Source organism: Triturus cristatus, chromosome 11 (genome assembly GCF_964204655.1).
Source record: "Triturus cristatus chromosome 11, aTriCri1.1, whole genome shotgun sequence".
In the NCBI taxonomy this organism is placed as follows: domain Eukaryota; kingdom Metazoa; phylum Chordata; class Amphibia; order Caudata; family Salamandridae; genus Triturus; species Triturus cristatus.
The window spans coordinates 400,717,786-400,789,874 of record NC_140594.1 but is presented as its reverse complement, the minus strand read 5'-3'; positions in this window follow the sequence as shown (position 1 = coordinate 400,789,874).

Genomic DNA, 72,089 nt, shown 5'->3' with positions numbered 1-72,089 from the left:
TGAGCTTAGTAATAAGTTAAAGGATTCTGAAAGCGCATGGGCAGTATCGACGACAGCACAGATACTTGCAACTGCTCAGTATTACGAGAATAGAGAGAAAGAAGAGAAAGAAAAGTCAGAAAAGAAAACAAAAGATTTAAAGACTAAAGTTCTTTTGCAGCAGGCATACCCGCCTCGCTCGAATCAGTCAGATTCACAGCAGCGACCCCAGTTTCAGCAACAGCCACAGTTCCAGCAAGGGACGTCCCAAAGATTTAATTATGGTTTTCCTCGACAACAGTTAGCATGGAATCAGTGTGCCTATTGTAAAAAGGAGGGCCATTATAAGAACGAGTGTCCAGTACTGCACGCGCAGACCAGTGGCGTCCCAGCTCAGAGAGGTAGTGTTGGATTTATGCAAGCTCCTAGAGGTAAAGGACGTGGTACAACGACTCCACAGGCCGATCGCCCATCGAATTATTTCGATCAGCGAAATGTACAACCTGCACAGCCAAGCAGATCTTCACAGTATCATGTTGAGGATTACTACGACCATAATGAACAGATTCAGAGAAGCGAGTACTAGGACAGCCACAGGCAAAGAGAGGGAGTAGTATCAGTTCCAGTTGATCAGAGTGGACCTTATGTCGCAGTAGTTACATCAGGCGTAGTCGAACCGTTTCTGTTGGATACTGGTGCGGCAAAAAGTTCAATCATGCATGCGAAACTCCCTGGCGCACCTTTGTCTGGCTTAACGAACACTTCAGTAGGTTTCTCAGGCGCCCCCGTTCACAATCCTGTGTCTAGTCCTTTGTCAATCTCTGTTGGGCCATGCGAACTAGAAGCACCGCTTATTCTGACAACCGGTTGTAATGAGAATCTGCTTGGTTTAGATCTTTTGAAACGCCTGCATGCGACATTGTACTGTTCTCCTTCGGGAGTACAACTCACATTAGGCAAGAGAGTCATCTCTCCAATGTACATGTCGATGGATAAGCTCCCACTGGAGCTGCGTTCTCTCCCTGATACTCTTTGGGCGACTGGTCCTAACGATGTAGGCCTCTTGGAAATTCCCCCTTATGTGGTAAGTCTGAAAGCGAATGTTAAATTTCCACGAATCCCACAGTATCGGATATCGAATGAAGGTGAACAAGCACTCTTACTGATCGTGAAAGATTTAATACAGAAAGATGTGATAGAGGAAACGAGAGGAAATGTCTGCAATAGTCCTGTCCTGCCGATTTTAAAACGCACTGACCCTTCCAAACCTCCAATCTACAGATTTGTGATCGACCTCAGAGAGGTTAACAAAATTGTGATTCCACAGTTTCCAGTGGTACCAGATATCACTGCATTATTGACATTAATTCCTGCATCGGCCTCATGGTTTACAGTGATCGATTTGAAAAATGCATTTTTTAGCATCCCGATAGCCGAGGAAAGTAGAGACATTTTTGGTTTCTCCCTAGGAGGTCGCAGTTTCAGGTTCAAGCGCGCTCCACAAGGCTATTGTGAGAGCCCTTCAATTTACAGCCAAGCATTGAAGAGTCAATTAGATGCTCTTGTACTTCCTCCTGGTGTTGCCCTGATCCAATACGTAGATGATCTTTTACTGGCTGCCGATGACAAGGAAACTTGCAAAACAGCTACAATTTCTTTATTACGTCATTTGTCAGACTTACATCACAAGGTGTCACCTTCTAAACTGCAATATTGTTGCCAAGAAGTGACCTACTTAGGTCATCTTTTGTCAAAGGAGGGAAGAAGGTTGACCCCAGAGAGAATCAAAGCAATTTCGCAGATGACTGTACCAAGCACACAGAGAGAAGTGCGTGCATTTTTGGGTATTACGTCATACTGCAGGCAATGGATCCCAAATTTTTCTCTCATGGCAAAACCATTGGTAGCCCTGACTGGAAAAGGTGTTCCGAGCCCTTTGCCGTGGTCTGATGAATGTCAACAGAGCTTCTCCGACTTACGTGATGCGCTGTGTTCAGCTCCTGTGTTGGGTACTCCTGACTACAGTAAGCCGTTTACACTATATGTCCATGAAAGAGAAGGTTGTGCATTAAGTGTATTAACGCAACAATTTGGTGACAAACAGCGGCCTTGTGCGTATTTCTCATCCACATTAGACCCGGTAGCCAGAGCGTTGCCAAGTTGTTTGAGAGCTACAGCAGCAGCTGCAGTGTCTATCCGACAGTCTGCTGGACTAGTCATGAACAACATGTTAGTAGTCATGGTTCCACATGCTGTGGATACACTCATGAATCGAACGAAAACTCAGCACCTCACCAGTGCTAGACTATCAGGCTATGAGCTGACACTTTTGGCAAACCATATTCAGATCAGGCGATGCAACACACTGAATCCAGCAACACTGTTGCCGACTACTCAGGAGTCGAGTGATTCAGAGCCCCATGACTGTTGTTTCAGAACTGAGGAAGAGACAAAAGGTCGGATTGATTTAAAAGATACTCCGTTGCTAGATCCAGACGGCACTTTATATGTCGATGGGTCTTGTTTTAAATTACAGAATGGTGATGTGACGGCCGCGTATGCAGTTACGACTTTGAGTACAATTGTGGAGACCGCAAGAGTGAGTCAGAATTCTGCCCAGGCTGCAGAATTAATTGCATTAACAAGAGCGTGTGTTTTAGCTGAGGGAAAGAGAGTGAATGTGTTTACTGATAGCCAATACGCCTTCGGCGTAGCACATAGCTTTAGACGCCTGTGGAAAGAAAGAGGTTTTCTCACGTCCCATGGGACTAAGATCCAACATGGACAGTTAGTCAGCGATCTATTGGAATCCCTGACCCTACCGAATGGAGTTGCGATTGTGAAGTGCAGTGCACATCGAAAAATTACGGATGATGTTGGCCGTGGGAATGCGTTTGCTGATGAGGTCGCCAAAGAGACGGCCAAGAACATGACGAGTCGAATGTACGTTGCAACATCTGCGAGATGGATTGCTGAATCAGGGATGTGTGAGAATACGATTGAAAGCGTGAAGGCAATCCAGAATGAAGCAACTGAAAATGAGAAGAATGCATGGAGGGAAAAGACGGGTAAAATGGATTCGAGTGGATGTTGGGTTGATTTGTCTGAACAGCAGCGTTGGAGGTTACCTGATGCGTATGTGTTTGCGGTAGTCACAATGGCGCATGGAGCGGCGCACATCAGTTCGAAAGGGATCTGTAAAATGTTAGCTCCAGTATGGAAGAACCATGGAATTACTAAGTGTGCGGAAAGAGTGGTGAAAAATTGCATGATATGCCTGATGCATAATCCTGGCAAGGGAACCCCAACCCCAACTGGTCATTTTTCTCCCCCTTCTTGTCCCTTTGAAGTGATTCAGTTGGATTATATCCACATGGATAGGTGTAATAATCTTAAGTATGTCCTAGTGGTAGTCTGTGCCTTTTCAAGATGGGTAGAGGCATACCCATTGAAGGATAACACTGCTATGTCCACTGCCAAAATCCTCCTCAAAGAGTATTTCCCCAGGTATGGTATGCCACGGATTGTTTGGTCGGACAACGGAAGTGAGTTTGTAGGGAAAGTTATGAAGAGTGTGTGTGCGGGCCTGGGGATCGTCCAGAAGTTTCACAGTGCGAATCACCCACAGTCAGCAGGTTTGGTTGAAGGGTACAACGGCACCCTGAAACTAAAACTTGCTAAAATTCAAGCTTCCACTGGTCTATCTTGGCCAGATGCACTGCCTTTAGCTCTATTGTCCACCAGAGCGACTGTGCACTCTCGAGTAGGGCTTAGCCCATATGAGATTGTGTTTGGTCGTCCTGCTAATGTTTGGGGAGTCCCTAGGCCAAAGGAATTCAAACAGATTGAATACCCAATGTTAATTGATTACCTTTTTGATCTGACTACTAAATTAAGCCTTATTCGTCAACAGGTATTTGAATCCTTGCCTAAACTGCCAGAGAGTCCAGGCCACACGCTGAAACCAGGAGACCAGGTGGTGGTCCGAAATTTCGAACGAACTCGGAACCTCCAGCCAAGATTTGTGGGCCCGTACCAGGTGCTCCTGGCAACGAGAACTGCTGTACGACTAGCTGGAAAAAAGAACTGGGTACACGCTAGCCATACAAAACGTGTCCCTCTCCCACTCCCCTACGACAACTGGGTTAGACAGGGATTTGGTGTATCCGAGACAGAACCTGTTCCTAGGCTCATCCCTTTCAGTGATGCAGAGTACATAACAGACAAACAAACTGAAACGCAAAACTCTGACACCTCAGCAGGAACTGCTCTTTCAAACCCTGGACAGAGTGTTGTACAAAGTGAACATTTGTCACCTGTGGAGTCGAACATTTCTGCACCTGAAGACCAGCTATTTCAAGATCAGACAAGACCTGGAAAGTACAGATATAATCTACGTTCTCATGTTATGAACTAATGAATTTGCTTAATTACTTTTCTGTTTGAAAACTGTGTTGATCTTGTTGCATTCCATTCAGTCAGGAAGTTTGCTCTAAATTTTTATTTTTTGTTTTTGATGTTTCTCTCACCTTGCCGTCTGGGTTACCGTAGGGTCGTAACGTGTGCCTTGTTTTAACTTGCAGGGAACCAGACACAAGGTCGGTTTCTTCTGTCTACTTTGGGAACTCCCAAGGTAAACAGAGGCAATTTTTAACAGGTACAAACCATCCGTTGCGAACGGTTGTAGAAGATGGAGCTTCCTGAACTGCGACGGGTTAACGTCATAAACGTGCACAAGACCAAACTGTATGATATACTATATAGCAAATGTTTCCTAATGCAATGTGCCCTGACACTTCTGATTGTTTTTATAACTTTGGTAGGCGGAATTATTTTTGGTATTCAATTGATCTTTTCACCTGTTACGTCTACAGTATCTCCCCATATTTCTGTTTCCCCGACTATTGTTTCTATTCATTCTTTCCATCCTTTCCCTGCACATGAGCAAGCTTGACGCTCCGAGTTTATAAATAACACTTTCATTCAGCTCTTGCACCAACATCAACTAGTGGTAAACACAACGAACTGTTGGGTATGTGGCTTGATACCACATACCATGGATAAGGGCATTCCCTATCTAGTTTTGCCCTTTAGTTATAATGGATCATTCTGGGCATTTCAGACCATGTTCGCCTATGCTCTAGAGACCTATCCTCCACGTCCTCCGCGTTCCACTAGGTATAACTCCGCTAACAGAGCCTTGGTAAAGGGAATTACTGACATGGTTAGAGACGTCAATGACACTCCGTTTATTCCCAAGGATGAGTTGCGAGTTTACATGGGGTGGAACGTTACGGAATATGGCATTACTTTGGGTGAGAACAAACGTAAAAGCTCGACTCCGATCTGGGTCGTACCCCACCAAGGTCAGGTCTGTTTGCAAGGAAATGGGAGGAATCCGAAAGCTCGACTAGGGAAGAGTGACTGCATCGAAACATACGTTTTTCCGTCACAATCTTCCCCTGCATTTTTAGCTGCTAAGGGTACCTATTTTGTTTGTCAAGACAGAGCATACACATGGCTGCCCGCTGATTTCTCAGGCTCATGTTATATCGCTCAACTGTTACCTCCGACATACACTGCTGCACCGGACTATCACAAAACGAGAGTTGTGAGAGGTGTTTTCAGTAAAGAAGATACTGCTGGCCAAGAAGCAGGAGACTTTTTCAAAGGTTACCTCCCGTTCTGGGGGCCTATGGCCAACAGTAGAAACCTACGTCAACTAACACGGGTAGTTGAATCCACCATTACTGAAACTGCGGGTGCCCTTAGTAACCTAACGGCTGAGCTTCAAGCGGATCGCCTCATGACGTTACAGAACCGTATGGTCCTTGACGTGTTACTTGCAGATCGAGGTGGGGTATGTAAGATGATCCAATCAAGTTGCTGTGTTTTTATCCCAGATAATGCGCCAACGGTATACAAGGCCATCTCTAAGTTGCACCAAATCTCTGACTCCATTCATGTAGAGGAAGGTGACTGGTCATTAATGGGATGGTTCTGGAGCCTGTTATCAACGTGGGGATGGAAAGTTCTAATGATCACTGGTGTTGCGTTGGTATTTTTATTTTCGTGCTGTCTCATCGTTCAGTGTGGTCCTGCCTTATGTAGCGTTTGTGTTTCATCATGCGTAAGAAGACCACCTGTTTTTAGAGATACGCCACGGGATAGAGTAATGCTTCAGCAACATATCAGTGACCTGATGAACATAGAAATGGACTCTGACATAGAGTAAGCTATTGCCTATGTAAGGGCAAAAGGACGGTCTGAGGTTCTGTAGCGATCCGAACCCGAGTATTCGGTATCGTAGTACTGACACGATTTTGGTACCAATGAACCGCAAATGATCCATTATATACATGACAGTATATTCGCTACGCAACGAGCTTGAATTCACTGAAGAATAGGGCACTCTGTTGTCAAAGTCATGGCATCCATTTTAGACACAGCGTCCATTTTGTTTCTTGCCCTCACATAGTCAATGAACGGACGATGACCCCGGCAGGATCACCTTGTTAAGGACACGTAAGATCGAGTCCCGAGAAAGGCTGACGCTACATGACTAGGCAGAATCAAGCTGCCTCCCTTGCCTGAGGCCTGTCCTGCTATACTGGTTCTCGTGTCCATTGTCCTGACCGAGAGGCCGAAGACGATAGCCATACCCGTTTATGATCCATAAACACCTCTTATCCTGTTTTTCAATCCTTGCACCTGGCTCTACTCCTCTCCTTCTGGGCTTTTACAATGGGGAGGTTACGATTTTTATGACGGGGAGGATCGGGCAAAGAATGGAGAACTGACAAAGGGATTTTGATCGAATACCGAAAACCTACAACTAATTATTGTTTGATGTATATTTATTGTCTGTTTGGGATACCGGGTTGGGCATGAGAAATATTCGTGTAATGTTGCCTCAAGACATTTTTCGTGTATTTAAGAAACGACCCACTTAATGCAATTCGAACAGTCTCGTAGATTCTGCCTCTGTGTGGTTCCTATGACTTCTGTGTCCCTGCAGTAAATAAACCTTGGTCTTTGACGCCGCCATCGAGAAACCCGCGTCTCTGTTTATTTGTGCACCGAGACAGGTGGAACTCAGGGGTCTTCGGGTGTTGTTTCCCTGACACCTCTGGACTCTTAAAAGTCCAGAACCTCAGCTCTGCGACGAAGTTCGCAGCGATAGAATTCTTCCCGGTAACAGGTGAAGCGTCGATCTTGGCTGGTAGCGATCAAATTCGGTCCGCTAACGAGCGGTGCGATGATTTTTCCAGCGCTGATCTGGCTCAGCGGCAGCAGGCTCTGCGACGATGTCCTCAGCGATAAAATTCTGCATGCTAACGAGCGGTGCGATGGAAATTTTCTCGCTAAGCCGGCTGTGCGTGAAAAAGTGGAGATCTTTGATTTCTTTCTCCTTGGCCAGCTTCCCAACAGCAGGCACAGCTCCCAGAGGCCCCAGAACTGGTTCCAGCACTCTAGGAGGGGCAGAACACACACAGCAGAGTTCAAGGGGAAGCTGGGGGTGAAGTCCTTTTGTTCCTGAGACTTCTTAACAGGATGCCAGCTCTACTCAGGCCCTTGGAGATCTTTTAAAGCACAAGTTGAAATAAAGTCTTTGTGGTCTTTCTCCTCTCCTTCAGCAGCAAGGCAACCACTGCAGGCCAATCCCCCAGGTCAGGGACAGTACTCCTCCTTACAGCTTTCCCAGTTCCTTCTCCTCAGGCAGAGGTTCTTCTTGTCAAGCAGGATCTAATTTCTTGGGAGCAGGGTCCCAATACTTATACCCCTAAATCCTTTGTTCCTCTGGGGTAGAGGGGCCTTTGCCCAGTCCAAACCAGTTCCTGAGCACTTTGTTGACATGACTCTGACTTTCTATTCAGGGTGCAGGGCAGAGACATCAGTCGCTCCGCAGGAGGTGGAGCCAGCATTGTGGTGGCAGAGCACAGCCCTATTCAGAGTCCAGGTGCACTCCTCCCACCCATCTGGATGTCAATCTCTCTATTCACCACCAGGCTACCTAGCCCTGCCCCTCTGGAATTCCCCAGCCCTGTCACTCACAGAAACCAGACAGGCAGATACATATCATAGCAGAGGCGGGCTGAAATGGTTAGGCAAGCAAATACCAACTTTCTAAAAGTGGCATTTGCAAACACAGAATATTAAAATAAACTTTACTAAAAGATGTATTTTATTATTCTGAGTTCAGGCATACTAAACTCGAATTTCTACCATGTTCCCTGGGTCTGTTAGGATCATAGAATGAAACAATTCTAACAGCCCATTGTGGCCTATGGAGAACAGGTAGCCTTACAATAGTGAAAAACGAAAATGGCTGGAATTCACTATTAGGACATGCCACACACATCAGGGCTTGTCCTACCTTATGCTTACAATGCACCCGGCCCTTGGGCCTACCATAGGGGTGACTAATATGAAGTTAAAGGAAGGTTTAGGGACTGGCAAGTGGGTGCACTTGCCAGTCGGCATGACAGTACCAGACTGCACACAGGAACTGCAATGGCAGACCTTAGACACATTTTACTAGGCCGCTTCTGTGGGTGGCACAACCAGTGCTGCAAGCCCACCAGCAGCATTTGTTTTTACAAGCCCTGGGCACTCCTGGTGCACTTTACTGGGGTCTGACAGTAAACCAAATAAGCCAATCATGGAATCCAACCAACATATACATTTTACAGTAGGGAGAGCATATGCACTTTAGCACTGATCAGCAGTGGTGAAGTGCCCAGAGTCATAGAACAGCAAACAACAGGTCAGGAAAAATACAGGAGGAAGGTAAAAATGTCAGGGATGACCCTGCAAAAAGGGCCAAGTCCAACAGTAACACTCTGTTCTAGCCCTGGTGGGAGGGAGGGATGGAAGGGAGGGAGTGGGGGATAGCAGGGATAGGGGGATAGGAGGGAAGGTAACACTCTGTTCCAGTCCTAGTGGGAGGGAGGGATGTAAGGGAGGGAGTGAGGGATAGGGGGATCGGAGTGATAGGGGATAGGAGGGATAACCAGGAAGGTAACACTGTTCCAGCCCTGGTGGGAGGGAGGGATGGAAGGGAGGGAGTGAGGGATAGAGGGATAGGAGGAATAGGAGGGAAGGTAACACTGTTCCAGCCCTGGTGGGAGAGAGGGGTGGAAGGGAGGGAGTGAGGGATTCAGGGATAAGGGGATGGGGATAGGAGGGAAGGTAACACTGTGTTCCAGCCCTGGTGGGACGGAGGGATGTAAGGGAGGGAGTGAGGGATAGGGGGATAGGAGGGATAGGGGGATAGGGGGAAGGTAACACTCTATTCCAGCCCTGGTGGGAGGGAGGGAGGGATTGAAGGGAGGGAGTGAGGGATAGGGGGATAGGAGGGATAGGCAGGAAAGGGGGATAGGAGGGAGAGGGGGGAAGGGGGACAGGAGGGATGGGGGATTGGAGGGAAGGTAACACTGTTCCAGCCCTTGTGGGAGGGAGGGATGGAAGTGAGGGAGTGAGGGATAGGAGGGATAGGGGGGATAGGAGGGATAGGAGGGAAGTTAACACGGTTCCAGCCCTGGTGGGAGGGAGGGATGGAAGGGAGGGAGTGAGGGATAGGAGGGATAGGGGGATAGGAGGGAAGGTAACACTCTGTTCCAGCCCTGGTGAAAGGGAGGGAGAGAAGCGAGGGAGTGAGGGATAGGGGAATAGGAGGGATAGGAGGGATAGGGGGATAGGGGGATAGGAGGGAATGTACCACTCTGTTTTAGCCCTGGTGGGAGGGAGGGAGGGAGGGATGGAAGGGGGGAAGTGAGGGCCAGGGGCATAGGAGGGATAGGGGGATAGGTGGGAAGGTAACAATCTGTTCCAGCCCTGGTGGGAGCGAGGGATGGTTGGAAGGGAGGGAGTTAGGTATAGGAGGGATAGGAGGGATAGGGGGATAGGAGGGAAGGTAACACTCTGTTCCAGCCCTGGTGGGAGGGAGGGAGGGATAGGGGTATAGGAGGGATAAGAGGGAAGGTAACACTCTGTTCCAGCCCTGGTGGGAGGGAGGGAGGGATGAATGGGTGGATGTGAGGGATAGGGGATAGGAGGGATAGGGGGATAGGAGGGATAGGAGGGAAGATAACACTCTGTTCCAGCCCTGGTGGGAGGGAGGGAGGAATGGAAGGGAGGGATAGGGGTATAAGAGGTATAGGGGATAGGAGGTATAGGGGGATAGGGGGATAGGGAAGATAGGGGGAAGGTAACACTGTTCCAGCCCTGGTGGGAGGGAGGGAGGGATGGAAGGGAGGGAGGGAGGGATAGAGGGATAGGAGGGATAGGGGGATAGGAGGGATAGGAAGGATAGGAGGGATATGGGGACATGAGGGATAGGATGGATAGGGGGATAGGAGGGATAGGAGTGATAGGGGATAGGATGGATAGGAGGGATTGGGGGATAGGAGGGATAGGACCGAAGGATACACTCTGTTCCAGCCCTGGTGGGAGGGTGGGAGGGATGGAAGGGAGGGAGTGAGGGACAGGGGGATAGCAGGGATAAAGAGATAGGGATAGGGGGATAGGAGGGGTAGTTGGACCGGCGGGATAGGAGGATAGGCGGGCTAGGGGGATAGGCGGGATAGGGGGTAGGAGGGATAGGGGATTAGGAGCGATAGGGGAGTAGGAGGGATAGGAAGGGTAAATGGATAGGGATAGGTGGATAATGAGGATAGGAGGGAAGGTAACACTCTTTTCCAGCCCTGGTGGGAAGGAGGGTGGGATGGAAGGGAGGGAGTGAGGGATGGGAGGGAAGGTAACACTCTGTTCCAGCCCTGGTGGGAGGGAGGGAGGAATGTAAGGGAGTGAGTGAGGTTTAGGGGGATAGGAGGAATAGGAGTGAAGGTAGCACTCTGTTCCAGCCCTGGTGGGAGGGAGGCAGGGATGGAAGGGGGAGAGTGAGGGATCGGGGGATAGGGGGAAGGGGGATAAGAGGTATATGAGGGATAGGGGGTAGGGGGAAAGGAGGGAAGGTAACACTCTGTTCCAGCCCTGGTGGGAGGGAGAGAAGAGATGAAGGTAGGGCTAGGGGGATAGGAGGGATAGGGGGATAGGAGGGAAGGTAACACTCTGTTCCAGCCCAGTGGAAGGGAGGGAGGGAGTGAGGGATAGGGGGATAGGAGGTATAGGGGGATACGAGGGATAGGGGAAAGGAGGATAGGAGGGATAGGTGGATAGGGGGATTAGGGGGATAGGAGGGCTAGGGGGATACGAGGGATAGGAGGGAAGGAAACACTTTATTCCAGCCCTGGTGGGAGGGAGGGAGGGATGGAAGGGAGGGTGTGAGGGACAGGGGGATAGGAGGGATAGGAGGGATAGAATGGATAGGAGGGATAGGAGGAATAGGGGGATATGAGGGAAGGTAACCCTCTGTTCCAGCCCTGGTGGGAGGTAGGGAAGGTTGGAAGGGAGGGGGTTAGGTATAGGGGGATAGGATGGATAGAGGGATAGGAGGGATAGGAGGGTTAGGGGGATAGGAGGGATAGGGGGATAGGAGGGATAGGGGGATAGGAGGGAAGGTAACACTCTGTTCCAGCCCTGGTGGGAGGGAGGGAGGGGGGATAGGGGGATAGGAGGTATAGGAGGGAAGGTAACAATCTGGTCCAGCCCTGGTGGAGGGAGGGAGGGATGGAAGGGAGGAAGTGAGGGATAGGGGGATAGGAGGGATAGGGGGGATAGGAGGGATAGGAGGGAAGGTAACACTCTGTTCCAGCCCTGGTGGGAAAGAGGGAGGGGTGGGAGAGGGGGATAGGGGGATAAGAGGTATAGGGGGATAGGAGGTATATGGGGGTAGGAGGATAGGGAGGATAGGGGAAAGGTAATACTGTTCCAGCCCTGGTGGGAAGGAGGGAGTGATGGAAGGGAGGGAGGGATAGGGAGATATGAGGGAAGGTAACACTCTGTTCCAGCCCTGGTGAGAGGGAGGGAGAGAAGGAAGGGAGTGAGGGATAGGGGGGTAGGGGAATAGGAGGGATGGACGATAGGAGGGATAGGGGATAGGAGGGATAGGAGGGATAGGAGTAAAGGTTGCACTCTGTTCCAGCCCTGGTGGGAAGGAGGGATGGAAGGGAGGGATAGGGGGATAGGAGGATAGGAAGAATAGGAAGGATAGGAGGGATATGGGGATAGGATGGATAGGAGGGATTAGGGGGATAGGAAGGATAGGTGCGAAGGTTACACTCTGTTCCAGCCCTGGTGGGAGGGAGTGATGGATGGAAGGGAGGGAGTGAGGGACAGGGGGATAAGAGGGATAAGGAGATAGGGTTAGGGGGATAGGAGGATCGGCGGGCTAGGGGGATAGGAGGGATAGGGGGTAGGAGTGATAGGGGGTTAGGAGGGATAGGGGAGTAGGAGGGTTAGGAGGGATAGGGGGATAGGGGGATAGGAAGGATAGGCAGGACGTTAACACTCTTTTCCAGCACCGGTGGGAGGGAGGGAGGGATGGAAGGGAGGGAGTGAGGGATGGGAGGGAAGGTACCACTCTGTTCCAGCCCTGGTGGGAGGGAGGGAGGGATGGAAAGGAGGAATTGAGGGATAGGAGGGATAGGAGGGATAGGGGTTTATGAGGGACAGTGGGATAAGAGGAATAGGGGGATATGAGGGATAAGAGGGAAGGTAACACTCTATTCCAGCCCTGGTGGGAGGGAGGGAGGGATGTAAGGGAGGGAGTGAGGTTTAGGGGGATAGGAGGGATAGGAGTGACGGTACTACTCTGTGGCAGCCCTGGTGGGAGGGAGGGATGGAGGGAGGGAAGGGGAAGTGAGGGATAGGGGATTAGGAGGGAAGGGGGATAGGAGGGATAGGAGGGATAGGGGAATAGGGGGATAGGAGGGAAGGTAACACTCTGTTCCATCCCTGGTGGGAGGGAGGGAGGGAAGGATGGAAGGGAGGAAGTGAAGGCTAGGGGGCTAAGAGGGATGGGGGATAGGAGGGAAAGTAACACTCTGTTCCAGCCCTTGTGGAAGGGAGGGAAGGAGTGAGGGATAGGAGGGATAGGGGGATAGAGGGATAGGAGGGTTAGGGGGATAGGAGGATAGGAGGGATAGGGGATAGGGGGATAGGAGGGATTGGGGATAGGAGGGATAGGGGGATACAAGTGATAGGAGGGAAGGTAACACTCTGTTCCAGCCCTGGTGGGAGTGAGGGAGGCAGGGATGGAAGGGGGGGTTGAGGGACAGGGGGATAGGAGGGATAGGGGGTATAGAAGGGATAAGAGGGATAGGAGGGAATGTAACACTGTTCCAGCCCTGGTGGGAGGGAGGTAGGGATGGAAGGGAGGGAGGGAGGGATAGGGGGATAGGAGGGATGGGGGATAGGAAGGATAGGAGGGAAGGTAACACTCTGTTCCAGCCCTGGTGGCAGGGAGGGAGGTATTATTAAGTGATTTATAGAGCGCCTGGTGACCCGTAGGCATCCCCGCGCTGTAAATTTGTGAGAACCAAGAGAAGGGGACCGGGGGGACTATTTGGGAAACAGGAAGGTTTTTAGTTTTTTTCGGAAGAGGGCGTGACAAGGTTCCAGACGCAAATTGCGAGGAAGTAAGTTCCATTCTGCGGAGGCTTTGACAGAGAAGCGTCGGCCACCGGTGCGAGCCTTCTTGAACTTAGGAACTGTGGCCAGATGATCGCCATCAGAGCGAAGGGGTCTGGGGGCCTTGTATGGGATGATCATGTTTTTCAGGGCGGCTGGACCAACACCGTTGATAAGTTTATGGGTGGTACACAGGGCTTTAAACTCTACTCGCTGGCGAACAGGAAGCCAGTGCAGAGCCTTAAGAGCAGGCTTGGCAGAGGCTCTGGGAGGGAGGTTCATAATGAGCCTCGCCGCCACGTTTTGGGTACGTTGGAGTTTGGCCAGGGTAAATTCAGGTGTCCCGAGGTAGACGGCGTTGCTATAGTCAAGCCGGGCTAAAATGAGCCCTTGGACCAATAGTTTCCTGGATAGGGGAGGAAGGAGAGGGAGAATCTTGCGAATTGACCGCAAGAGGCCAAAGCATGTTCCAGCAGTTTTGGCTGCCTGGGTCTTCATAGTGAGGTCCGGTTCCAGCCATACTCCTAGTGCTTTAATTTCTTTTTTTGGTGTAGGGATTTCACCAAAGGCGTCCGGCCAAACTGATGGTGGGATGGAGGTCCATTGATTGCCTAAGAGCATTATTTCGGTTTTTGCACCGTTCAGCTTCAGGGAAGATTCGCACATCCATGTGTGAATATCCTGGAGACAGTTCAGCAGGCTGTCTGGGTGTTTATCCAGGTGGGACAGAGAGACGACAAGTTGAGTGTCGTCTGCATAGTTTACTATTTTTATCCCGTAAGGGGTAACGACATCTTCAAGTATGTAAGGAAGGGAGGGAGGGATGGAAGGGAAGGTAAGATTCTGTTCCAGCCCTGGTGGGATCGAAGGAGGGATGGAAAGGAGGGAGTGAGGGATAGGAGGAATAGGAGGGATAGAAGGGATAGAAGGCATATGAGGGATAGGGGAAGGGGATAGGAGGGATAGGGGGATAGGAGGAATAGGGGAATAGGAGGAATAGGGGAATAGGAGGAATAGGAGGGAGAGGTAACACTCTGTCCCAGCCCTGGTGGGAGGGAGTGAGGGATGTAAGGGAGGGAGTGAGGTTTAGGGGGATAGGAGGGATAGGAGTGAAGGTAACACTCTGTTCCAGCCCTGGTGGGAGGGAGGGAGGGAGGGATGGAAGAGGGAGAGTGAGGGATAGGGAGATAGGAGGGAAGGGGGTAGGAGGGATAAGAGGGATAGGGGATAGGGGATAGGAGGGAAGGTAACACTCTGTTCCAGCCCTGGTGGGAGGGAGAGATGGAAGGGAGGAAGTGAGGGCTAGGGGAATAAGAGGGATAGGGGAATAAGAGGGAAGGTAACACTCTGTTCCAGCCCTGGTGGAAGGGAGGGAGGGAATGCGTGATGGGGGATAGGAGGAATAGGGGGATAGGAGGATAGGCGGATAGGAGGATAGGAGGATAGGAGGGATAGGGGGATAGGAAAGATAGGGGGATAGGAGGGATAGGGGGATACGAGGGATAGGAGGGAAGGTAACTCTCTGATCCAGCCCTGGTGGGAGGGAGGGAGGGATGGAAGGGAGGGGGTGAGGGACGGGGGTATAGGAGGGATAGAAGGGATACAAGGGATAGGAGGGAAGGTAACACTGTTCCAGCCCTGGAGGGAGGGAGGAAGGGATGGAAGGGAGGGAGTGAGGGATAGGGAAATAGGAGGGATAGTGGATAGGAGGGATAGGAGGGAAGGTAACACTGTTTCAGCCCTGGTGGGAGGGAGGTAGGGATATACGGGAGGGAATGAGGGATAGGGGGATAGCAGGGATAGGGGGATAGGAGGGATAGGAGGGATAGGAGGGGAGGTAACACTCTGTTCCAGCCCTGGTGGGAGGGAGGGGGGGAAGGAGGGATGGAAGGGAGGGAATAAGGGATAGGAGGGAAGGTAACACTCTGTTCCAGCCCTGGTGGGAGGGAGGGAGGGATGGATGGATGGGAGGGTGTGAGGGATGGGAGAGAGTGAGGGATAGGGAGATAGGAGGGATGGGGGATAGGGGGATAGGAGGGATAGGAGGACAGGAGGTTTAGGAGGGATAGGAGGGATAGGGGATAGGAGGGATAGGAAGGATAGGAGGAAGGTAACACTGTTCTAGCCCTGGAGGAAGGGAGGAATGGAAGGGAGGGAGGGAGTGAAGGATAGGGGGATAGGAGGAAAGATAACACTCTGTTCCAGTCCTGGTGGGAGGGATGGAAAGGAGGGAGTGAGGGATAGGAGGGATAGGAGGAATAGGACAGATAGGAGGGATAGGAGGCATAGGGGATATGAGGGATAGGGGGATATGAGGGATAGGGGGATAGGAGGGAAGGTAACTCTGTTCCAGCCCTGGTGGGAGGGAGGGATGTAAGGGAGGGAGTGAGGTTTAGGGGGATAGGAGGGATAGGAGTGAAGGTAATACTCTGTTCGAGCCCTGGTGGGAGGGAGGGAAGGGAGGAAGTGAGGGCTAGGGGGATAGGGAGGATGGGGGATAGGGGGATAGGAGGGAAGGTAACACTCTGTTCCAGCCCTGGTAGAAGGGAGGGAGGGAGTGAGGGCTACATGATAGGAGGGATAGGGAAATAGGAGGGATAGGGGATAGGAGGATAGGAGGGATAGGGGATAGGAGGATAGGAGGGATAGGGGATAGGGATAGGAGGGATAGGGGGATAGGAGGGATAGGGGGATACGAGGGATAGGAGGGAAGGTAACACTCTGATCCAGCCCTGGTGGGAGGGAGGGAGGGAAGGAAGGGAGGGGGTGAGGGACAGGGGGATAGGAGGGATAGGAGGGATAGAAGGGATAGGGGGATAGGAGGGAAGGTAACACTGTTCCAGCCCTGGTGGGAGGGAGGGAGGGATGTAAGTGAGGGAGTGAGGGATAGGGGGATAGCAAGGATAGGGGGATAGGAGGGATAGGAGGGAAGGTACCACTCTGTTCCAGCCCTGGTAGGAGGGAGGGAGGGAGGGATAGAAGGGAGGGAGTAAGGGATAGGAGGGAAGGTAACACTCTGTTCCAGCCCTGGTGGGAGGGAAGGATTGAGGGATGGATGGAAGGGAGGGAGTGAGGGATAGGAGGGAGTGAGGGATAGGGGGAAGGTAACACTGTTCCAGCCCTGGTGGGAGGGAGGAATGGAATGGAGGGAGGGAGGGAGAGATAGTGGGATAGGAAGTAAGGTAACACTCTGTTCCAGCCCTGGTGGGAGGGTGGGGGGGGATACGGGGATAGGAGGGATAGGAGGGAAGGTAACACTCTGTTTCAGCCCTGGTGGTAGGGAGGGGGGAAGGGATGGGAGGGAGGAATAGGGGGATAAGAGATATAGGGGGATAGGATATGTGGGGGGATAGGGGGATAGGGAGAATAGAGGGAAGGTAACACTGTTCCAGCCCTGGTGGGAGGGAGGGAGGGATGGAAGGGAGGGAGGGGTAGGGTGATAAGAGGGAAGGTTACACTCTGATCCAACCCTGGTTGGAGGGAGGGATGGAAGGGAGAGAGTGAGGGATATGGGAATAGGGGGGATAGGAGGGATAGGGGGATAGGGAGATAGGAGGGATAGGAAGGATAGGAGGGATATGGGGATAGGAGGGATAGGAGGGATAGGGGGATAGGAGGGATAGGAGTGATAGGAGTGATAGGAGGGATAGGGGATATGATGGATAGGAGGGATCAGGGGGATAGGAGGGATAGGAGCGAAGGTTACACTCTGTTCCAGCCCTGGTGGGAGGGAGGGATGGAAGGGAAGGAGTGAAGGACAGGGGGATAGGAGTGATAAGGAGATAGGGCTAGGGGGATAGGAGGGATAGGAGGATTGGCGGGATAGAGGGATAGGAGGGATAGGGGTTTGGAGGGATAGGGGGTTAGGAGGGATAGGGGGATAGGGGGATAGGGGGAAAGTAACACTGTTCCAGCCCTGGTCGGAGGGAGGGATGGAAGGGAAAGAATGAGGGATAGGGGATAGGAGGGATAGGGGGATCGGAGGCAAAGTAACCATCTGTTCCAGCCCTGGTGGGAGGGAGGGAGGGAGGGAAGGGAGGAAGTGAGGGCTAGGGGGATAGGAGGGATAGGGGGATAGGAGGGAAGGTAACACTCTGTTCCAGCCCTGGTAGAAGGGAGGGAGCGAGTGAGGGATAGGGGATAGGAGGGATAGGGGGATAGGAGGGATAGGGGATAGGAGGATAGGAGGGATAGGGGATAGGAGGGATAGGGGGATAGGAGGGATAGGGGGATACGAGGGATAGGAGGGATCGAAGGGATAGGGAAATAGGAGGGAAGGTAACACTGTTCCAGCCCTGGTGGGAGGGAGGGAGGGATGTAAGTGAGGGAGTGGGGGATAGGGGGATAGCAAGGATAGGGGGATAGGAGGGATAGAGGGAAGGTAACACTCTGTTCCAGCCCTAGTAGGAGGGAGGGAGGGAGGGATAGAAGGGAGGGAGTAAGGGATAGGAGGGAAGGTAACACTCTTTTCCAGCCCTGGTGGGAGGGAAGGAGGGAGGGATGGATGGAACGGAGGGAGTGAGGGATGGGAGGGAGTGAGGGATAGGGGGGCAGAAGGGTTAGGAGGGATAGGAGGTAAAGCAGGATAGGAGGGATAGGAGGAAGGTAACACTGATCCAGCCCTGGAGGGAGGGAGGAATGGAATGGAGGGAGGGAGGGCGAGATAGGGGGATAGGAAGGACGGTAACACTCTGTTCCAACCCTGGTGGGAGGGAGGGAGGGATAGGGGGATAGGAGGGATAGGAGGGAAGATAACACTCTGTTCCAGCCCTGGTGAGAGGGAGGGAGGTATGGGAGGGAATGAGGGGTAGGGTGATAGGAGGGAAGGTTACACTCTGTTCCAGCCATGGTGGGAGGGAGGGATGGAAGGGAGAGAGTGAGGGATAGGGGGATAGGAGGGATAGGGGGATAGGAGGGACAGGGGGATAGGGAGATAGGAGGGATAGGAAGAATAGGAGGGATAGGAAGAATAGGAGGGATATGGGGATAGGAGGGATAGGAGGGATAGGAGAGATAGGAGGGATAGAGGGTAGGATCGATAGGAGGGTTTAGGGGGGATAGGATGGATAGGAGGGATTAGGGGGATAGGAGGGATAGGAGCGAAGGTTACACTCTGTTCCAGCCCTGGTGGGAGGGAGGGATGGAAAGGAGGGAGTGAGGTATAGGATGGATAGGAGGAATAGGAGGGATAGGGGGATAGGAGGGATAGGGGGATAGGAGGGATAGGGGGATAGGAGGGATATAGGGGGATAGGGGGATAGGAGGGATAGGAGGGAAGGTAACACTCTGTTCCAGCCCTGGTGGGAAGGAGGGATGGATGGAAGGGAGGGAGGGATAGGGGGATAGGAGGGAAGGTAACACTCTGTTCCAGCCATGGTGAGAGGGAGGGAGGGAAGGAAGCGAGTGAGGGATAGGGGATAGGAGGGATGGGGGATAGGAGGGATAGGGGGATGGGGGATAGGAGGGATGGGGATAGGAAGGATAGGGGATAGGGGGATAGAAGGGATAGGAGGGATAGGGGGATAGGAGGGATAGGAGGGATAGAGGGATAGGGGATAGGAGGAAAGGTAGCACTCTGTTCCAGCCCTGGTGGGAGGAAGAGAGGGATGGAAGGGGGGAAGTGAGCACTAGGGGGATAGGAGGAATAGGGGGATAGGAGGGATAGGAGGGAAGGTAACACTCTGTTCCAGCCCTGGTGGGAAGGAGGGATGGATGGAAGGGGGAGAGTGAGGGATAGGGGGATAGGAGGGAAGGGGGATAGGAGGGATATGAGGGATAGGGGTTAGGGGATAGGAGGGAAGGTAACACTCTGTTCCAGCCCTGGTGGGAGGGAGGGAGGGAAGGGAGGAAGTGAGGGCTGGGGGATAGGAGGGATAGGGGGATAGGAGGGAAGGTAACACTCTGTTCCAGCCCTGGTGGGAGGGAGGGAGGGATAGGAGGGATAGGGGTATAGGAGGGATAGTGGGATAGCAGGGATAGGGGGATGGGGATAGGAGGGAAAGTAACACTCTGTTCCAGCCCTGGTGGATGGGAAGGAGGGAGTGAGGGATAGGGGATAGGAGGGATAGGGGGATAGGAGGGATGGGAGGGATAGGAGGAATAGGAGGGATAGGAGGGATATGAGGGATAGGGGTGAGGAAATTCGATTTTCGATCACGATCGTATTGAGCCTCAATTTTGTGCTCTGCCGCCATCTTGTGTTGCCCTCACTCAGGCAGCACGACGAACGAAGTCTTTTCTGCTTTTCCTGCAATATCATGTCAAAATAGCCTTGTGCCTCTGTTTACAAAGCTGGTGTTTGGAGACTGGCCGAGTACACTAATCCCTGTCTGGTTTTTCTAATCCCTGTCTCAACTATCGGTTAGTTCACACTATTCTCTTCTGACTTTATCTTATCTTCTGGCCTTCGCTGTCCTCTGCTCGTATTCTCTCGTTTCACAACTGTCCTCCAAAACACACAAACGTATCTCGCCACCAGCAAGTCAGTTACAGACACTATAATACCTTAACCTGTGGGGAGGGGTGGCAAACACAGTTGGAGGAGAGGCTTCTTCGGGTTACTCGATACTTTTGTTTTCCAATTCTTACTATTGGCTCTGACTTATTTTCAGACTATTCTTATTGGTTTTTCATGTATGTTGTAGGTGTGTCCTTCGTTAATGTATATGTCACCTATGTACTATAAAAGATTGTGCGCCACGGAGTGAAGTGGCAGTCTCCTGAGAACATACCGTGTGTACTTCTAAGACAACTGTACTAGCTGCAGCTAATAAAATCTGATCTTTTACGCCGACAGAGTGTCCCCGTGTCTCTGTTAGCTGAAGCAGGAGAACCCAGGAGATTAAGGCGTACCCTGCGCCGCCAGGCCCATAAGGTTTCTGGTTCTTCAAATGGTGCCCACGTGGGGCGGGTTCAGAGGTAGTGGTTCTGCCTGAAGGTCGTGAGGAACCCCGCAAGAAAAATCTGGAGGAATCGCAAACCACGTCAAGCGACCCCTGTTTGTCGAAAGTGGTCCGAAGGTCTTTTGCAGCGTGGTTACTCCTTCCTGACGGCTACTGATGACTGCTGCCCTGACTGCCGCCCTGCCTTGACCCTCTTTTTGGTGATGTATGGTAAAGCGAGACGATAGACGGGCCTCTGTTGGTGTAAGAAGACATCTTAGTTAAGTATTGGTGGGTCGCTCCCACATTTGGTTCTTTGGTTCTTTGGTCATTTGGTTCTTTGGTTGTTTGGTCCTTTGGTTCTTAGGTTCTTTGGGTCTTTGATTCGGGTATTGCAATAACCGAAGCCGAGGGGTAAGTACATTTGTGCTGTGTTAATTGAGTTAACCCCCTTGATGTTTGTGAACAGTCCAGTGAAATAACGATGCCTGGTCAGAAACTTTGTTGCTTTGGTTGTAATAGGGATTCCCGGCTGGAGGACTCTTGTCCGATTCCTTCGGTTGGAACTCCCACTTATGAGCTCTATTCTAAACATGGTGTTGGCCCCATTGCCTTTAACGAGACATGGATCCGATACACGAAGAATGATGGTGTTTTAAAATGGCCAGAAAATGGTAGTTTTGAGCCTGACATACTAGATAATTTGGAAACTATTTTATTTAAAAGAAAAGCCCGGCCGGCAATGTTTGACTTTTTCCGCCTTTGGCGTAAGGAAGCCAAACAGAGAAAAATTATGCAAGAAAAACGAGATAGGAAAGCACAGGGTATGACAATTATACAGGCTGCTCAGCAACTTAAAGATAATGAAGTTGATAATGCGATGGAAATTTCAGAGAGACAGCATCGTATGGCGATAGATAAATGCTATCCGATGTTGCCAGTTTCCCCTTCTGATAAAAGAAAAGACTTAGAGGAAGATCCCTTGATGTCTCACCTATTGAGATTGCCTCCGCCCTATGTACAAGGTGATAATGCACCCCCGTTGTTACAGCCTGTTTAGCCGCCAGTTGCACCTCCGCTTGCCCCGGCTCTTCCACATTTGCCCCCTCAAGTGTTGCCGCCTCTGCCAGCTTTGCCTTCGACTCCTATACCTTCATCTTCTTTGCCCTCTGCTCCCCCGGTAATTACTGATTCCTCTTCAGTTAGTTCGCCTAATACCTTGTCCCCTATCCTTATGTCCAATTCTCCGTCTATGCGTAAACGACTCGCAGATACGGTCTCTGGTCTTTTATCTCCTTTCTTTGAGGCGTTAAATGTGTCTCCGGCATTTTCTCTAAGACAGTCTCGTAGTCAGTTCCCAGCTTCTGAAGAACGAGGAAGGTTGGACTCTCTCGCTCGCAAATGGATTGAGAAGGGTCCTCAGTATAGTGTACCTGACATTATGCCTACCTTTTCACAGTGGAATGCACCTACGCAGAGATATGTTTTCAATGTTATGTGTGATACTCTCGTTAAAGGATGGGAGGATATGGACTTGGGTTCGGTTCCTCAGGGTCTGTTAGATATTCAGGCTAACTTTGATAAGGGACTCATTGTGGGTTCTAAGGTTGAGGACGCTGTAAAGACACTTGTTACCTTTAGAACCTTATTTACCTCACAGACTTTTCTTGACTCCGATCCCTCAGTTAGGTTGACACTGAAAAATTACCCAATGAGAGAGGTTCCTCTGGTATGGAGAGAAGAGGTTCCAGCAGCAGGTGCTAATCAAGCTATTCCTGCTCACTTCCAGCGAATATGGGTACATGTCCCCTGGAAAAGATCTGAAGTTTTGGCTCTTAAACAGTCTCTACCAGATCCCCGTAAGAACCCTGCAGGTTATTATAAAGAATTGTCACAGACTGTTGATGCCTGCATCATGAATTTAGCGGATATTGATATGTTGATGGGGAATGTAGTCCCACAGACATTATGGGCTAGGATTCGTAAGGAGAATCACGCACAGGAATTAGGTGCTGATTGGGATACTATAACTGCCGCAGATAGAGACCAAGTGGGTGGTGCGAAGCCTGATGCTTTGATTTCAGAACTCCCTGGTAGGATTATTACATTAATGAAAACAATGATGCCTTCATTGAGAGTTAATTGGGATAAATTAGCGGCATGCAAACAAAAGAAAGATGAAAGTGTCTCTGATTTCTTTGCTCGTTTCGAGGAGACATTTATTGATCACAGTGGTCAAGATATGGTTACAGAGGGTGGACAGCGATTATTTGTGGACAAATTTGTATTTAATTTGCTTCCCGAGCTGTCACACAAATTGAAAGATTCTGAAATTTCATGGGCTGTTTCTTCTTCTGCCCAGATATTGGCTACTGCACAATATTATGAAAACAGAGATAAAGAAGAAAAAGAAAAGCAAGAGAAAAATACGAAAGAATTAAAAACGAAGGTTCTCTTGCAACAAGCTTATCCTCCTCGCTATGTTCAGCCTCAGTTTCAACAGCCTCCGCAGTTTCAAAGGTTGTATCAAAAACCTGAGCAATATATTCCACGACCTTTGTTAGGACCTAATCAATGTGCTTATTGTAGAGAAGAAGGTCATTTTAAGAATAGTTGGCTGGTTTTATTGCAGCGCAGTGGAGCATTAGCTGCTCCACGAGGTCGTGGTGGCCTCCAGTCAGCAAATAGAGGTAGAGGTGGAGGTGTGTTAACTCAAGAACAGCGTGCCCTTCCTCCTCCCAATTCCATGAATTACTTTGATCAGCAAAATGTTAGGTCTACACAGTACTACAATGAAGACCATTATATTGAAAGCGAGAATGGAAGTCTTCATGCTAACTAGGACAGCCTTGGACAAAGTAAGGGAGTTGTGTCGGTTCCAGTAGATCAGAATGGACCTTATGTTAATGTCACTACAATGTGTGTTTTAGAGCCATTTCTTCTAGATACTGGGGCGATGAGAAGTTATATCATTCATTCAAAACTCCCTGGGGCACCTTTGTCTGGCTTAACGAATGTATCTGTAGGATTTTCTGGCGCCCCTGTTCGTAATCCGGTTTCTTGCCCTTTGCCTATTTCAATTGGCCCTTATGATTTGGAAGCGCCACTTCTTTTGACGAATGGTTGCAGTGAGAATCTGTTGGGTTTGAATTTATTGAAAAGAATGCATGCTACGATATATTGTTCTCCTTCTGGTGTACATCTTACTTTAGGACAGAAACGGGATTTCTCCCATGTATCTGTCCAAAGATCAGTTTCCACCTGAATTATTTTCTCTTCCGGCAACGCTTTGGGCCACGGGTCCGAATGATGTGGGCTGTCTTGAAATTCCACCTTATGTTGTCACTCTCAAGCCTAATGTTGAATTGTCGCATATTCCACAGTATAGAATTTCCACTGAAGGTGAATAAGCGCTTTTGGAAATCATTCATGATTTGATTCAGAAAGGTGTGGTTGAAGAAACGAGAGGAAACACATGCAATAGTCCTATTCTTCCTGTTCTTAAACGCACTGATCCTTCTCAGCCTCCTGTATATCGTTTCGTAATTGATCTTCGGGAGGTAAACAAAATTGTTGTACCACAATTTCCTGTCGTTCCAGATATCACTGCTCTGTTGACAATGATACCTTCCACAGCGACTTGGTTTTCTGTTATCGATCTAAAGAATGCCTTCTTTAGTATTCCCATTGCAGAAGAGAGTAGGGATATTTTTGGCTTCTCTCTTGGAGGCCGAAGCTTCCGGTTCAAACGCGCACCTCAGGGCTATTGTGAAAGTCCCTCTATTTACAGCCAAGCCTTAGAATGTCATCTTGATACTTTTCATTTGCCGTCTGGTGCTGCTCTTATACAATACATGGATGATTTGTTAATCGCTGCTGATTCAGAAGATAGTTGCAAAAATGTGACTGTTGCATTGTTACGCCATTTGTGAATCATAAGGTTTCACCTTCCAAACTACAATATGTTCGTCGAGAGGTTACCTACTTGGGTCATCTCCTATCAAAGGAGGGACGACGATTAACCCCAGAACGAATTCAGGCGATTGCGCAAATGTCTGTGCCATCCACACAAAGGGAGGTACGTGCCTTTCTGGGTATTACTTCCTATTGTAGGCAGTGGATCCCTAACTTCTCTCTGTTGGCCAAGCCTTTGTTGGCACTCACTTTGAAAGATACGCCTCAGCCTCTTCCTTGGACTGACGAGTGCCAAAGGAGTTTTACCGATTTACGTGCTGCTCTGTGTTCCGCTCCTGTACTAGGTACCCCTGATTACAATAAGCCTTTTACGCTCTATGTTCATGAGAGAGAGGGTTGTGCGTTGTCAGTTTTAACACAACAATTTGGAGACAAACAGCGGCCATGTGCCTATTTTTCGGCTACGTTAGATACCGTAGCTAAAGCATTGCCTAGTTGTCTCAAAGCGACAGCAGCAGCAGCAATTTCTATTCGACAGTCTGCTGGAGTGGTGCTAGATAATACTCTCATTGTCATGGTGCCACATGCAGTGGATACTTTACTAAACAGAACGAAAACGCAGCATCTTACAAGTGCTCGTTTAACTGGATACGAGCTGACGCTTTTGGCTAGTCACGTACACATCAAACGATGTAATACCCCAAATCCAGCTACTCTGTTGCCCCTTCCAGAGGAGAAAGGTGTTGAGGAGCAACATGATTGTTTCCTCCGTACTGAGGAAGAGACAAAAGGAAGAATTGACTTGAAAGATACGCCGCTAGAGAATCCGGATGGAATTCTATGGGTAGATGGTTCTTGTTTTAAGATGCCTAATGGAGATACAGTTTCAGCCTATGCTGTAACTACTTTACATACAGTTGTGGAAACAGCACGTATCAGACACAACTCAGCTCAAGCAGCGGAACTGATAGCTTTAACAAGAGCATGTGTGTTGTCAAAAGGAAAAAGAGTGAACATGTACACCGACAGTCAATACGCCTTTGGTGTAGCGTTCAATTTTGGGCGTCTTTGGAAAGAGAGGGGATTCCTTACTTCACATGGCACTAAAATACAACATGGTCAGTTTGTGACTGATCTTCTTGAGTCACTTGCTTTGCCCACCCAAATAGCAATTGTAAAGTGTAGTGCGCACAAAAAGATTACAGATGATGTTGGCCGAGGAAATGCATTTGCAGATGAAGTAGCGAAAAAGACAGCGAGAGACGCTACAAGTCGAATGTATGTGGCGGGTCCTGCGAATTGGGTCAGAGAAAGAGGAATGTATGAGGATACAGTAGAAAGTGTAAAGTTGATTCAGAAAGAGGCTACAGAGAAAGAATTGAGCAAGTGGAAAGAAAGTACGGGAATGTTAGATGAGATGGGTTGTTGGGTGGAATTATCTGAACACCAACGTTGGCTGTTACCAGATGCCTATGTACTCCCAGTGGTTACTATGGCGCATGGTCCAGCCCACTTAAGTGCGAAAGGTATATGCAAGCTTCTGGCTCCAGTGTGGCAAAATGAAGGAATCCGAAAATGCGCAGACAATGTAGTGAAACATTGTATTGTTTGGTTGATGTACAACCCGGGAAAGGGAACCCCAACTCCAGCGGGTCACTTTGCTCCTCCGACATATCCATTTGAGGTGTTGCAGATCGATTACATTCACATGGAACGATGCAACAATCTCAAATATGTTCTGGTGGTAGTATGCGCCTTCTCTAGGTGGATAGAAGCATACCCTCTAAAAGATAATACAGCCTTATCCACAGCCAAAATTCTACTGAAAGAATTTTTCCCTAGGTTTGGTTTGCCGCGCATTGTCTGGAGTGACAATGGGAGCGAATTTGTGGGCCAAGTCATGCAAAAAGTTTGTGCGGGTCTTGGTATCAAGCAAAAGTTCCATGCGGCAAACCATCCACAGTCAGCAGGTTTAGTGAAATGCTACAACGGAACTTTGAAGCTCAAACTAGCGAAAGTGCAGGCTAGTACAGGACTTAATTGGCCCGATGCTTTACCACTGGCTCTCCTGTCCACCAGAACTGCTGTGCACTCTCGTTTGGGACTTAGCCCTTACGAAGTGGTCTTTGGGTGCCCAGCTAATATATGGGGAGTCCCTCGACCTAAGAAATACTCAGACTTGCCATATCCAATGTTGATTGACCACTTGCATGAATTTACAACTAAATTGCGTGTTCTCCATCAACAGGTTCAGAGTGCTTTACCGGAGGCTTCCACAGACCTAGGTCATTCCATCCGACCAGGTGACTGGGTCTGTATAAAGAATTTCCAAAGGACGAAAAATTTGGAGCCCAGGTGGAGGGAGCCTTGTTTGGTACTTTTGGTGACGAGAACAGCAGTCAAAGTCGAAGGAAAGAAAAATTGGATTCACGGCGTGCATTGTAAGAAAGTGCCTTTGCTTCTACCCTTCGATCAATGGGTGCGTAGGGGCATTGGTGACTCTGAGAGTGAGAAGGTTCCACGATTCGTACCATTTAGCGATGCACGCCTGAATGGAACATTGTCTGAGAAAGAGGACGACGACATTCTTCAGGAAGCGATAACACCACATCGTCGCTTGAATACGACAAATCCGCGAACTTTGTTCCGAGACCAAACTGTACCTGATAAAGAACACTATAATCTGAGACCTAGACCAAAGAACACTTAAGATTTTTTTCTCTCCTATGTAGTATTCTATCCCGGTTGCAGGGTCACGGTAGGAGTCTTGATTGTGACCTGAGTAGTGGCAATAGGCCTGCAGGACTTGCAGTGTCATAGGACGGCAGATAATCATAATTAAGTGATCGAGGAAGATTGCCGTGAGCATCCATTTAGAAAGATGGAAACTACACTAGGCAAAAGAGAGAGAAAGGATGAAATAAAAACAGAATCCTGTAGATTAATGTACAGTCGTTTTAGTATAACCTTATGTATTATTATATTATTGTGTATCCTTTTGGCGTTTATAAATTGGATTATTTATGCTCTGCAGCAAAAAGTTGTCTCTCCTGCTTCCTCTTCGTCTTCTTCTACTGTCTCTCCACATCTATTTCATACCCTTCCTCAACATGAACTCATTAGAAGAACTGAATATTATAACAATTCCTTTGTCCAGTTATTACATCAACACCAATTAGTGATCAATACAACTGACGGTTGGGTGTGTGGACTTATGCCACATACCACAGAAAAAGGAATGCCATATTTAGTTCTTCCGTTTTCTTATGAGGGTTCTGCTTGGGCTTATTTTGTTATATCCTCCAATGCCTATCAAAGCAAATTCAGACAATCCGTTAGTTCATATATTGGTGGTCCAGATTTTAGTCATAGTTCATTGATAAAGGGAATGGTAGCTATGGCTAAAATCATGGAAAATAGTAAGATTTCCATTGACGAAAAGAAAGCGTACACAAACTGGAACGTCACCCATTATGTCACTAGCCTTAGTGATAAGGTTAAACAAAGAAAATCTCCACCGATTTGGACTATTCCTCATCAGGGAAATTTCTGTCTGCAAATAAATGGTCGGTCTTCTGACACCATACAAAGAAACAACTGTTCCCACACATACGTCTACTCCTCTCAGAACTCGCCGCCTCTGGTGCCATCTCAAGGCACGTATTTTATCTGCCACAGTAGGGCTTACACGTGGTTGCCAACGGGTTTTTCTGGTACCTGTTATATAGCTTTCCTTCTTCCCCCTACATACACCGCTTCTGCAAATTATCATCGAAACAGATATGGCAGAGGGATTATTGATTCTAAAGACACAGCAGGACAAGAGGGAGGAGATTTCCTCAAAGGATTTCTTCCTTTTTGGGGTCCAATGGCCAACAGCAGAAATATAAGGCAACTGGTTCGTGTCGTAGAGACAACAATAGACATCACTGTAGGAGCCTTAAGAAATATCACGGCAGAACTACAGGCGGATCGTCTTATGACCCTACAAAACCGAGTTGCCTTAGATTTTGTTCTTGCGGATCGTGGTGGAGTGTGCAAGTTGTTCGGGTCAAGTTGCTGTATTTTTATACCTGATGCAGCTCCTACAGTATACCAAGCTATCTCTAAGTTACATATAATCTCTGAGTAAATTCATCAGGGCGAAGGAGACTGGTCATTATTGGAGTGGTTTTGGGGACTACTGTCCAAATGGGGTTGGAAGGCATTGACATTCCTTGGAGTAGTTTTGGCCGTCATTTTCTCTTGTTGCCTTTGTATGCACTGTGGTCCCGCCATCTGCGACCTTTGTGCTACTATGTACATCCCTAAACCCAAATCACAAAGAACAGAGAATATAAGAATGATGCTACAGCAACAGCTCGATGACCTCATGGCCATCGACATTGACTCAGATTAACATGAGTCTATTTTACCTGAGTTCTGGCAAAAGGAGGGTCTGAGAAAATTCGATTTTCGATCGTGAAAGAATCGACCCGCCATTTTGTGCTCCGCCGCCATTTTGTGTTGCCCTCACTCAGGCAGCATGGCGAACAAAGTCTATTCTGATTTTCCTGCAGCTTCGTGTCGAAATAAGCCTTCTGCCTCTATTTACAAAGCTGGTGTTAGGACTGGCCGAGTACACTAATCCCTGTCTGGTTTTCCTAATCCCCGTCTCAACTATCTGTTGGTTCACACTATTCTCTTCTGACTTAATCTTATCATCTGGCCTTCGCTGTCCTCTGCTAGCATTCTCTCGTTTCACAACTGTCCTCCAAAACACACAAACGTATCTCGCCACTTGCAAGTTGGTTACAGATCTGTTAATGAATTAGTTCGTGGGAGGGGTGACAAACACAGTCGGAGAAGAGGCTTCTTCGAGTCATCTAATACTTTGTTTTCAAACCTTTTCTATTGGTTCTGTTCTGTTTTCCAACTTTTCTTATTGGCTCTTTCTTGTATGTCTTGGGTGTGTATTTGGTTAATGTATATTTCACATATGTACTATATAAGATTGTGCGCCACGGAGTGAAGTGGCAGTCTCCTGAGAACCTACCTTGTGTACTTCTGGGATAACTGTACTACCTGCAGCTAATAAATCCGATCTTCTAACGCCTAACAGAGTGTCCCGTGTCTCTGTGTAGCTGAGCAGGAGAACCCCGGGGATTAAGGCGTACCCTGCGCCACCAGGCCCAAAAGGTTCTGGTTCTTCAGGAGGGAAGGTAACACTCTGATCCAGCCCTGGTGGGAGGGAGGGAGGGAAGGATGGAAGGGAGGGGTGAGGGACAGGGGGATAGGAGGGATAGGAGGGATAGAAGGGATAGGAGGGAAGGTAACACTGTTTCAGCCCTGGTAGGAGGGAGGGAGGGATGGAAGGGAGGGAGTGAGGGATAGGGAAATAGGAGGGATAGGGGATAGGAGGGATAGGGGGATAGGAGGGATAGGAGGGAAGGTAACACTCTATTTCAGCCCTGGTGGGAGGGAGAGAGGGATGGATGGAAGGGAGGGAGTGAGGGATGGAGGGAGTGAGGGATGGGGGATAGGACGGATGGGGAATAGGGGGATAGGAGGAATAGGAGGACGGGAGGGTTAGGAGGAATAGGAGGGATAGGGGATAGGAGGGATAGGAGGAAGGTAACACTGTTCCAGCCCTGGAGGGAGGGAGGAATGGAAGGGAGGGAGGGAGTGAGGGATAGGGGGATAGGAGGCATGGTAACCATCTGTTGCAGCCCTGGTGGGAGCGAGGGAGGGATGGAAAGGAGGGAGTGAGGGATAGGAGGGATAGGAGGAATAGGAGGGATAGGAGGGATAGGGGAGATAGGCGGGATAGGGGGATAGGAGGGATAGGGGATAGGAGGAATATGGGGATAGGAGGGAAGGTAACACTCTGTTCCAGCCCTGGTGGGAGGGAGGGATTGATGGAAGGGAGGGAGTGAGGGATAGGAGGGATGGGGGATAGGGGGATAGGAGGGATAGGAGGGATAGGGGATAGGAGATAGGAGGGATAGGAGGGATAGGGGGATGGGAGGGAAGGTACCACTCTGTTCCAGCCCTGGTGGGACGGAGAGAGGGATGGAAGGGGGGAAGTGAGGGATAGGGGGATAGGGTGATAAGAGGGAAGGTAACACTCTGTTCCAGCCCTGGTGGGAGGGAGGGAGGGTTGGAAGGGAGGGAGTTAGGTATAGGGGGATATGAGGGATAGAGGCTATGTGGCATAGGAGGGATAGGGGGATAGGAGGGATAGGGGGATAGGAGGGATAGGAGGATAGGAGGGAAGGTAACACCCTGTTCCAGCCCTGGTGGGAGGGAGGAAGGGAGGGATAGGGGGATAGGAGGGATAGGAGGGGAGGTAACACTCTGTTCCAGCCCTGGTGGGAGGGAGGGAGGGATGGAAGGGAGGAAGTGAGGGATAGGGGGATAGGAAGGATAGGGGATAGGAGGGATAGGGGGATAGGAGGGATGGGAGGGAAGGTAACACTCTGTTCCAGCCCTGGTGGGAGGGAAGGAGGGAGGGAGGGAGGGAGGAAAGGGGGAGGGAGAGATAGGCGGATAAGAGGTATAGGGGGATATAAGGTATAGAGGGATAAGGGGATAGGGAGGATAGGGGGAAGGTAACACTGTTCCAGCCCTGGTGGGAAGGAGGGATGGAAGGGAGGGAGTGAGGGATAGGGGGATAGGAGGGATAGGGGGATAGGATGGATAGGGGGATAGGGGGATAGGAGGAATAGGAAGGATAGGAGGGATATGGGGATAGGAGGGATAGAAGGGATAGGAGGGATAGGGGCTAGGATGGATAGGAGGGATTAGGGGGATGGGAGGGATAGGAGCGAAGGTTACACTCTGTTCCAGCCCTGGTGGGAGGGATGGAGGGATGGAAGGGAGGGAGTGATGGACAGGGGGATAGGAGGGATAGGAGGATCGGCGGGATAGGGGGATAGGCGGGATAGAGGGATAGGGGTAGAAGGGATAGGGGGTTCGGAGGGATTGGGGAGTAGGAGGGTTAGGAGGGATAGGGGGATAGGGATAGGGGGATAGGAGGGATAGGAGGGAAGGTAACACTCTTTTCCAGCCCTGGTGGGAGGGAGGGAGGGATGGGAGGGAGGGGGTGAGGGATGGAAGGGAAGGTAACACTCTGTTCCAGCCCTGATGGGAGGGAGGGATGGAAAGGAGGGAGTGAGGGATAGGAGAGATAGGAGGAATAGGAGGGATAGGAGGAATAGGGGAATAGGAGGGATAGGAGGGAAGGTAACACTCTGTTCCAGCCCTGGTGGGAGGGAGGGAGGGATGTAAGGGACGGAGTGAGGTTTAGGGAGATAGGAGGGATAGGAGTGAAGGTAACACTCTGTTCCAGCCCTGGTGGGAGGGAGGGAGGGAGGGAGTCAGGGAAGGGGAAGGGAGGGATAGGGGGATAGGAGGGACGGGGGATAGGAGGGATAGGAGGGATAGGGGGGATAGGAGGGATGGGGGATAGGAGGGATAGGGGGATACGATAGGAGGGAAGGTAACACTCTGTTCCAGCCATGGTGGGAGGGAGGGAGGGATGGAAGGGAGGCGGTGAGGGACAGGGAGGTAGGAGTGATAGAAGGGATAGGAGGGATAGGAGGGAAGGTAACACTGTTCCAGCCCTGGTGAGAGGGAGGGAGGGATGGAAGGGAGGGAGTGAGGGATAGGGGGATAGGAGGGATAGGGGGATAGGAAGGATAGGAGGGAATGTAACACTCTGTTCCAGCCCTAGTAGGAGTGAGGGAGGGATGGAAAAGAGGGAGTTAGGGATAGGAGACATAGGAGGGATAGGAGGGCTAGGGGATAGGAGGGATGGGGTATTGGAGGGATAGGGGGATAGGAAAAATAGGGGGATATGAGGGATAGGAGTGAAGGTAACACTCTGTTCCAGCCCTGGTGGGAGGGAGGGAGGGATGGAAGGGGAGAGTGAGGGATAGGGGGATAAGAGGGAAGGGTGATAGGAGGGATAGGGTATAGGGGGATAGAAGGGGAGGTAACACTATGTTCCAGCCCTGGTGGGAGGGAGGGAGGGAAGGGAGGAAGTGAGGGCTAGGGGGATAGGAGGGATAGGGGTAAAGGAGGGAAGGTAACACTCTGTTCCAGCCCTGGTGGAAGGGAGGGAGGGAGTAAGGGATAGGAGGATAGGAGGATAGGGGGATAGGGGAATAGGCGGGATAGGGGGATAGGAGGGATAGGAGGATAGGAGGGATAGGGGGATAGGATTGATAGGGGGATAGGAGGGATAGGGGGACACGAGGGATAGGAGGGAAGGTAACACTCTGATCCAGCCCTGGTGGGAGGGAGGGAGGGATGGAAGGGAGGGGGTGAGGGACAGGGGGATAGGAGGGAAAAGAGGAATAGAAGGGATAGGAGGGAAGGTAACACTGTGCCAGCCCTGGTAGGAGGGAGGGTTGGAAGGGAGGGAGTGAGGGATAGGGGGATAGGAGGGAAGGTTGATAGGAAGTGTTAGACCTGGCACCTTGGCGTGAGTCTCCCTTCCTCTTTTTGTCGCTGTGCCTCATGTGTTTTTATGGTGTTGGCCGCTCAGCGCGCTGTGCCACTGCCAACCAGTGTCACGGTGCGAGTGCTCCCTATGTAAATTGTATATGTTGGTTGGATTCCATGATTGGATTGTTTGGTTTACTGTCAGACCCCAGTAAAGTGCGCCAGGGCATGTAATTACAAACACCGCTGGTGGGCTTGCAGCACTGGTTGTGCCACCCACAGAAGCGGCCGGTAAAATATGTCTAAGGTCTGCCACCGCAGAACCTGCGTGCAGTCTGGTACTGACATGCTGACTGGCAAGTGCCCACACTTGCCGGTCCCTAAAACCTTCCCTTAGCTGCATGTTAGTCACCCCTCTGGTAGGCCCACGGGCAGGGTGCGTTGTAAGCCTAAGGTAGGACAAGCCTGGATGCGTGGCATGTCCTAGTAGTGAATGACCGCCATCTTGTTGTTCACTACTGCAAGGCTACCCTGTTCTCATAGGCCAGTATGGGCGGCTTGGATTGTTACACCCTATGATCCTAACCGACCCAGGGAACATGGTAGAAGATCGAGTTTAGTATGCCTGAACTCGGAATAATAAGGTACATCTTTTCCCAAGGTTTATTTTAATATTCCGGGTTTGCAAATGCCGCTTTTAGAAAGCTGGCCTTTGCTTGCCTAAACATTTCAGCCCGCCTCTGCGTGATGTGTATCTGATGTCTGGCTGGTGTGAGTGACAGGGCTGGGGAACCCAGATGGGCAGGGCTAGGTAGCCTGGTGGTGAATAGGACGATCGACAGGTAGATGGGTGGGAGGAGTACTCCTAGGCTCTGAATAGGACAGTGCTCTGCCACCTCAATGCCGGCTCCGCCCCCTGTGGAGTGTCTGAGGACTCTGCCCTGCACTCTGAAAGAAGAAGCCTGCATCGCGTAAACAAAGTGCTCAGAAACCGGACTGAACTAGGCAAGGGCCCCCCTGGCCTGGGAGAACAAAAGATTTGCTGTATAAATGGAGGAGCCCTGCTCCTAAGAAACTAGATCCGCTTTTGACCAAGAAGAATCTCTGCCTGAGGAGGAGGCACCGGGAAAGCTGTAGGAGGAAGACTGTCCCTATCCTGGGGGATTGGCCTGCAGTGGTGACCTTGCTGCCAAAGGGGAGAAGAGAAACTGTTGCTGAAGACTTTACTTTACTTTTACTTTCAAGACTTGTGCTTTTCCAAAACGATCTCCAAGGGCTTGGAACTGAGCTTGCCCCCTGAACTGAGCCCCAGGACCATTGGGCTCTACCCGATCTTCACTCGCCTGCCGCTGGACTGTGGTGTCCTTTCCCTCGCCGGAGCTGTGACTCGCGTGCCGCAGTCCCTCATTGAGCCGTGACCAGGACAGCTTAGCCGCCCCCGCCTTGGGAAGAGCCTCGCTAGATCGGAGCCGCTCCCCCTACGCTGTGCTGAGCTGCCCCTGTCACCTCGCTCGTTGGAGGCTCGCTGTGCACCTTCACCCTCCCGTCGGACTCGGCGTTTGTGAGCATCTCCAAGCCTCGGACTGCCCGGACGTATCTGCGTGCCCGGCTGCCCCGCTTTGTTCACCCGCCACCTGCAACACCCCGCTCTTGTCGTGAGCCTGAAGATCAGACACCCATCGTGAAGTGTGGGAGCCTTGGACGCCGCCTCGCCCTTCTGTCGAAGAGCCGCTGAAATCCCGCACCCGCCTTTGCGTCAAGAAACAAGGTACTGTACTTACGAACTCGACCGCGAGCTCGCATCGGATCCAGGGTCCGCAACGTTCTGATTTCCCTGTCATCTCCCGTGTGCTTCCCGGGCGCCGCCTCAGCACGAAGTGCGCTGAGGCCTACAGTTACCTTGTGCCCGCCTAAAGAACTTTCCGTAACAAAGAGAACTTTACCGTATTTCCAAGAATTGTGGCCCCATCAGTTTTAACGTTACTGGGCCTTGTATTGAATCTGCTGAAACTACATAAAAGCTTACTTTTATATACTTCCTGATTGGTGTCCGTTTGTGGTGCATGCAAGGGGTTTACTGTATGTATTATTGCACTTGCTTAACCGTGTACGCCTGAGACTTAGCCTAGACTGCTCGCGCCACGCACCTAGAGGGTGAGCAGGGGTTATTCTGGGGAGTCATCCTTCGCCCTGACAAGAAGTAAAGGGTCCCTGCTTGTTGTGGGTACACACCTGCGCCAACCAGAGCCCCCGCATTTCTTACATTGGTGGCAGCGGTGAGGATTTACGGATTTGCATTTGTGGTTTGCGTATAGTGAACCACTGATCACCACGTAGTGAGAGCAGACCAGTAACACAGCCACAAGACTAGCCATTGTTTTTGTTTTGCCAAGAATCTCCATTGTTAGAGCCATGCCTGGTTCACTTCCCGCCGGAAGGGCAGCTTCCATAATCTCTGGATTTGAGGACATAGATTGGGAAGAAGGCGCACTTCAGAATCATACCAATGAAGAATTGAAAGGTTTTTGCTCCAAGTTCAGAATTGCCCAAACTGGATTAAAAAACAAGGCCCAACTCGTGAAGGCGCTGAGGGCCTGGTATGAGTCAAAGGCACCAGAGAATCAGGTGGAAATGGTTCCACCAGAAAGTGTCCATGAGTTTGGCAGAGGCCTGTCGCCAGAAGAGTTGGCAGACAGGGCAGCAACCCGGGCACACGAAGTGGAGATGGCAAGACTTCATGGGCAGATGGATATGGAAAAACAAAGATTAGCCATGGAAGAAAAGAAACTACAATTAGAGCATGACATGAAGCTGAGGGAGCTGGAGCTGAAAGCAAAAAGTTTGGAGCTTAATCCCTCTGGTGGCAGCACACCGCCAGTACCGGCGGAACCAAGAGTTTATATTCCCAAGGATGTAGTGAAGGAGTTCTTCAAGAATGACGACATCGGGCAGTGGTTCAGAGCCTACGAGGTAGCCATGTCTTCCCACCGGGTCCCTGAGAGAGATTGGGGAGCGGGGTTGTGGGGACGGTTCCTGAGTGAAGGGCGGGACACACTGTTAGATTTACCTGCTGATGTTCATAATTCTTACGCCCATATGAAGGAAGCATTGATGACTAGGTATGGGTTGACCCCTGAGTTATATAGACAGAGGTTCAGGGGTTGCACTAAGATTCCCAATAGTACGTATGTGGAGTATGTGACTTTCTTTTGCAGAGCGCTGGATGGTTGGGTAAAGGGTAGTAAGGTAAATGATTATCAAGGGCTTCTTGATTTAATGGCATGGGAGCACTTGTCCAGTAATTGTTTTCCTGAGCTACGCCAGCACCCGATAGATAGTAGGCCGACTAACCCTAGGAAGCTTGCTGAGGAGGCGGACCGCTGGGTCAGTACCAGGGTCCACAAGGGTACCGTGGGAGATTCCGCCAAAGGTGGGCAGGGTCCCCAGCAGAAGAGTGGGGGGGACAGGGGTAAACAGAAGCAGTTCCAAAAAGGGCCCCAAAGTAGTCCCCAAGGGAACCAAGGGAAGGGTTCTCAGCCTCCCCCACCCCAGAAACCGACCGGGGCCCCGATAGGTCCTCCTTTTCAGAAGGGGCCCGTCCGATGTTACAGGTGTAACAATTTGGGGCATTTTGCCTCTGATGTAAAGTGTCCATTGTTTGGTAAACCAGCACCCACTGGTGCTCCACCCCGGCAGGTGACTAGTGTAGCCTTGGGGGAGGAGAGGGATGTCCAAGGTGGGTGGGGTCCCGCAGAGATGTCCCTGGTCTCGCTAGGAGACCGTGAAGTGGTCCCTCCAACCCAGCTGCCTGAGAACACTAAGAAGTACAGGCAGTGGGTGACCATAAATGGCCATAGAGTGGAAGCTCTTAGAGATACAGGAGCCAGTGTGACAGCTGTCAGGTGTCACCTGGTGTCTCAGGAGCAGGTGGTCCCCAATGCATTCTATCCCGTTGTTGCCGCTGACAACACAGAGAGGCACTGCAAGGTGGCTCAGGTTCCCTTTGAGTGGGGGGGGGGTCTCTGGTACTCTTCAGGTAGCTGTGAGGCCCGCCATGCCTGTAGACTGTTTGTTAGGGAACGATTTGGAGAGCTCACCTTGGGCTAAGGTGGAGCGGAGTGCTCACCTGGAGATGTTGGGTATGCCGGATTGGGCGTGTGTCACCACACGGTCCATGGCAGCCAGTAGAGGCACTCAAGAGGTCCTGGAGCCTGAGAGGGAGGCCCAGGAACCGGCCTCAGAGAGAAGGAGCAAGGGGCGCGGGAAGCCGGCCCCTGAAGTTCCCACGGTCCAGGAGGAAGCAGACCTTGAGGGGGATGCCCTGGAGCCTACAGGGGAACAGATAGCTGAACTGGGAGACCTGCCGGAGCTGACCCATTGGCAGCAGGAAGGGGGTCCCACCAGGGAGGACTTTTGCCAGGCACAGAAGGAGTGCCCTTCTCTCGTGGGTATGCGGCAGCAGGCTGCAGACCAGGCCGCAGGTGATCAGTCAGGATCACATTCAGTTTACTGGGAGAACAACCTCCTATATACAGAGCCTAAGGTTGCTGAGCCTGGGTCAGCCCGTGCGCTGGTGGTACCCCAGGACTTCAGAGCCTTCCTACTGGGGCTGGCTCACGATGTGCCATTGGCAGGGCATTTGGGGCAGGACAAGACCTTTGAAAGGCTTGTCACCCACTTTTATTGGCCTCAAATGCGCAGGAGTTCAGATACTCACTGCAGGACATGCCAGACTTGCCAGGCAAGTGGAAAGAGTGGAAGGAAGCAGAAGGCTCCACTCCAGCCATTCCCTGTGGTCGGTACCCCATTCCAGTGAGTGGGGATTGACATTGTAGGGCCACTGGACCCCAGGACAGCGATGGGCAATAGGTTCATCCTGGTCCTGGTGGACCATGCCACCCGGTACCCGGAAGCCATTCCTCTGAGGACAGTGACGGCCCCCGTGGTGGGACGTGCACTGATGGGAATTTTCTCCCGAGTGGGATTCCCTCTAGAGGTGGTGTCTGACCGAGGTACCAATTTCATGTCCAAGTACATGAAATCTCTTTGGCAAGAGTGTGGTGTAACCTACAAGTTCACCACCCCTTACCACCCCCAAGGAAACGGGTTGGTTGAGAGATTCAAACGAACCCTCAAAGGCATGATAATGGGCCTAGAAGGACCCATGAGGCGTAAGTGGGACGTCCTCTTACCATGCCTTCTCTTCGCTTACCGTGAGGTGCCACAGAAGTCTCTGGGGTTCAGTCCCTTTGAGCTCCTGTATGGTCACCCAGTCAGAGGACCTCTATGTCTGGTCAAGGAAGGCTGGGAGCAATCTCCCAGGAAACCTCCCCAGAATGTATATAGTTACATGCTGGCCTTCAGGAATCAGACTAGGCGATTCAGGCAACTTGCTGAGGCAAATCTGGAAGCCAGCCAGGAGGAGATGAAGCGGTGGTACGACCAGAATGCCACTCTGGTAGAGCTTCAGCCTGGACAGAAAGTATGGGTCTTGGCCCCCGTGGAGCCGTGTGCGCTCCAGGATAAGTGGACCGGTCCCTTTGAGGTGGTGGAGCGCAAGAGTCCTGTTACCTACGTGGTTGACCTGAAGTCTCCTAGGAACCCCTTAAGGGTCCTACATGTCAACCGCCTCAAGCCCCACTTGGAGAGGTCCCAAGTGGGCATGCTCTTGGCAACAGATGCTGGAATGGAAGAGGAGACAGAACCTCTTCCTGACCTCCTGTCAGCCAAGGAGCAAGATGGGTCAGTGGATGGTGTCATCCTCTCTTCCACCCTGACCCCTGAGCAACAGAATGATTGTCGCCAGTTGCTGGGACAATTTTCTGATCTGTTTTCCCTGGTCCCTGGTGTCACTGATTGGTGCGTCCATGATGTGGACACTGGGGATAGTACACCTGTGCGGCACAAGGCCTACAGGGTGACTGACAGGGTGAGGACGTGCATCAAGGAGGAGGTCTCCAAGATGTTTGCACTCGGGGTAATTGAGTCTTCTAGCAGTCCTTGGGCCAGCCCCGTGGTCTTGGTCCCAAAGGCTGCAGCGCCGGGAGCCACACCCGAACTCCGGTTCTGTGTGGACTACAGAGGACTCAATTCGGTCACTAGGACCGACGCACACCCCATCCCCAGAGCTGATGAGCTCATCGATCGGCTAGGGGCTGCCAACTACCTCAGCACGTTTGATTTAACGTCTGGGTATTGGCAGATCGCCTTGACCGAGGGGGCCAAAGAGAGGTCAGCATTTTCCACCCCAGATGGGCACTACCAGTTCCGGGTTATGCCCTTTGGGATGAAGAATGCCCCTGCCACCTTCCAGAGATTGGTCAACCAGGTGTTGGCTGGGCTGGATTTGTTCAGTGCCGCCTACCTGGATGACATCGCGGTGTTCAGCTCCACTTGGGAAGAACACCTGCGACACCTCTGGGAAGTGTTGATGGCGCTGCGCAAGGCAGGCCTCCCGATCAAGGCGAGTAAGTGCCAGATCGGGCAGGGTTCCGTGGTGTACTTGGGACACCAAGTTGGGAGTGGCCAGGTGGCACCCCTCCAGCCCAAGATAGAAACCATCCTGAATTGGGAGGCGCCCAAAACCCAGACAGAGGTGAGAGCCTTCCTAGGTCTCACTGGGTACTACAGGAGGTTTGTCAAGGGGTATGACAACATGGTTACCCCCTTGACAGCGCTGACTTCGAAGAAGCAGCCCAGGAAAGTGATTTGGACTGACACCTGTCAGAAAGCTGTTGAGGCCTTGAAAACTGCTATGTGCACGGCGCCCGTGCTCTTGGCTCCCAACTTCTCCAAAGAGTTTATCGTTCAGACAGACGCTTCAGAGCATGGTGTGGGGGCAGTTCTTTCACAGATTAATGAGGAGGGCCTAGATCAACCCGTAGCCTTTCTTAGCAGGAGGTTACTTCCACAGGAACAAAGGTGGAGTGCTATTGAGCGTTAGGCATTTGCTGTGGTCTGGACGCTGAAGAAGCTAAGACCCTACTTGTTTGGGTCTCACTTCCGGGTTCAGACGGACCACAGGCCCCTCAGATGGTTGATGCATATGAGGGGTGAGAATCCAAAGCTGTTGAGGTGGTCCATTTCCCTACAGGGTATGGATTTCACGGTGGAACATCGCCCTGGTACAGATCACGCCAATGCTGACGGTCTGTCCAGATTTTTCCGCCTTAGTGATGAGGAACTCCCTGGGGTAGGGTAGTTCTCCCCACTTTTCAGCTGGAGGGGACACGTGTTAGACCTGGCACCTTGGCGTGAGTCTCCCTTCCTCTTTTTGTCGCTGTGCATCATGTGTTTTTATGGTGTTGGCCGCTCAGCGCGCTGTGCCACTGCCAACCAGTGTCGCGGTGCGAGTGCTCCCTATGTAAATTGTATATGTTGGTTGGATTCCATGATTGGATTGTTTGGTTTACTGTCAGACCCCAGTAAAGTGCGCCAGGAGCGCCAGGGCATGTAAATACAAACACCGCTGGTGGGCTTGCAGCACTGGTTGTGCCACCCACAGAAGCGGCCGGTAAAATATGTCTAAGGTCTGCCACCGCAGAACCTGCGCGCAGTCTGGTACTGACATGCTGACTGGCAAGTGCCCACACTTGCCGGTCCCTGAAACCTTCCCTTAGCTGCATGTTAGTCACCCCTCTGGTAGGCCCACGGGCAGGGTGCGTTGTAAGCCTAAGGTAGGACAAGCCTGGATGCGTGGCATGTCCTAGTAGTGAATGACCGCCATCTTGTTGTTCACTACTGCAAGGCTACCCTGTTCTCATAGGTAGGGGTGGGCGGAATTTGCGTAATCGCGTTACGCAAATCTCCGCGAAACGGTAAAAAATCTCCGCGAACTCGCAGAAATTCCGCGAACACGCGGAATTGCTTGTTCGCGATGCTTTTTTCCTGTTCACAATTGCTGTTTGCGTGCTCAGGGAGAAATATCTCGCGAACACGCATTTTGAGAACGCGAAGAAGCAAAAATTTTGCGAAGTCGCGGAAAGCGGAATTTTGGGCAATTTCGCGTTCTCCGCGGAACGCGAAATTACCCAAATTCCGCAAATTCCGCGAACGGAACGGAATTTAGCGCCCAGGCCTACTCATAGGCCAGTATGGGCGGCTTGGATTGTTACACCCTATGATCCTAACCGACCCAGGGAACATGGTAGAAGATCGAGTTTAGTATGCCTGAACTCGGAATAATAAGGTACATCTTTTCCCAAGGTTTATTTTAGTATTCCGGGTTTGCAAATGCCGCTTTTAGAAAGCTGGCCTTTGCTTGCCTAAACATTTCAGCCCGCCTCTGCGTGATGTGTATCTGATGTCTGGCTGGTGTGAGTGACAGGGCTGGGGAACCCAGATGGGCAGGGCTAGGTAGCCTGGTGGTGAATAGGACGATCGACAGGTAGATGGGTGGGAGGAGTACTCCTAGGCTCTGAATAGGACAGTGCTCTGCCACCTCAATGCCGGCTCCGCCCCCTGTGGAGTGTCTGAGGACTCTGCCCTGCACTCTGAAAGAAGAAGCCTGCATCGCGTAAACAAAGTGCTCAGAAACCGGACTGAACTAGGCAAGGGCCCCCCTGGCCTGGGAGAACAAAAGATTTGCTGTATAAATGGAGGAGCCCTGCTCCTAAGAAACTAGATCCGCTTTTGACCAAGAAGAATCTCTGCCTGAGGAGGAGGCACCGGGAAAGCTGTAGGAGGAAGACTGTCCCTATCCTGGGGGATTGGCCTGCAGTGGTGACCTTGCTGCCAAAGGGGAGAAGAGAAACTGTTGCTGAAGACTTTACTTTACTTTTACTTTCAAGACTTGTGCTTTTCCAAAACGATCTCCAAGGGCTTGGAACTGAGCTTGCCCCCTGAACTGAGCCCCAGGACCATTGGGCTCTACCCGATCTTCACTCGCCTGCCGCTGGACTGTGGTGTCCTTTCCCTCGCCGGAGCTGTGACTCGCGTGCCGCAGTCCCTCATTGAGCCGTGACCAGGACAGCTTAGCCGCCCCCGCCTTGGGAAGAGCCTCGCTAGATCAGAGCCGCTCCCCCTACGCTGTGCTGAGCTGCCCCTGTCACCTCGCTCGTTGGAGGCTCGCTGTGCACCTTCACCCTCCCGTCGGACTCGGCGTTTGTGAGCATCTCCAAGCCTCGGACTGCCCGGACGTATCTGCGTGCCCGGCTGCCCCGCTTTGTTCACCCGCCACCTGCAACACCCCGCTCTTGTCGTGAGCCTGAAGATCAGACACCCATCGTGAAGTGTGGGAGCCTCGGACGCCGCCTCGCCCTTCTGTCGAAGAGCCGCTGAAATCCCGCACCCGCCTTTGCGTCAAGAAACAAGGTACTGTACTTACGAACTCGACCGCGAGCTCGCATCGGATCCAGGGTCCGCAACGTTCTGATTTCCCTGTCATCTCCCGTGTGCTTCCCGGGCGCCGCCTCAGCACGAAGTGCGCTGAGGCCTACAGTTACCTTGTGCCCGCCTAAAGAACTTTCCGTAACAAAGAGAACTTTACCGTATTTCCAAGAATTGTGGCCCCATCAGTTTTAACGTTACTGGGCCTTGTATTGAATCTGCTGAAACTACATAAAAGCTTACTTTTATATACTTCCTGATTGGTGTCCGTTTGTGGTGCATGCAAGGGGTTTACTGTATGTATTATTGCACTTGCTTAACCGTGTACGCCTGAGACTTAGCCTAGACTGCTCGCGCCACGCACCTAGAGGGTGAGCAGGGGTTATTCTGGGGAGTCATCCTTCGCCCTGACAAGAAGTAAAGGGTCCCTGCTTGTTGTGGGTACACACCTGCGCCAACCAGAGCCCCCGCATTTCTAACATTGGTGGCAGCGGTGAGGATTTACGGATTTGCATTTGTGGTTTGCGTATAGTGAACCACTGATCACCACGTAGTGAGAGCAGACCAGTAACACAGCCACAAGACTAGCCATTGTTTTTGTTTTGCCAAGAATCTCCATTGTTAGAGCCATGCCTGGTTCACTTCCCGCCGGAAGGGCAGCTTCCATAATCTCTGGATTTGAGGACATAGATTGGGAAGAAGGCGCACTTCAGAATCATACCAATGAAGAATTGAAAGGTTTTTGCTCCAAGTTCAGAATTGCCCAAACTGGATTAAAAAACAAGGCCCAACTCGTGAAGGCGCTGAGGGCCTGGTATGAGTCAAAGGCACCAGAGAATCAGGTGGAAATGGTTCCACCAGAAAGTGTCCATGAGTTTGGCAGAGGCCTGTCGCCAGAAGAGTTGGCAGACAGGGCAGCAACCCGGGCACACGAAGTGGAGATGGCAAGACTTCATGGGCAGATGGATATGGAAAAACAAAGATTAGCCATGGAAGAAAAGAAACTACAATTAGAGCATGACATGAAGCTGAGGGAGCTGGAGCTGAAAGCAAAAAGTTTGGAGCTTAATCCCTCTGGTGGCAGCACACCGCCAGTACCGGCGGAACCAAGAGTTTATATTCCCAAGGATGTAGTGAAGGAGTTCTTCAAGAATGACGACATCGGGCAGTGGTTCAGAGCCTACGAGGTAGCCATGTCTTCCCACCGGGTCCCTGAGAGAGATTGGGGAGCGGGGTTGTGGGGACGGTTCCTGAGTGAAGGGCGGGTCACACTGTTAGATTTACCTGCTGATGTTCATAATTCTTACGCCCATATGAAGGAAGCATTGATGACTAGGTATGGGTTGACCCCTGAGTTATATAGACAGAGGTTCAGGGGTTGCACTAAGATTCCCAATAGTACGTATGTGGAGTATGTGACTTTCTTTTGCAGAGCGCTGGATGGTTGGGTAAAGGGTAGTAAGGTAAATGATTATCAAGGGCTTCTTGATTTAATGGCATGGGAGCACTTGTCCAGTAATTGTTTTCCTGAGCTACGCCAGCACCCGATAGATAGTAGGCTGACTAACCCTAGGAAGCTTGCTGAGGAGGCGGACCGCTGGGTCAGTACCAGGGTCCACAAGGGTACCGTGGGAGATTCCGCCAAAGGTGGGCAGGGTCCCCAGCAGAAGAGTGGGGGGGACAGGGGTAAACAGAAGCAGTTCCAAAAAGGGCCCCAAAGTAGTCCCCAAGGGAACCAAGGGAAGGGTTCTCAGCCTCCCCCACCCCAGAAACCGACCGGGGCCCCGATAGGTCCTCCTTTTCAGAAGGGGCCCGTCCGATGTTACAGGTGTAACAATTTGGGGCATTTTGCCTCTGATGTAAAGTGTCCATTGTTTGGTAAACCAGCACCCACTGGTGCTCCACCCCGGCAGGTGACTAGTGTAGCCTTGGGGGAGGAGAGGGATGTCCAAGGTGGGTGGGGTCCCGCAGAGATGTCCCTGGTCTCGCTAGGAGACCGTGAAGTGGTCCCTCCAACCCAGCTGCCTGAGAACACTAAGAAGTACAGGCAGTGGGTGACCATAAATGGCCGTAGAGTGGAAGCTCTTAGAGATACAGGAGCCAGTGTGACAGCTGTCAGGTGTCACCTGGTGTCTCAGGAGCAGGTGGTCCCCAATGCATTCTATCCCGTTGTTGCCGCTGACAACACAGAGAGGCACTGCAAGGTGGCTCAGGTTCCCTTTGAGTGGGGGGGGGGTCTCTGGTACTCTTCAGGTAGCTGTGAGGCCCGCCATGCCTGTAGACTGTTTGTTAGGGAACGATTTGGAGAGCTCACCTTGGGCTAAGGTGGAGCGGAGTGCTCACCTGGAGATGTTGGGTATGCCGGATTGGGCGTGTGTCACCACACGGTCCATGGCAGCCAGTAGAGGCACTCAAGAGGTCCTGGAGCCTGAGAGGGAGGCCCAGGAACCGGCCTCAGAGAGAAGGAGCAAGGGGCGCGGGAAGCCGGCCCCTGAAGTTCCCACGGTCCAGGAGGAAGCAGACCTTGAGGGGGATGCCCTGGAGCCTACAGGGGAACAGATAGCTGAACTGGGAGACCTGCCGGAGCTGACCCATTGGCAGCAGGAAGGGGGTCCCACCAGGGAGGACTTTTGCCAGGCACAGAAGGAGTGCCCTTCTCTCGTGGGTATGCGGCAGCAGGCTGCAGACCAGGCCGCAGGTGATCAGTCAGGATCACATTCAGTTTACTGGGAGAACAACCTCCTATATACAGAGCCTAAGGTTGCTGAGCCTGGGTCAGCCCGTGCGCTGGTGGTACCCCAGGACTTCAGAGCCTTCCTACTGGGGCTGGCTCACGATGTGCCATTGGCAGGGCATTTGGGGCAGGACAAGACCTTTGAAAGGCTTGTCACCCACTTTTATTGGCCTCAAATGCGCAGGAGTTCAGATACTCACTGCAGGACATGCCAGACTTGCCAGGCAAGTGGAAAGAGTGGAAGGAAGCAGAAGGCTCCACTCCAGCCATTCCCTGTGGTCGGTACCCCATTCCAGTGAGTGGGGATTGACATTGTAGGGCCACTGGACCCCAGGACAGCGATGGGCAATAGGTTCATCCTGGTCCTGGTGGACCATGCCACCCGGTACCCGGAAGCCATTCCTCTGAGGACAGTGACGGCCCCCGTGGTGGGACGTGCACTGATGGGAATTTTCTCCCGAGTGGGATTCCCTCTAGAGGTGGTGTCTGACCGAGGTACCAATTTCATGTCCAAGTACATGAAATCTCTTTGGCAAGAGTGTGGTGTAACCTACAAGTTCACCACCCCTTACCACCCCCAAGGAAACGGGTTGGTTGAGAGATTCAAACGAACCCTCAAAGGCATGATAATGGGCCTAGAAGGACCCATGAGGCGTAAGTGGGACGTCCTCTTACCATGCCTTCTCTTCGCTTACCGTGAGGTGCCACAGAAGTCTCTGGGGTTCAGTCCCTTTGAGCTCCTGTATGGTCACCCAGTCAGAGGACCTCTATGTCTGGTCAAGGAAGGCTGGGAGCAATCTCCCAGGAAACCTCCCCAGAATGTATATAGTTACATGCTGGCCTTCAGGAATCAGACTAGGCGATTCAGGCAACTTGCTGAGGCAAATCTGGAAGCCAGCCAGGAGGAGATGAAGCGGTGGTACGACCAGAATGCCACTCTGGTAGAGCTTCAGCCTGGACAGAAAGTATGGGTCTTGGCCCCCGTGGAGCCGTGTGCGCTCCAGGATAAGTGGACCGGTCCCTTTGAGGTGGTGGAGCGCAAGAGTCCTGTTACCTACGTGGTTGACCTGAAGTCTCCTAGGAACCCCTTAAGGGTCCTACATGTCAACCGCCTCAAGCCCCACTTGGAGAGGTCCCAAGTGGGCATGCTCTTGGCAACAGATGCTGGAATGGAAGAGGAGACAGAACCTCTTCCTGACCTCCTGTCAGCCAAGGAGCAAGATGGGTCAGTGGATGGTGTCATCCTCTCTTCCACCCTGACCCCTGAGCAACAGAATGATTGTCGCCAGTTGCTGGGACAATTTTCTGATCTGTTTTCCCTGGTCCCTGGTGTCACTGATTGGTGCGTCCATGATGTGGACACTGGGGATAGTACACCTGTGCGGCACAAGGCCTACAGGGTGACTGACAGGGTGAGGACGTGCATCAAGGAGGAGGTCTCCAAGATGTTTGCACTCGGGGTAATTGAGTCTTCTAGCAGTCCTTGGGCCAGCCCCGTGGTCTTGGTCCCAAAGGCTGCAGCGCCGGGAGCCACACCCGAACTCCGGTTCTGTGTGGACTACAGAGGACTCAATTCGGTCACTAGGACCGACGCACACCCCATCCCCAGAGCTGATGAGCTCATCGATCGGCTAGGGGCTGCCAACTACCTCAGCACGTTTGATTTAACGTCTGGGTATTGGCAGATCGCCTTGACCGAGGGGGCCAAAGAGAGGTCAGCATTTTCCACCCCAGATGGGCACTACCAGTTCCGGGTTATGCCCTTTGGGATGAAGAATGCCCCTGCCACCTTCCAGAGATTGGTCAACCAGGTGTTGGCTGGGCTGGATTTGTTCAGTGCCGCCTACCTGGATGACATCGCGGTGTTCAGCTCCACTTGGGAAGAACACCTGCGACACCTCTGGGAAGTGTTGATGGCGCTGCGCAAGGCAGGCCTCACGATCAAGGCGAGTAAGTGCCAGATCGGGCAGGGTTCCGTGGTGTACTTGGGACACCAAGTTGGGAGTGGCCAGGTGGCACCCCTCCAGCCCAAGATAGAAACCATCCTGAATTGGGAGGCGCCCAAAACCCAGACAGAGGTGAGAGCCTTCCTAGGTCTCACTGGGTACTACAGGAGGTTTGTCAAGGGGTATGACAACATGGTTACCCCCTTGACAGCGCTGACTTCGAAGAAGCAGCCCAGGAAAGTGATTTGGACTGACACCTGTCAGAAAGCTGTTGAGGCCTTGAAAACTGCTATGTGCACGGCGCCCGTGCTCTTGGCTCCCAACTTCTCCAAAGAGTTTATCGTTCAGACAGACGCTTCAGAGCATGGTGTGGGGGCAGTTCTTTCACAGATTAATGAGGAGGGCCTAGATCAACCCGTAGCCTTTCTTAGCAGGAGGTTACTTCCACAGGAACAAAGGTGGAGTGCTATTGAGCGTTAGGCATTTGCTGTGGTCTGGACGCTGAAGAAGCTAAGACCCTACTTGTTTGGGTCTCACTTCCGGGTTCAGACGGACCACAGGCCCCTCAGATGGTTGATGCATATGAGGGGTGAGAATCCAAAGCTGTTGAGGTGGTCCATTTCCCTACAGGGTATGGATTTCACGGTGGAACATCGCCCTGGTACAGATCACGCCAATGCTGACGGTCTGTCCAGATTTTTCCGCCTTAGTGATGAGGAACTCCCTGGGGTAGGGTAGTTCTCCCCACTTTTCAGCTGGAGGGGACACGTGTTAGACCTGGCACCTTGGCGTGAGTCTCCCTTCCTCTTTTTGTCGCTGTGCATCATGTGTTTTTATGGTGTTGGCCGCTCAGCGCGCTGTGCCACTGCCAACCAGTGTCGCGGTGCGAGTGCTCCCTATGTAAATTGTATATGTTGGTTGGATTCCATGATTGGATTGTTTGGTTTACTGTCAGACCCCAGTAAAGTGCGCCAGGAGCGCCAGGGCATGTAAATACAAACACCGCTGGTGGGCTGCAGCACTGGTTGTGCCACCCACAGAAGCGGCCGGTAAAATATGTCTAAGGTCTGCCACCGCAGAACCTGCGCGCAGTCTGGTACTGACATGCTGACTGGCAAGTGCCCACACTTGCCGGTCCCTGAAACCTTCCCTTAGCTGCATGTTAGTCACCCCTCTGGTAGGCCCACGGGCAGGGTGCGTTGTAAGCCTAAGGTAGGACAAGCCTGGATGCGTGGCATGTCCTAGTAGTGAATGACCGCCATCTTGTTGTTCACTACTACAAGGCTACCCTGTTCTCATAGGTAGGGGTGGGCGGAATTTGCGTAATCGCGTTACGCAAATCTCCGCGAAACGGTAAAAAATCTCCGCGAACACGCAGAAATTCCGCGAACACGCGGAATTGCTTGTTCGCGATGCTTTTTTCCTGTTCACAATTGCTGTTTGCGTGCTCAGGGAGAAATATCTCGCGAACACGCATTTTGAGAACGCGAAGAAGCAAAAATTTTGCGAAGTCGCGGAAAGCGGAATTTTGGGCAATTTCGCGTTCTCCGCGGAACGCGAAATTACCCAAATTCCGCAAATTCCGCGAACGGAACGGAATTTAGCGCCCAGGCCTACTCATAGGCCAGTATGGGCGGCTTGGATTGTTACACCCTATGATCCTAACCGACCCAGGGAACATGGTAGAAGATCGAGTTTAGTATGCCTGAACTCGGAATAATAAGGTACATCTTTTCCCAAGGTTTATTTTAGTATTCCGGGTTTGCAAATGCCGCTTTTAGAAAGCTGGCCTTTGCTTGCCTAAACATTTCAGCCCGCCTCTGCGTGATGTGTATCTGATGTCTGGCTGGTGTGAGTGACAGGGCTGGGGAACCCAGATGGGCAGGGCTAGGTAGCCTGGTGGTGAATAGGACGATCGACAGGTAGATGGGTGGGAGGAGTACTCCTAGGCTCTGAATAGGACAGTGCTCTGCCACCTCAATGCCGGCTCCGCCCCCTGTGGAGCGTCTGAGGACTCTGCCCTGCACTCTGAAAGAAGAAGCCTGCATCGCGTAAACAAAGTGCTCAGAAACCGGACTGAACTAGGCAAGGGCCCCCCTGGCCTGGGAGAACAAAAGATTTGCTGTATAAATGGAGGAGCCCTGCTCCTAAGAAACTAGATCCGCTTTTGACCAAGAAGAATCTCTGCCTGAGGAGGAGGCACCGGGAAAGCTGTAGGAGGAAGACTGTCCCTATCCTGGGGGATTGGCCTGCAGTGGTGACCTTGCTGCCAAAGGGGAGAAGAGAAACTGTTGCTGAAGACTTTACTTTACTTTTACTTTCAAGACTTGTGCTTTTCCAAAACGATCTCCAAGGGCTTGGAACTGAGCTTGCCCCCTGAACTGAGCCCCAGGACCATTGGGCTCTACCCGATCTTCACTCGCCTGCCGCTGGACTGTGGTGTCCTTTCCCTCGCCGGAGCTGTGACCCTCGTGCCCCAGTCCCTCCTTGAGCCGTGACCAGGACTGCTTAGCCGCCCCCGCCTTGGGAAGAGCCTCGCTCGATCGGAGCCGCTCCCCCTACGCTGTGCTGAGCTGCCCCTGTCACCTCCCTCGTTGGAGGCTCGCTGTGCACCTTCACCCTCCCGTCGGACTCGGCGTTTGTGAGCATCTCCAAGCCTCGGACGGCCCGGACGTATCTGCGTGCCCGGCTGCCCCGCTTTGTTCACCCGCCACCTGCAACACCCCGCTCTTGTCGTGAGCCTGAAGATCAGACACCCATCGTGAAGTGTGGGAGCCTCGGACGCCGCCTCGCCCTTCTGTCGAAGAGCCGCTGAAATCCCGCACCCGCCTTTGCGTCAAGAAACAAGGTACTGTACTTACGAACTCGACCGCGAGCTCGCATCGGATCCAGGGTCCGCAACGTTCTGATTTCCCTGTCATCTCCCGTGTGCTTCCCAGGCGCCGCCTCAGCACGAAGTGCGCTGAGGCCTACAGTTACCTTGTGCCCGCCTAAAGAACTTTCCGTAACAAAGAGAACTTTACCGTATTTCCAAGAATTGTGGCCCCATCAGTTTTAACGTTACTGGGCCTTGTATTGAATCTGCTGAAACTACATAAAAGCTTACTTTTATATACTTCCTGATTGGTGTCCGTTTGTGGTGCATGCAAGGGGTTTACTGTATGTATTATTGCACTTGCTTAACCGTGTACGCCTGAGACTTAGCCTAGACTGCTCGCGCCACGCACCTAGAGGGTGAGCAGGGGTTATTCTGGGGAGTCATCCTTCGCCCTGACAAGAAGTAAAGGGTCCCTGCTTGTTGTGGGTACACACCTGTGCCAACCAGAGCCCCCTCATTTCTAACAGGAAGGATAGGAGGGATAGGGGGATAGGAGGGAAGGTAACACTCTGTTCCAGCCCTGGTGGGAGGGAGGGAGGGAGGGAAGGGAGGAAGTGAGGGCTAGGGGGATAGGAGGGATAGGGGGATAGGAGGGAACATGACACTCTGTTCCAGCCATGGTGGAAGGGAGGGAGGGAGTGAGGGATAGGGGGATAGAAGGGATAGGGGGATAGGGGGGATAGGAGGGATAGGGGGATAGGAGGGATAGGGGGATAGGAGGATAAAAGGGATAGGGGAATAGGAGGGATAGGGGGACACGAGGGACAGAAGGGAAGGTAACACTCTGATCCAGCCCTGGTGGGAGGGAGCGAGGGATGGAAGGGAGGGGGTGAGGGACATGGGGATAGGAGGGATAGGAGGGATAGGGGATAGGAGGGACGGTAACACTTTTCCAGCCCTGGTGGCAGAGAGGGAGGGATGTAAGGGAGGGAGTGAGGGATGGGAGGGAAGGTAACACTCTGTTCCAGCCCTGGTGGGAGCGAGGAAGGGATGGATGGAAGAGAGGGAGTGAGGGATGGCAGGGAGTGAGGGATAGGGGGATAGGAGGGATGGTGGATAGGGAGATAGGGGGATAGGGGGATAAGAGGGATAGAAGGACAGGAGGGTTAGGAGGGATAGGGGATAGGAGGGATAGGAGGAAGGTAACACTGTTCCAGCCCTGGAGGGAGGGAGGGAGTGAGGGATAGGGTGATAGGGGGAAGGTAACACTCTGTTCCAGCCCTGGTGGGAGCGAGGGAGGGATGGAAAGGAGGGAGTGAGGGATAGGAGGGATAGAAGGAATAGGAGGGATAGGCGGGATAGGAAGGATAGGGGATAGGATGGATGGGGATAGGAGGGATAGGGGGATAGGAGGAATAGGGGGATAGGAGGGATAGTCCCTCTTAGTCCTTTAGTTCCTTCCTACATTTTTGCTCATCTAGTGCTTCAGCAATGATGATCATCTCTATCTGGCGCTACGAGGATTCACCCAATGTTTTAAACACACCTACATTTGAGTGTTCCCTGAACTTAATGGGTTACTGTGTCTTTTAGGGTGTTGCAGTCCATTCTGTTGACCCATGACTTTTCCTCTGAATTGACCGACGTTACGTCCATTGCACGCACGGCTGGCAGTATTTAAACAGCTGAGCTTACTTGCGCTGCTTGTCTTTAAACCTTTCTTGTTTGGGAACGAATCGTTAGATGGAGATGCTGTTTTCTTAAATTTCGACATATCAGCCCGACGGTGAGTTCTTTGAGTCCGTGTGACCAACCCCCTTCTTATTGTTATGGCCTTGCCTCTCGGTCCCCTATTTCATTTTCATCTATGATATTATTTGTTTTTTTTAGGACCGTGTGGCCAATCATCGCTGTTGCCGATTTTGCTGGGCTTGTTTGCCCCCTTTGAATTTGAGCTTTTATCTTCTGATTTCAACTTCACAAGCAGGTGATTATTTTGTCTCTCTCGATCTCTGACAACCGCTTAAGCAGGTTGATTGCGAGTGTTTAGTAATCATGACACTTTGTGTTTTAATTGTTTTTTACCATACAGATCATTTGTTTATGCCCTCATGAAATTTGTCATTTAAGAAGTGCACGGTATTCTGAGAATAGTGAACTCTTTGCCCAGGTAGACTTTAACTTTCACCTACTATAGACTGCCTTTGCAATTAGTGCCATCTATGTTTACTCTCTCCAGTATCAACAATGTTCGCAATTTAGCATGATATTTTTCCTTGTCCCTATCTTTAGACCAACGACTCCCTCTTGTGGACGAGTGTTCCTTTATTAAATTGCTTGTTGCCTACGGCTGTAACATCCCTTTGAATCGTCCCATCGATATCCATGTGTTAAGATGGGCAAGGCAATAGGCAAGAGACTATGGTTATCTTTAACATCTACCTATCTGGGGCTCCTTGTTATTGATGTATGTCCGACATGGGATGTGACTTTTGTCTTCCTTTACAGGCCCGTGTATCTTTTTAACTGTTTCCATTTGATTTTCGGACGCTTTTAAAGTTAAATCTACGTCTGTCTGGTAGGTGAATTATTTGATGATTCCTCATTATCGCCAGTTCACTTTGAAAAACTATTTCTCCACCTATAACCAGTACGGTAGCTAGGTTTCCATGAGCCTTTTCTGTTTATCTTTCTATTTTGTTTTTTCTTTCTTTGTTTCATTCATGTTTTTCATGTATCTTTTTATATGTGTGCAGCCATTGTCGACAGTTTATAAATACTGTTTTTATTTAAACCACTCTTGCTATGAGACATCACGCATATTAACCATGTGTAAATATGTATTTACTGTAGGTAAAATATGAAATAGTAATATCTTTCATAAAAATGAATCAGATTGTTTTTCAATTGTTCTTATTATTCAATAGGTCCCTGTTAGAATCCGGGGTCTCTGGTTGGCGCAGGTATGCACTTGCGACAAGCAGGGACCCTTTCCTCTAAGTCAGGGCAAAGGATTACTCTGCGGAAAAAAAACCTGCACACCCTCTAGGTAACGTGGCACGAGCAGTCAGGCTAGATTCCAGAGGGCATTAGGTTAAGCATTCAAGATGTCCCACACAATAACCACCAACCCACAACACAGAGACACAAGGCTGTATTTTTGTAAAAATATGGGGCCCGATTCACAGAACTAACTTAAGACAAAATCCTAAACTTACTACCATTTTGGTATTCACAGAAGGCACTTACTCATTTTGGTATTCACAGAAGGCACTTACTCATTTCGGTATTCACAGAAGTTAGGAGTCCTAACTTTAGGACTCCTAAATGCCTTCTGTGAATACCGAAAGTCTTAAAATTAGGATTTTTCGCAGTTTAGTAGTAGTATAGTTAGGACTCCTAACTTTAGGACTCCTAAATGCCTTCTGTGAATACCGAAATTCTTAAAATTAGGATTTTTCTCAATTTAGTAGTCCTAAGTTTAGATTTAGGACTACTAAATTGAGAAAAATCCTAATTTTAAGACTTTCGGTAGTCACAGAAGGCATTTAGGAGTCCTAAAGTTAGGAGTCCTAAATTTAGGACTACTAAATTGAGAAAAATCCTAATTTTAAGAATTTCGGTATTCACAGAAGGCATTTAGGAGTCCTAAAGTTAGGAGTCCTAACTATACTACTACTAAACTGAGAAAAATCCTAATTTTAAGACTTTCGGTATTCACAGAAGGCATTTAGGAGTCCTAAAGTTAGGACTCCTAACTTCTGTGAATACCGAAATGAGTAAGTGCCTTCTGTGAATACCAAAATGAGTAAGTGCCTTCTGTGAATACCAAAATGGTAGTAAGTTTAGGATTTTGTCTTAAGTTAGTTCTGTGAATCGGGCCCACACTCTTTATATAAAAGGTTTCTTTAAGCAGGCTTTCAAAAATACAGTTCTTTACTCCAAATGGGGTTCCAGTTACTTGCAATACTTTTCAAAGAGTCCACAGTTCTTAAAAGGCACTTTTCAGGTTAAAATATGCTTCTTTTGGGGTCTGTGCGCTTCGTAGCGCCTTCGGTACGGTTCGTACGGGGTTTTAGATGCGTCGTGACGTTTCTCATGCTTCTCGCGTGAGCACGCGTACGCTGGACTGAAGCCGTACGGACCGTACCCTCGCAGGTACGCGTCGTACAAGTCCGGTACGCCTCTTGCCGAACCTCACGCTTCCCGCGTGAGCAACGCCTATATATTTTCACCGGTACGGACCGTACCTTCGTGGGGACGCTTCGCACAGCTGGTACGAACCGTACCAAAGCTCACGCTTCACGCGTGAGTAGCGTAGCGCGACACTGGCACCGTACAAAGCCCGTACAAAGCGAAGGACGCTTCGTACAGGGGCGCTTCAGCTCTCCTGTCCACCAGAACTGCTGTGCACTCTCGTTTGGGACTTAGCCCTTACGAAGTGGTCTTTGGGCGCCCAGCTAATATATGGGGAGTCCCTCGCCCTAAGAAATACTCAGACTTGCCATATCCAATGTTGATTGATTACTTGCATGAATTTACAACTAAATTGCGTGTTCTCCATCAACAGGTTCAGAGTGCTTTACCGGAGGCTTCCACAGACCCAGGTCATTCCATCGGACCAGGTGACTGGGTCTGTATAAAGAATTTCCAAAGGACGAAAAATTTGGAGCCCAGGTGGAGGGAGCCTTGTTTGGTACTTTTGGTGACGAGAACAGCAGTCAAAGTCGAAGGAAAGAAAAATTGGATTCACGGCGTGCATTGTAAGAAAGTGCCTTTGCCTCTACCCTTCGATCAATGGGTGCGTAGGGGCATTGGTGACTCTGAGAGTGAGAAGGTTCCACGATTCGTACCTTTTAGCGATGCACGCCTGAATGGAACATTGTCTGAGAAAGAGGACGACGACATTCTTCAGGAAGCGATAACACCACATCGTCGCTTGAATACGACAAATCCGCGAACTTTGTTCCGAGACCAAACTGTACCTGATAAAGAACACTATAATCTGAGACCTAGACCAAAGACCACTTAAGATTTTTTTCTCTCCTATGTAGTATTCTATCCCGGTTGCAGGGTCACGGTAGGAGTCTTGATTGTGACCTGAGTAGTGGCAATAGGCCTGCAGGACTTGCAGTGTCATAGGACGGCAGATAATCATAATTAAGTGATCGAGGAAGATTGCCGTGAGCATCCATTTAGAAAGATGGAAACTACACTAGGCAAAAGAGAGAAAGGATGAAATAAAAAAAGAATCCTGTAGATTAACGTACAGTCGTTTTAGTATAACCTTATGTATTATTATATTATTGTGTATCCTTTTGGCGTTTATAAATTGGATTATTTATGCTCTGCAGCAAAAAGTTGTCTCTCCTGCTTCCTCTTCGTCTTCTTCTACTGTCTCTCCACATCTATTTCATACCCTTCCTCAACATGAACTCATTAGAAGAACTGAATATTATAACAATTCCTTTGTCCAGTTATTACATCAACACCAATTAGTGATCAATACAACTGACGGTTGGGTGTGTGGACTTATGCCACATACCACAGAAAAAGGAATGCCATATTTAGTTCTTCCGTTTTCTTATGAGGGTTCTGCTTGGGCTTATTTTGTTATCTTCTCCAATGCCTATCAAAGCAAATTCAGACGATCCGTTAGTTCATATATTGGTGGTCCAGATTTTAGTCATAGTTCATTGATAAAGGGAATGGTAGCTATGGCTAAAATCATGGAAAATAGTAAGATTTCCATTGACGAAAAGAAAGCGTACACAAACTAGAACGTCACCCATTATGTCACTAGCCTTAGTGATAAGGTTAAACAAAGAAAATCTCCACCGATTTGGACTATTCCTCATCAGGGAAATTTCTGTCTGCAAATAAATGGTCGGTCTTCTGACACCATACAAAGAAACAACTGTTCCCACGCATACGTCTACTCCTCTCAGAACTCGCCGCCTCTGGTGCCATCTCAAGGCACGTATTTTATCTGCCACAATAGCGCTTACACGTGGTTGCCAACAGGTTTTTCTGGTACCTGTTATATAGCTTTCCTTCTTCCCCCTACATACACCGCTTCTGCAAATTATCATCCAAACAGATATGGCAGAGGGATTATTGATTCTAAAGACACAGTAGGACAAGAGGGAGGAGATTTCCTCAAAGGATTTCTTCCTTTTTGGGGTCCAATGGCCAACAGCAGAAATATAAGGCAACTGGTTCGTGTCGTAGAGACAACAATAGACATCACCTGTAGGAGCCTTAAGTAATATCACGGCAGAACTACAGGCGGATCGTCTTATGACCTTACAAAACCGAGTTGCCTTAGATTTTGTTCTTGCGGATCGTGGTGGAGTGTGCAAGTTGTTCGGGTCAAGTTGCTGTATTTTCATACCTGATGCAGCTCCTACAGTATACCAAGCTATCTCTAAATTACATATAATCTCTGAGTCGATTCATCAGGACGAAGGAGATTGGTCATTATTGGAGTGGTTTTGGGGACTACTGTCCATATGGGGTTGGAAGGCATTGACATTCCTTGGAGTAGTTTTGACCGTCATTTTCTCTTGTTGCCTTTGTATGCACTGTGGTCCCGCCATCTGCGACCTTTGTGCTACTATGTACATCCCTAAACCCAAATCACAAAGAACAGAGAATATAAGAATGATGCTACAGCAACAGCTCGATGACCTCATGGCCATCGACATTGACTCAGATTAACATGAGTCTATCTTACCTGAGTTCTGGCAAAAGGAGGGTCTGAGAAATCTTATCATCTGTGTCAATGAGTTGGATGATATTAATGACCATGTAACAGCTTTGAATGCCAACCTTGAAGCAGCCATTAACCAATTAGCTCCATCTAAATCTCAACTGAACCCTCTTAAACGCGTGCAAGCTCCATGGTACACACCGACTCTGAAAACAGAGAAATCCCGTTGCAGAAAGTTGGAGCGGACCTGGCGCCTCTCACACAATCAAAATGATAAAGTCGTATTCAAAAATGCTCTAACAACTTATCACAAAAATTTGAGGCTCGCACGTAAAATGCATATCGCGACTGAGATTGACAATGCTGAAAATTCCTCTCGTACACTCTACCAAATTTTAAATACGTTTACTAATCCCAAGGCCTGTAATACAGATGCTGCTCCCTCACAATACCTCTGTGACAATATAGCAAATTATTTGTCTCAGAAAATTGAAAACATATATCAAAAAATTACCTCGACTAGTAGGCCTTGCCCCAGTCAGCCCCTAAATTCCATCCCCGTCAAAGAGACATTACACACCCTTGACACCTTCCCTGCTTGCACTGTATTGGAAGTTGCTGCTCTTCTAAAAAGTACCAAATCTGGCTCACCACTAGACCCTATGCCTGCCAAAATTACAGCTACTTTGTCAGATTCGCTCGCCAGTCCTATTTGTGCTATCCTTAATAAGTCACTAAAGGATGGTGTTCTTGCGGCGGAGTGGAAGGCAGCCCAGGTCATTCCTATTAAGAAAAATGCGAAACTGTCACCGGAGGACTATACCAATTACAGACCCATTTCGCTGCTCCCCCTCCTCAGTAAACTCCTTGAAAAACACATCAACAAACACCTATCCGCGTTTATTGAATCTTCCCAATGCTTAGACGAATCACAATCCGGTTTCCGTCCAAAACATAGTACGGAGACTACATTAGTGGAGGTCATAGACAACATCAGAATGGCAGCAGATAAGGGTCAGGCAGTGTTATTGGTCCTGCTTGACCTGTCTGCTGCCTTCGACACCATATCTCATCAGGTCCTCATCACCAGACTTGAGGAGATGGGTGTAAGAGGTAAAGCGCTTGGTTGGCTGACTGATTTTCTGACCAACAGGACGCAAACTGTCAATCTAGGTCCCTTTAGCTCGTCAACCACCGGGATCAGCAAGGGGGTTCCTCAGGGCTCTTGTTTGAGCCCTACATTGTTTAATATCTATGTAGCCCCCTTGGCAGGATACCTCAGACGGCTTGGGTTTGACCCCATATCCTATGCCGATGATACGCAACTTTTGATGTCCTTCGATAAAGCAAATCCGCTTACCCTGGACTTGTTCTCTGAGGGCATGAAAGGAGTTGCGCATTGGATGAGGGAAAATTATTTACAATTAAATTCTGACAAATCAGAAATCATGTTGTTTGGAGAGGCAAAACTAAGATGGTCCCCTAGTTGGTGGCCAGAGGAATTGGGCTCTGCCCCGTCCCCCAAAGATGTTGTAAAAGACCTGGGTGTACGCCTGGACAATGATCTTACTTTAGAAGAACATGTTAACAGCACCGCCAACACCTGCTTCCATACCCTTCGCATGTTGCGTAAGGTCTGCCCCTTTCTTCCCTTATCTACCCGTAAATCCTTGGTTCAATCACTGATTATCAGTAGATTGAACTACTGCAATGCCTTGTTAATTGCAGCGAAAGAAAAATCTCTATGCAAACTGCAGGTGGTCCAGAACACCGCTGCCCGATTAGTAAATAACGCACTTCCCAGGACCCCCTCAGCTCCTTTGCTTCTCGACCTCCATTGGCTCCCCATAAAAAAGAGGGTCAAATTCAAAATCTGCTGCATGGTTTTTAAATCCTTGCACAACTTGGGTCCTGGCTACTTTGCTCGGAAACTTGTTAGATACATTCCGACTAGATTACTGAGATCCAGCCAACTTGCATACCTACAAATCCCTCGCATCAAACTAGCCCGGATGGGAGGTAAAGCGTTCTCCTATCTGGCACCCCGTTACTGGAATCTCCTCCCATTACATCTTCGCCAATGTACCAATTTAGGGGTCTTCAGGAAATTACTGAAAACACATCTTTTCTAATCATATTTCCCTCAGTGGCCAATCAGCAGTCTAAAGCGCAGAGATACCCCGTATGGGGTGATTCGGGCGCTATACAAAACCCGTAAATAAATAAATAAATAAATAAATAAATAAAATTCGATTTTCGATCGTGATAGAATCGACCCGCCATTTTGTGCTCCGCCGCCATTTTGTGTTGCCCTCACTCAGGCAGCACGGCGAACAAAGTCTATTCAGATTTTCCTGCAGCTTCGTGTCGAAATAAGCCTTCTGCCTCTATTTACAAAGCTGGTGTTAGGACTGGCCGAGTACACTAATCCCTGTCTGGTTTTCCTAATCCCCGTCTCAATTATCTGTTGGTTCACACTATTCTCTTCTGACTTAATCTTATCATCTGGCCTTCGCTGTCCTCTGCTAGCATTCTCTCGATTCACAACTGTCCTCCAAAACACACAAACGTATCTCGCCATCTGCAAGTTGGTTACAGATCTGTTAATGAATTAGTTCGTGGGAGGGGTGACAAACACAGTCGGAGGAAAGGCTTCTTCGAGTCATCTAATACTTTGTTTTCAAACCTTTTCTATTGGTTCTGTTCTGTTTTCCAACTTTTCTTATTGGCTCTTTCTTGAATGTCTTGGGTGTGTATTTGGTTAATGTATATTTCACATATGTACTATATAAGATTGTGCGCCACGGAGTGAAGTGGCAGTCTCCTGAGAACCTACCTTGTGTACTTCTGGGATAACTGTACTAGCTGCAGCTAATAAATCCGATCTTCTAACGCCTAACAGAGTGTCCCGTGTCTCTGTGTAGCTGAGCAGGAGAACCCCGGAGATTAAGGCGTACCCTGCGCCGCCAGGCCCAAAATGTTCTGGTTCTTCAGGAGGGAAGGTAACACTCTGATCCAGCCCTGGTGGGAGGAAGGGAGGGAAGGATGGAAGGGAGGGGTGAGGGACAGAGGGACAGGGGGATAGGAGGGATAGGAGGGATAGGAGGGATAGAAGGGATAGGAGGGAAGGTAACACTGTTTCAGCCCTGGTAGGAGGGAGGGAGGGATGGAAGGGAGGGAGTGAGGGATAGGGAAATAGGAGGGATAGGGGATAGGAGGGATATGAGGGAAGGTAACACTGTTCCAGCCCTGGTGGCAGGGAGGGAGGGATGTAAGGGAGGGAGTGAGGGATAGGGGGATAGCAGGGATAGAGGGATAGGAGGGATAGGAGGGGAGGTAACACTCTATTCCAGCCCTGGTGGGAGGGAGGGAGGGATGGATGGAAGGGAGGGAGTGAGGGATGGGAGGGAGTGAGGGATGGGGGATAGGAGGGATGGGGAATAGGGGGATAGGAGGAATAGGACAGGAGGAATAGGAGGGATAGGGGATAGGGGGATAGGGGGATGGGAAGGAAGGTACCACTCTGTTCCAGCCCTGGTGGGACGGAGAGAGGGATGGAAAGGGGGAAGTGAGGGATAGGGGGATAGGGTGATAAGAGGGAAGGTAACACTCTGTTCCAGCCCTGGTGGGAGGGAGGGAGGGTTGGAAGGGAGGGAGTTAGGTATAGGGGGATATGAGGGATAGAGGGATATGTGGCGTAGGAGGGATAGGGGGATAGGAGGGATAGGGGGATAGGAGGGATAGGAGGATAGGAGGGAAGGTAACACCCTGTTCCAGCCCTGGTGGGAGGGAGGAAGTGAGGGATAGGGGGATAGGAGGGATAGGAGGGGAGGTAACACTCTGTTCCAGCCCTGGTGGGAGGGAGGAAGTGAGGGATAGGGGGATAGGAAGGATAGGGGGATAGGAGGGATATGGGGATAAGAGGGATAGGAGGGAAGGGAACACTCTGTTCCAGCCCTGGTGGGAGGGAGGGAGGGAGGGAGGAAAGGGGGAGGGAGGGATAGGCGGATAATAGGTATAGGGGGATATAAGGTATAGAGGGATAAGGGGATAGGGAGGATAGGGGGAAGGTAACACTGTTCCAGCCCTGGTGGGAAGGAGGGATGGAAGGGAGGGAGTGAGGGATAGGGGGATAGGAGGGATAGGGGGATAGGAGGGATAGGGGGATAGGGTGATAGGAGGAATAGGAAGGATAGGAGGGATATGGGGATAGGAGGGATAGGAGGGATAGCGGCTGGGATGGATAGGAGGGATTAGGGGGATGGGAGGGATAGGAGCGAAGGTTACACTCTGTTCCAGCCCTGGTGGGAGGGATGGAGGGATGGAAGGGAGGGAGTGATGGACAGGGGGATAGGAGGGATAGGAGGATCGGTGGGATAGGGGGATAGGCGGGATAGAGGGATAGGAGGGATAGGGGTAGAAGGGATAGGGGGTTCGGAGGGATTGGGGAGTAGGAGGGTTAGGAGGGATAGGGGGATAGGGATAGGGGGATAGGAGGGAAGGTAACACTCTTTTCCAGCCCTGGTGGGAGGGAGGGAGGGATGGGAGGGAGGGGGTGAGGGATGGGAGGGAAGGTAACACTCTGTTCCAGCCCTGATGGGAGGGAGGGATGGAAAGGAGGGAGTGAGGGATAGGAGGGATAGGAGGAATAGGAGGGATAGGAGGGATAGGGGTATAGGAGGGATAGTGGGATAGGAGGAATAGGGGGATAGGAGGGATAGGAGGGAAGGTAACACTCTGTTCCAGCCCTGGTGGGAGGGAGGGGGGGATGTAAGGGACGGAGTGAGGTTTAGGGAGATAGGAGGGATAGGAGTGAAGGTAACACTCTGTTCCAGCCCTGGTGGGAGGGAGGGAGGGAGAGAAGGGGAAGGGAGGGATAAGGGGATAGGAGGGACGGGGGATAGGAGGGATAGGAGGGATAGGAGGGATAGGGGGATAGGAGGGATGGGGGATAGGAGGGATGGGGGATAGGAGGGATAGGGGGATACGATAGGAGGGAAGGTAACACTCTGTTCCAGCCATGGTGGGAGGGAGGGAGGGATGGAAGGGAGGCGGTGAGGGACAGGGAGGTAGGAGGGATAGAAGGGATAGGAGGGATAGGAGGGAAGGTAACACTGTTCCAGCCCTGGTGGGAGGGAGGGAGGGATGGAAGGGAGGGAGTGAGGGATAGGGGGATAGGAGGGATAGGGGGATAGGAAGGATAGGAGGGAAGGTAACACTCTGTTCCAGCCCTGGTGGCAGGGAGGGAGGGATGTAAGGGAGGGAGTGAGGGATGGGAGGGAAGGTATCACTCTGTTCCAGCCCTAGTAGGAGTGAGGGAGGGATGGAAAAGAGGGAGTTAGGGATAGGAGGGATAGGAGGAATAGGAGGGATAGGAGGGCTAGGGGATAGGAGGGATGGGGGATTGGAGGGATAGGGGGATAGGAAAAATAGGGGGATAGGAGGGAAGGTAACACTCTGTTCCAGCCCTGGTGGTAGGGAGGGATGTAAGGGAGGGAGTGAGGTTTAGGGGTATATGAGGGATAGGAGTGAAGGTAACACTCTGTTCCAGCCCTGGTGGGAGGGAGGGAGGGAGGGATGGAACGGGAGAGTGAGGGATAGGGGGATAGGAGGGAAGGGTGATAGAAGGGTTAGGAGGGATGGGGATAGAAGGGGAGGTAACACTATGTTCCAGCCCTGGTGGGAGGGAGGGAGGGAAGGGAGGAAGTGAGGGCTAGGGGGATAGGAGGGATAGGGGTATAGGAGGGAAGGTAACACTCTGTTCCAGCCCTGGTGGAAGGGAGGGAGGGAGTAAGGGATAGGGGGATAGGGGGATAGGAGGGATAGGAGGATAGGAGGGATAGGGGGATAGGAGGGATAGGAGGGATAGGGGGACACGAGGGATAGGAGGGAAGGTAACACTCTGATCCAGCCCTGGTGGGAGGGAGGGAGGGATGGAAGGGAGGGGGTGAGGGACAGGGGGATAGGAGGGAAAAGAGGAATAGAAGGGATAGGAGGGAAGGTAACACTGTGCCAGCCCTGGTAGGAGGGAGGGAGGGATAGGGGGATAGGAGGGAAGGGTGATAGGAAGGATAGGAGGGATGGGGGATAGGAGGGAAGGTAACACTCTGTTCCAGCCCTGGTGGGAGGGAGGGAGGGAGGGAAGGGAGGAAGTGAGGGCTAGGGGGATAGGGGGATAGGAGGGAACGTGACACTCTGTTCCAGCCATGGTGGAAGGGAGGGAGGGAGTGAGGATAGGGGGATAGGAGGGATAGGGGGATAGGAGGGATAGGGGGGATAGGAGGGATAGGGGGATAGGAGGGATAGGGGGATAGGAGGATAAAAGGGATAGGGGAATAGGAGGGATAGGGGGACACGAGGGACAGAAGGGAAGGTAACACTCTGATCCAGCCCTGGTGGGAGGGAGCGAGGGATGGAAGGGAGGGGGTGAGGGACAGGGGGATAGGAGGGATAGGGGATAGGAGGGATGGTAACACTTTTCCAGCCCTGGTGGCAGAGAGGGAGGGATGTAAGGGAGGGAGTGAGGGATGGGAGGGAAGGTAACACTCTGTTCCAGCCCTGGTGGGAGCGAGGAAGGGATGGATGGAAGAGAGGGAGTGAGGGATGGCAGGGAGTGAGGGATAGGGGGATAGGAGGGATGGTGGATAGGGAGATAGGGGGATAAGAGGGATAGAAGGACAGGAGGGTTAGGAGGGATAGGAGGGATAGGGGATAGGAGGGATAGGAGGAAGGTAACACTGTTCCAGCCCTGGAGGGAGGGAGGGAGTGAGGAATAGGGTGATAGGGGGAAGGTAACACTCTGTTCCAGCCCTGGTGGGAGCGAGGGAGGGATGGAAAGGAGGGAGTGAGGGATAGGAGGGATAGAAGGAATAGGAGGGATAGGAGGGATAGGAAGGATAGGGGATAGGATGGATGGGGATAGGAGGGATAGGGGGATAGGAGGAATAGGGGCATAGGAGGGATAGTCCCTCCTAGTCCTTTAGTTCCTTCCTACATTTTTGCTCATCTAGTGCTTCAGCAATGGTGATCATCTCTATCTGGCGCTACGAGGATTCACCCAATGTTTTAAACACACCTACATTTGAGTGTTCCCTGAACTTAATGGGTTAGTGTGTCTTTAAGGGTGTTGCAGTCCATTCTGTTAACCCATGACTTTTCCTCTGAATTGACCGACGTTACGTCCATTGCACGCACGGCTGGCAGTATTTAAACAGCTGAGCTTACTTGCGCCGCTTGTCTTTAAACCTTTCTTGTTTGGGAACGAATCGTTAGATGGAGATGCTGTTTTCTTAAATTTCGATATATCAGCCCGACGGTGAGTTGTTTGAGTCCGTGTGACCTTCAAACCCCTTTCTTATTGTTATGGCCTTGCCTCTCGGTCCCCTATTTCATTTTCATCTATGACTTTATTTGGTTTTTTTAGGACCGCGTGGCCAATTATCGCTGTTGCCGATTTTGCTGTGCTCGTTTGCCCCCTTTGAATTTGAGCTTTTATCTTCTGATTTCAACTTCACAACAAAGCAGGTGATTATTTTGTCTCTCTCGATCTCTGACAACCGCTTAAGCAGGTTGATTGCGAGTGTTTAGTAATCATGACACTTTGTGTTTTAATTGTTTTTTACCATACAGATCATTCATTTATTCCCCCATGAAATTTGTCATTTAAGAAGCGCACAGTATTCTGAGACTAGTGAACTCTTTTCCCAGGTAGACTTTAACTTTCACGTATTGTAGACTGCCTTTGCAATTAGTCCCATCTATGTTTACTCTCTCCAGTATCAACAATGTTCGCAATTTAGCATGATATTTTTCCTTGTCCCTATCTTTAGACCAACGACTCCCTCTTGTGGACGAGTGTTCCTCTATTAAATTGCTTGTTGCCTACGGCTGTAACATCCCTTTGAATCGTCCCATCGATATCCATGTGTTAAGATGGGCAAGGCAATAATAGGCAAGAGACTATGGTTATCTTTAACATCTACCTATCTGGGGCTCCTTGTTATTGATGTATGTCCGACATGGGATGTGACTTTTCTCTTCCTTTACAGGCCCGTGTATCTTTTTAACTGTTTCCATGTGATTTTCGGACGCTTTTAAAGTTACATCTACGTCTGTCTGGTAGGTGAATTATGTGATGATTCCTCATTATCTCCAGTTCACTTTGAAAAACTATTTCTCCACCTATAACCAGTACGGTAGCTAGGTTTCCATGAGCCTTTTCTGTTTATCTTTCTATTTTGTTTTTTCTTTCTTTGTTTCATTCATGTTTTGTATGTATCTTTTTATATGTGTGCAGCCATTGTCGACAGTTTATAAATACTGTTTTTATTTAAACCACTCTTGCTATGAGACCATCGGGCATATTAACCATGTGTAAATATGTATTTACTGTAGGTAAAATATGAAATAGTAATATCTTTCATAAAAATGAATCAGATTGTTTTTCAATTGTTCTTATTATTCAATAGGTCCCTGTTAGAATCCGGGGTCTCTGGTTGGCGCAGGTATGCACTTGCGACAAGCACGGACCCTTTCCTCTAAATCACGGCGAAGGATTACTCTGCGAAAAAAAACCCTGCACACCCTCTAGGTAACGTGGCGCGAGCAGTCAGGCTAGATTCCAGAGGGCATTAGGTTAAGCATTCAAGATGTCCCACACAATAACCACCAACCCACCACACAGAGACACAAGGCTGTATTTTTGTAAAAATATACTCTTTATATAAAAGGTTTCTTTAAGCAGGCTTTCAAAAATACAGTTCTTTACTCCAAATGGGGTTCCAGTTACTTGCAATATTTTTCAAAGAGTCCACAGTTCTTAAAAGGCACTTTTCAGGTTAAAATATGCTTCTTTTGGGGTCTGTGCACTTCGTAGCGCCTTCGGTACGCTTCGTACAGGGTTTTAGATGCGTCGTGACGTTTCTCACGCTTATCGCGTGAGCACGCGTACGCTGGACTGAAGCCGTACGGACCGTACCCTCGCAGGTACGCGTCGTACAAGTCCGGTACGCCTCTTGCCGAACCTCACGCTTCCCGCGTGAGCAACGCCTATATATTTTCACCGGTACGGACCGTACCTTCGTGGGGACGCTTCGCACAGCTGGTACGAACCGTACCAAAGCTCACGCTTCACGCGTGAGTAGCGTAGCGCGACACTGGCACCGTACAAAGCCCGTACAAAGTGAAGGGAGCTTCGTACAGGGGCGCTTCAGCACACAGTACCTGGTTCTTTGGGGGCAATGTTCGTGGCGGCCTCAGCAGTCCCGCAAAGGGCATCCCACGTCGCGTTGCAGTCCCGGCTCTTCAGCGGACGGCGATGCTTCGTGGGGCGCTCGGGGACGTCTCAGCACACAACGAAGGGGTCAGAAGCCAGAGGGGCAGCTCGGGGGTAATCCTCAGCGGCGCAGCGCTGTCGGCTTCGGCCAGACGGCGAACAGGGTGCCTTGGGTCCTTACAGTGGTCTCGGCGGCGCAGGGTCGCAGAGGCTGGGCGCTTGGACACCGGTCGTCTCTCCTCACGTTGCGAGCTACGGCTTGAGGGGGCAGTTGCTTGCTTTGATCAGACCAGGCGGGCTGGTTTTCACGGTGCTCACAGCAGCCCGGGCAGCCAGAAGTCGCGGTTCTCAGTGAGATGGAGGCCCACAGGTTCTCTGGGGTCAGCGTTGCAGGGTCACCCACAGCAGCTTCCTCTTCTCCCAGGGGAAAGGTAGCGCCCACTGTTCCTGGGGCGCAGTTCAGGGGGCAAGTTCACACGCAAGCCCTTGGAGATTGTTTGTAAAGCACAAGTTGAATTCAAAGTCTTTCAGTCTTTTCCTCCTCTCCTTCAGCAGCAAGGCACCCACCACAGACCAGTCTCTCAGGCTTAGAGACAGTACTCCTCCATGCAGCTTTCCCAGGTCCTTCTCTCGAGGCAGAGTTTCTTCTTGGCGCAAACAGGATTTGATTTCTTAGGAGCAGGGCTCCTTCTTTTATACAGCAATTCTTTTGTTCTTTGTCGCCAGGGGGCCTGGGCCTGGCTCAGTCCGGTTTTGGAGCACTTTGTTGTGGTGACTCTGCTCTTTCCCTTCAGCAGCAGGGCAGAGACATCAGCCGCTCCACAGGGGGCGGAGCCAGCATTGTGGTGGCAGAGCACAGGTCTATTCAGAGTCAAGGTGTACTCCTCCCACCTATCCTGGTGTAATCTCTCCACCCACCACCTGGCAGCCAGCCTGTCTCCTGGAATTCCCCAGCCCTGCTCCCCACTGAAACTAGGCAGCACACACACACACAACAGAGGCGGACTGAAATGGCCAGGTCAGTAAATACTAACTTTCTAAAAGTAGTATTTACAAACACAGGATATTAAAATAGACTTTACTAAAAGAAGTATTTTATTATTCTGAGTTCAGGCATACTAAACTTGACTTTCTACCATGCTCTATGGGTCCACTGGGATTACAGCGTGTAGTAATTCCAGCAGCCCATTCTGGCCTATGGAGAGCAGGTAGCCTTCAATAGTGAAAAACGAAAATGACTGTAATTCACTATTAAGACATGCCACACACATCAGGGCATGTCCTACCTTATGCCTACAATGCACCCTGCCCTTGGGCCTACCAGAGGGGTGACTAATATGTAGTTAAGGGAAGGTTTAGGGACTGACAAGTGGGTGCACTTGCGCAGTCAGCGCAACAGTACCAGACTGCACGCAGGTTCTGCAGTGGCAGACCTAAGACACATTTTACTAGGCCGCTTCTGTGGGTGGCACAACCAGTGCTGCAAGCCCACCAGCAGCATTTGTATTTACAAGCCCTGGCATTCCTGGTGCACTTTACTAGGGGCTGATAGTAAACCAAATAAACCAAACATGGACACCAATCAATGTATACATTTTTCATAAGGGAGCACTTGCACTGTGGCACTGATTGGCAGTGGCACAGTGCTCTGAGCAGCCAACACCAACAAAACACATGAGGCACATCAGCAATAAGTGGAGGGGAAACTCACGCCAAGGTGCCAGGTCTAACAGTCCCATGGACTCTGGATATGAATAAGCCCTGAAGAAGGTGGTACCCCGTGAAAGGGGGTGTAGCACCGAAACGCACGTCGACGTCCTGATTTTATTTGTCCCCTAGCTTTATTGTCCACTGATTATAGTTGTGTAGATGTACCAAGGTTTATGTCTCTTACATATTTGAAAAAAGTTCCCCTTTATCTTTAGGACTTATTTAGCCACAAATTTTGAACTGTACATCAACAATTTGACCTCCCTATGAGAAAAACGAGATGTGATATATGCTTAGGGACTATGAATTACAACTTTCTATATTGTAGGGTGAATGTCCAGTGTGTGTTCACGGATTGAATGGATCCATATGAGAGTGAGAATGTATGAATGATTTGTGTGACAGATTGTCCATGGGAATTATTGTGTTTTGGGTCTCAGCGAATTATGTAAATTGATTATTATGCAAATACATGATTTATGCATTCAATTCTTGCTTTGATTAATTTGAAGATAAAAATAAAATATTGACTTAACAGTTTGATTCATGTAAATTTTTGAGCGCATGGTCTAGCAAGAATGGCCTTTCTATAAATTGACTTAATTGCGTCTAGTTGAAGTATATAGGTACAGCAGATTGTTACTTGTCTAACACTCTGTTCCAGCCCTGGTGGGAGGGAGGGAGGGATGTAAGGGAGGGAGTAAGGTTTAGGGGGATAGGAGGAATAGGAGTGAAGTTAACACTCTGTTCCAGCCCTGGTGGGAGGAAGGGGGGAATGGAAGGGGGGAGTGAGGGATAGGGGATAGGAGGGAAGGGGGATCGGAGGGATAGGAGGGAGAAGGGATAGGGGGATAGTATGGAAGGTAACACTCTGTTCCAGCCCCGGTGGGAGGGAGGGGAGGAAGTGAGGGCTAGGGGGATAGGAGGGATAGGAGGGATAGGGGGATAGGGGGATAGGAGGGATAGGGGGATAGGAGGGATAGGGGGATACGAGGAATAGGAGGAAAGGTAACACTTTGATCCAGCCCTGGTGGGAGGGAGGGATGGAATGGAGGGGGTGAGGGACAGGGAGATAGGAGGGATAGAAGGGATAGGAGGGATAGCAGGGAAGGTAACACTGTTCCAGCCCTGGTGGGAGGGAGGGAAGGCTGGAAGGGAGGGAGTGAGGGATAGGGGGATAGGAGGGGTATGGGATAGGAGGGATAAGAGGGAAGGTAACACTGTTATAGCCCTGGTGGCAGGGAGGGAGGGATGTAAGAGAGGGAGTGAGGGATAGAGGGATAGCAGGGATAGGGAGATAGGAGAGATAGGAGGGAAGGTAACACTCTGTTCCAGCCCTGGTGGGAGGGAGGGAGGGATGGAAGGGAGGGAGTAAGGGATAGGTGGGAAGGTAACACTCTGTTCCAGCCCTGGTGGGAGGGAGGGAGGGATGGATGGAAGGGAGGGAGTGAGGGATGGGAGGGAGTGAGGGATATGGGGATAGGAGCGATGGGGGATAGGAGGGATAGGGGGATAGGGGGATAGGAGGGATAGAAGGGATAGGGGGACAGGAGGGTTAGGAGGGATAGGAGGTATAGGGGATAAGAGGGATAGGAGGGATAGGAGAAAGGTAACACTCTGTTCCAGCCCTGGTGGGAGGGAGGGAGGGATAGGGGATAGGGGGATAGGAGGGAAGGTAACACTCTGTTCCAGCCCTGGTGGGAGGGAGGGAGGGATAGGGGGATAGGAGGTATAGGAGCCAAGGTAACACTCTGTTCCAGCCCTGGTGGGAGGGAGGAAGGGATGGGAGGGAGGGATAGTGGGATAAGAGGTATAGGGGATATGAGGTATAGGGGGATAGGGAGATAGGGAGGATAAGGGGAAGGTAACACTGTTCCAGCCCTGGTGGGAGGGAGGGAGGGATGGAAGGGAGGGAGGGATACGGGGATAGGAGGGAAGGTAACACTCTGTTCCAGCCCTGGTGATAGGGAGGGGGGAAGGGAGAAGTAAGGGATAGGGGATAGGAGGGATAGGGGGATAGGAGGGATAGGGGATAGGAGGGATAGGAGGGATAGGAGAGAAGGTTACACTTTGCTCCAGCCCTGGTGGGAGAGAGAGATGGAAGGGAGGGAGTGAGGGACAGGGGGATAGGAGGGATAGGGGTATAGGAGGGATAGGGGATAGGGAGATAGGAGGGATATGGGGATAGGAGGGATAAGAGGGATAGGGGGACAGGAGGGATAGGAGGGATAGGGGATAGGATGGATAGGAAGGATTAGGGGGATAGGAGGGATAGGAGCGAAGGTTACACTCTGTTCCAGCCCTGGTGGGAGGGAGGGATGGAAGGGAGGGAGTGAGGGACAGGGGGATAGGAGGGATAGTGAGATAGGGATAGGGGATAGGAGGATTGGCGGGATAGGGGGATAGGCGGGATAGGGGGATAGGAGGGATAGGGGGTAGGAGGGATAGGGAGTTAGGAGGGATAGGGGGGTACCAGGGATAGGAGGATAGGGATTGGGCATAGGAGGGATAGGAGTGAAGGTAACACTCTTTTCCAGCCCTGGTGGGAGGGAGGGAGGGATGGAAAGGAGGGAGTGAGGGATAGGAGGTATAGGAGGAATAGGAGGAATAGGAGGGATAGGAGGGATAGGGGATAGGAGGAATAGGGGGATAGGAGGGATAGGAGGGAAGGTAACACTCTGTTCCAGCCCTGGTGGGAGGGAGGGAGGGATGGAGGGAAGGGGGGAGTGTGGGATAGGGGGATAGGAGGAATAGATGGGATAGGAGGGATAGGAGGGATAGGGGGATAGGAGGGAAAGGGGGATAGGAGGGATAGGAGAGAAGGTAACACTCTGTTCCAGCCCTGGTGGGAGGGAGGGAGGGAGGGATGGAAGGGAGGGCGGGATAGGGGGATAGGAGGGAAGGTAACACTCTCTTCCAGCCCTGGTGAGAGGGAGGGAGGGAAGGAAGGGAGTGAGGGATGGGGGATAGGAGGGATAGGGGATAGGAGGGATAGGGGATAGGAGGGATAGGAGGGAAGGTTACACTTTGTTTCAGCCTTGATGGGAGGGAAGGATGAAAGGGAGGGAGTGAGGGATAGGAGGGATAGGGGATAGGGGGATAGGGGGATAGGAGGGAAAGGAAGGATAGGAGGCATATGGGGATAGGAGGGATAGGAGGGATAGGGGGATAGGATAGGGGATAGGATGGATAGGAGGGAAGGTAACACTCTTTTCTAGCCCTGGTGGGAGGGAGGGAGGGATGGAAGGGAGGGAGTGAGGGATGGGAGGGAAGGTAACACTCTGTTCCAGCCCTGGTGGGAGGGAGGGAGGGATGGAAAGGAGGGAGTGAGGGATAGGAGGGATAGGAGAAATAGGAGGGATAGGAGGGATAGGGGGATAGGGATAGCGGGATAGGAGGGATAGGAGGGAAGGTAACACTCTTTTCCAGCCCTGGTGGGAGGGTGGGAGGGAGGGATGGAAGGGAGGGAGTGAGGGATGGGAGGCAAGGTAACACTCTGTTCCACCCCTGGTGGGAGGGAGGGAGAGATGGAAAGGAGGGAGTGAGGGATAGGAGGGATAGGAGAAATAGGAGGGATAGGAGGGATCGGGGGATAGGAGGGAAGGTAACACTCTGTTCCAGCCCTGGTGGAAGGGAGGGAGTGAGTGAGGGATAGGGGGATAGGAGGGATAGGGGGATAGGAGGGATAGGGGGATAGGAGGGATAGGGGGATAGGAGGGATAGGAGGGATAGGAGGATAGGAGGAATAGGGGGATAGGAGGGATAGGAGGGAAGGTAACACTCTGTTCCAGCCCTGGTGGGAGGGAGGGATGTAAGGGAGGGAGTGAGGTTTAGGGGGATAGGAGGGATAGGAGTGAAGGTAACGCTCTGTTCCAGCCCTGGTGGGAGAGAGGGAGGGATGGAAGGGGGAGTGAGGGATAGGGGGGTAGGAGGGAAAGGGGATAGGAGGGATAGGGGGATAATAGGGAAGGTAACACTCTGTTCCAGCCCTGGTGGGAGGGAAAGAGGGAAGGGAGGAAGTGAGGGCTAGGAGGATAGGAGGGATAGGGGGATAGGAGGGAAAGTGACACTCTGATCCAGCCCTGGGAGAAGGGAGGGAGGGTGTGAGGGATAGGGAGATAGGAGGGATAGGGGGATAGGAGGGATAGGGGGATAGGAGGGATAGGAGGGATAGGAGGAATAGGAGGGATAGGAGGGATAGGGGGATAGGAGGAATAGGGGGATAGGAGGGATAGGAGGGAAGATAACACTCTGTTCCAGCCCTGGTGGGAGGGAGGGAGGGATGTAAGTGAGGGAGGGAGGGTTAGGGGGGTAGAAGGGATAGGAGGGATAGGGGGATATGGATAGGGGATAGGAGGGATAGGAGAGAAGGTAACACTCTTTTCTAGCCCTGGTGGGAGGGAGGGATGGAAGGGAGGGAGTGAGGGATGGGAGGAAAGGTAACACTCTGTTCCAGCCCTGGTGGGAGGGAGGGAGTGAGGGATAGGAGGGATAGGAGAAATAGGAGGGATAGGAGGGATAGGGGATAGGGATAGTGGAATAGGAGGGATAGGAGGGAAGGTAACACTCTTTTCCAGCCCTGGTGGGAGGGTGGGAGGGAGGGAGGGATGGAAGGGAGGGAGTAAGGGATGGGAGGGAAGGTAACACTCTGTTCCAGCCCTGGTGGAAGGGAGGGAGGGAGTGAGGAATAGGGGGATAGGAAGAATAGGGGGATAGGAGGGATAGGAGGGATAGGGGATAGGAGGAATAGGGGGATAAGAGGGAAGGTAACACTCTGTTCCAGCCCTGGTGGGAGGGAGGGATGTAAGGGAGGGAGTGAGGTTTAAGGGGATA